Source organism: Ovis aries, chromosome 1 (genome assembly GCF_016772045.2).
Source record: "Ovis aries strain OAR_USU_Benz2616 breed Rambouillet chromosome 1, ARS-UI_Ramb_v3.0, whole genome shotgun sequence".
NCBI classification, from domain to species: Eukaryota; Metazoa; Chordata; class Mammalia; order Artiodactyla; family Bovidae; genus Ovis; species Ovis aries.
In genome coordinates this window covers 252,726,624-252,798,712 of record NC_056054.1, presented here as the reverse complement: position 1 = coordinate 252,798,712, position 72,089 = coordinate 252,726,624, and positions in this window count along the sequence as shown.

Below are 72,089 nucleotides of genomic sequence, written 5' to 3'. Positions count from 1 at the left end.
GCTGGTTGAGGCCACAGTGAACCCCAGGCCTGTGGGTGCAGTGCCCCTCTACGCCCCGCAGTGGCAAACTGTGGGTGCCGATCAGTGATGGAAGCAGAGCCTGGGTTGAAGCATGCTGGGATTCACTTCCAGGGTCTCCCACCGGACACCACCATTGTGTGATTCATTCAACACACCCAGCCACCTGTGTGCCTGCTAGGAGTCCTGGAAGAAGTGTTTTCTACTTCCTTCTGACCAGCTAAGACTCAGGGCTTCCTGATTGCCCCACATAATATAAACACACAATTATAGTATTTATCCTGGAAGTGCCCCTGAGCCTGGTACTCAACAATGCATGCAAAGATCTCCTCTTCTTTCTCCTGGGTACTCTGTTCTCAGGGCAGTGAGTTAATGAAAAAAAAAAAAAATTGCTTGAGGCAAGGCTTCCTTTTCTGTTCCTTTACTGTTGATTTTCAGTCTGAGGTCAGTTTTGCTTGTTTATTGGGAGCGGCAGTGGTCAAGTGTACCTTGTAACTGGGAGAGTACAAACATTTGTCATAAGAATTATCTACCAGTGGGTTAATTTTGCCCAACTGGTGTGCTCAGTTTTGTGGCACACAAGCCAGGCTCAACTACTCCATATGATGGTAGAAATTGGTCTCTGAACAACCAGAGAGTAAACATTTTTGGATGGATTTGCCTTTTCTTTCATCTTTTGGGAATTATAAAGCTTTCTCTATTTTGTGTTAGAACCACTTTGCAACCACATTTATGTCTTGCTATTACATGGTATAGAAATTCTGAAGTTGATTTAATTCATCATCATCATTCTTGCCTGGATAATCCCATAGACAGAGAAGCCGGGCAGGCCATGGTCCATAGGGTCGTAGAGAGTTAGACATGACTGAAGAGACTAAGCACGCATACACGCATCATTATAGCATAATGTATCAATATATAGGGCTTCCTCTAACCTAAGCATTTTACAAAACCTAACTCATTTTAATCCTCATGAAAACTCTATAAGGTAAGCGTTCAGGGTCATACTGTGTCCTCAGTTCAATCCCAGTGCCTAGAACATGCCTTTATTTGGAGACAGTGTCTTCACAGAAGATAATCAAGTTAATTGAGGTCATTGTGTGTATTCAGCAGTTTCCAACTCTCTGTGACTCCATGGGCTGTGGCCTGCCAGCCTCCTCTGTCCAGGGGAGAGTACTAGAGTGGGTTGCCATTTCTTTCTCCAGGGGATCTTCCCAACCCAGGAATTGAACCCATCTTGCATTTCCTGCAGATGGATTCTATACCACTGCACTGTTTGGGAAGCCCAGTTGAGGTCATTAGGGTGGGCACTAATCCACTATGACTAGTGACCTGATAAAATAGGAAAATTTGGACACACAGACATACATCACATAGAGAAGACTATGTGAGACACAGGGCCATCTACAAGCCAAGGAGAGAAGCCTCAAAAGGCACTAGAATTGCCAGCACCTTGATTGCAGACTTCCAGTCTTCAGAATTCTGAGATAATATGTTTCTTTTGTTTAAGCCACCTAATTTGAGGTGCATTGTCCTGAGTCCAGGATCTGCACTGTGCCCGCAGCAAACACCAAAATCTGCTGGATGCTCATGTCCCTGTGTAAACTGGGGTAGTGCTTTTGGATGGAGAACCAGTGGACATGGGGAGTCCACTCTAGCAAGTATTCTATTATTGTCTAATATCTTCATTGTCTATTGTTGTCTAATATGATTCATTATTATCTTTTATCTTCATTTTCAGAAGAGGAAGCTGAGGCAGAGAAATGTTGGGAACTTCGCTAAGTTCATAAAACTATGTGAAAGGTTGTAGGCCAAGGCCTTCAAGAGGAAGTAGGGGTGGTTCTAGCTTCGCAGGCACCCAGATGTGTTGAAAGTGGTCAAGTGCGGTGGGTGTCTTCAGTCTTGGTGGCCCAGGTATCATTTTGAACAGGACTTCCCTCTTCCCTAAGTCTCATTTATAGTCAGTGGACTTTGTGTGAAAGTGGATCTGATGTTTGCTTAGCAGAGAAATGAGGCTATGTTCATGAACACTTCACAAAAGCTGGGAATATAGCTGTTTGCTGGACTTCAGAAGAAGGTGGGCTCTTCTGGCTGTAGAGATGTTCAAGTGCTTTGAGTTACTTCTGCCCCTGACCCCCTCGGTAGGAGAGCTAGACACAAGCATGTGTGCCCATGTGCACACACCCATCACTTCTTGTATACACACAAATTAACTTGCACACAGCCTTCACTTATATTCACATTTACAAATAGAAACACACAGACACATATCTGAACACATGTACAGGCAAACACACTTGTCCCTCAGAATGCACATGTGCTCATTCTCCTGTATGCTTACACTGTTATGCACCAACATGCCTGTCTTCACACTCCCTTCCACATGCATGTGTGCGTGCATACACACACACCTGAGGACATAGATGGTGAAGCAGGCTCAGACCAGTAGCCCTGCGAATCATCAGAGTGTGTGACCAGCTAGTGTTTATCTTAGGTCAAGTTACCTAGAAGCAGATCCTGAGATCAGAGGGAGTGTGCAAGTGACTAATTAGGGGGGTGCTCTGGGGGAGTTCAACATGGGAGTCAGGCAGGCAGGATAGGGGTGGGTGAAGTGATTGTTTGTGAAGTTAGACGTTGCCGTGATCCTCGGTGGTGCTCTGGAGCACCAGTCATCCCTCATGGTGTCTCTCAGAAGGCAAGGAATCTGGCTGTCCTTTTGCACCAGTCAGCCATGCACTGGCTTCAGACAACTTAGTTGGGGCGAGAGGCTGTAAACTCCCGGGCACTTGTGTCTGTTGCTGTGTCTGGGTAAAGGTTCTAGCCACTCAGGGGTCATTTCCTGAAAACTGCAGAGTGAGAGCTCTTGGAAGCAAAGCACAGGGGGAAGGAAAGTAGGGGCGCCTGGCACGGGTACACGGGGTCTCGGTGTCTCTGGGCAGGGTACAGTGTATGCATGTGTAAGTGTCCGTGTATATTGAAGGGAGTTCCTGGGGCTCTGAGTGTTCTTTCAAGGAGCAGAAGGATGATCTGGGGGCCTACAGAGGGGGGAGGCCTGTGGATGTTGGTCCTGATCCAGGAAGGCCCCCTGAGCAGAGGCTGGATCAGGTAGCTCAGTGAGGTGGCCCATGGGTAAAGGCTATTTGTCCCTCTAGGGGTCTTTGTGCATTCTTGGCCAGGATGTGAAAAAGACCAAGGTCAGCCTTGGGGCCAGTTGCAATTCTGTGTACATGGGGCAGAGGCAGATCATAGGGAAAATCTCCCACATTGTCTGTGAGAAGATAGATAACCCGAGATCCTGGAAGAATCTCTATGCCCTCCACATACTTAGCAGCTCTCAGGGGGCTGCTGCAGAGATCTGGTTCTGCTGGTCTATACAGTGGGCTGAAGGAGGCGGGTAAGAGGTGGTCTCTCTTGCTTACCAGCTCCTTTGGCCGATTGGATGTCACTTCCTATATACAGGGTGGCAAAGCCCACCGCCACCCCCCCGCCCCCCCCCCCCCGGGCACCCACCCCACGCCACACCCCCCCCGGCCCCCCCCCCGCCACCCCCCGGCCACCCCCCCCCCCCCCCCCCCGGCCCCCCCCCCCCCCCCCCGCCATCCTAGGGTGGGGGCTGGGGGCAAAACTAACCTTTTTCTTGGCATCTCCCTGGTAAGTTAATCTCTCTGCATTTTGCAAATAAGAAAAATGAATCAGAAGAGGTAAAGTGAGTTGCTTAAGGTCATATAAGGATATAGTGGTCAAATTGGGGTTCAAACTTATGCTCCTAGCAACTAGATTGGGGCCACTGGGCTAAGGCAGTGATGGCAGCAGGGGCAGAAGCTCAAGTGCAGCGTCCCAACTGGCCAGGCCAGGGAGCACCAGCCAAGCCCATGCAAGCCCTCTTTCCTCAGTGTGAGACCACCAGGCCTGATGTTGCTCCTGGCATGGGCTAGTCTGGCAATTTACTGGGAATAAACACTAAGAGGTAGAGAAAATAGAAATATCTCTCCTAAGCAAGCAATGATTTTCAGAGACTGAACAGTTTAAATTCATATTTTAAAATAATTTATTTGCAAGGCACAGTCCTGCTAAAATATAAACGAAATTTTCATTATTGAACAGAATACTTAACATCCAAAGCCCTGACTGGTGCAGGGCTGTATGCAAAAAAAAGGGGGGTAAGAAATTGCTTTATCTTTGTCTGCATGACTAAAAAGGTCACCTGTAAAGGCCCTTCCAAAGGAGAAGGAAGGCCAATCTGAGGACAAATTCCAGCTTAATCTCTAGGATGTAAAATTTAGTCGAGTACCAAAATGAGTTTCCCACTTTCAAATATTAAGCCTCACCTGTAGCAATGGGAAGAAAATGTTGGCAATTTAAAAATATTAATTTTCTCTGCTACAGGTTGTTTACTTGGCAGCTGGTACCCCACTTTCAAGCAAGATTGCTTATGGCTCTTAATAAATATTTGGTAATTTGGTTAAAAACCAGTATTTCTAAACCTGCCTTTGGCCTTAATATAGCAGTGTTTGAAAACTGATTCCTCAAATAATGGGAGGTTGAGGATGAAGATGTCATCTCTTAGCAGCCTGCTGATTCTGAAGAATAGCCACGCTTTGAGCTTCTAGACTTCTGTTGAGAGTCAGGGTGTAAATATGGATATTTGTATACTTCAAAGAAAATATCTTACTAAATTTCCATGCACTTTGAAAGTGTTTTTTCCAATTATTAATAGATTTTTGTTTTGTTTTGAGATAGTTATAGATGCACATGCAGTTGTAAGTAATAATACCGAGAAACAGGCATTAAAATATATGTTTTGCAAACAGCAAAGCAGAAATAGAGACACAGATGTAGACAACGCAAGTATGGACACCAAGGGAAAAGGAGGGGTGGAATGATTTGGGAAATTGTTAGTGATGTATATATACACACTACTATGAATAAAATAGATAACTAATGAGACCCTACTGTATAGCACAGGGAACTCTACTCAATGCTCTGTGGTGACCTAAGTAGGAAGGAAATCCAAAAAGGAGGGGATGTATGTATACATATAGCTGTTTCACTTTGCTGTACAGCAGAAACTAACCCAACATTAAAAAGCAACTATACTCCAATAAAAATTTAAAATGTGTGTGTGTGTGTGTGTGTTCATTTCCTTCATCTCACGATGCTTACGGGCATCCTTCTACTTGCTCTGTCTGGTGATGAAGGAATCCTGCAGGAGGGTGAGGCATATGGTGGCCTGAACTCTGAGTTGATCTGTACCAACCTACCACACACAGATCTAAAAGACTGCATTTTTATCCTCTGTTAATGTTACAAGGGAAGAATTTAGCTACATATGTCAGAAGTCCAGGCAATAATGAAATGTACCTCAAGTTTGCACCTTGCAAATGACCATGAAACAAGCCATAGAAAAATCAAAAGAGAATGAAATATTATATTTATTTATACAATGGAAGATAAATATGTGATATTTAAAGCAATAGAAGATATCATCAGAAACAAGGTTAGTTGAATCAATTATAAAATAATTTCAACTTTTGGTAGACAAAAAAACACTAAATGAAATGAAAAATTAGAAAATTATTTAAATTATTACAAATAAGGCTTAAGGTCCAAAATAGATACAGTTATGCAAATTTATGGTGAAGACCTGTATTCTACTTGAGGATTTATCAAAAGATATGAAGATATTGTTTACATATAAAGAATGACAGGTAACATCTTTCATTTATATCACCTTTACCATTTATAATGTTGCAACATCATTGTAGGGAATAGATTTTCTCTAACAAAAATGTCTTGTTTTTGTGTCTTACAGATAATAAACTAACATGAAAAGATGTTCAACGTGAGTAATAATTAAAGAAATATGAGTTTGAACAGCTAAGGAATGCCAACATGAAATTAATAAAAATAAATAAGATCAAGAAAACCAGTTAAATTAGATTCTGCGTGGAAAACCCACACTGTTGTTGGCCACGCTGTAATTTGTTCCTATTTTTCTCAAGTGCGATCTGGAAATTTATAAGAAAAATTATGGAGCATTTGTATCCTTTGACTTGGTAATCCTACTTTTGGGAAAATACCCTAAGGTAACAATCCTGATGGAAAAAAAGCCATTTATATGAAGATATTTATGGCAGCATGTTCATAATAGGGGAAAATAGAAAGTGACCTAAATGCTCAGTGAGTGGGAATAACTAAGAGAACTATGGTGAATCAGAATTCCCTGTGACCATGAAAACTGAGAAGTATGTGAGCTGTGAAAATGTGCACACATCACAAAGCTAAGTGCAAGCAAAACAGAACGCAGAATAGACTAGCCACTCTTACGACTTCACGTAAATGGTGTTTGTGCTCTGATGAGTTTGGGAAAAAAATGTAGGTAGATGTAAATAGCTAGGAGTGTTCAATTCCTTCTTATTTTCCCTATAAAAGTATTTATTTAAATATTTGTCAAAGATTTACTATTTGACAAAACAATGAGATGGTAGTTAAAACTTCATTAGATGTGCAATCCATGCAGACAACTGTTTTCTAATGTGTAGGGTATTTCTAAGTTTCCTTTGGAGGACTGACCTCACTATTTCTGTACTATTACTCCTACTGTAGTTGGGTGATCACCTGAGCCTTCTGCCTGCAGAAAGCCATCACAAGGTTGCTGTGGGTGGCCTGGAGGAGGTGGAGTCCCTTTTCCCTCCTCATTCCAGATACCATCTTCTTACTTGTCCCTGAAGTTAATACGTCCTCTGAGTTTTGGCCAATGGACCACCAGGGAAGTCTCTGAGTTCCTCTTCCCTCCCATGTTCCTCTTCATCCTGGCAACCGCTAATCTGCTCTCTGTCTTTATAAAGTTTGTCTTTTCTCTATAGTTCTATAAATTAAACCATAGATTAGAAAACAGTACATCCTCTGAACCTTGAGAAGGAATTAAGTAATGCCCTGCCCCAGGAATCTAAACACAGAGTTAGAGCAGCATTGGGTGGGTGAGGTCTGACCCTTTGTCCATGGTCTAGCAATCTTTTTGCCTTTGTCTAGCAATCTTGCCTAGTGGTAAAGAAGTCGCCTGCAAGACAGGAGACCCAGGAGATGTGGGTTTGATCCCAGGGTCAGGAAGATCCTTTGGAGTAGGAAAAGGCAACCCACTCCAGTATTCTTGCCTGGAGAATTCCATGGACAGAGGAGCTTGGTGGGCTACAGTCCATGGGGTTGCAAAGAGCTGGACATGACTGAGTGACTAACACTTTCACTTTTCATTGGTTGGATGACACATTCTTACAGAGACATAGGAGGGAGAGAACATCACAGATCATTATTTCTAGCCCTCTGCCTTCAATTACAGCTGACTGAAATAGGGGATCTATAGTACAGTGCATGTTAGGGATATACAAACCTCACAATGTAAGCTTGGCAGACTAAGAGAAAAGACTTAAAGACAGTGACATGGGAATCCCTGGACAAACAGCTCAGTCAGATCACCTGGTTGTGAAGATGATGGTTCATGAACTCTACCACATACTAGGGACTTCTGGTCACTTTTTGTTGTTTAAAGTCTTTATTGAATTTGTTACAATATTTTTTCTGTTTTATGTTCTAGATTTTTGGCTGAGAGGCATGTGGGATCTTAGCTTCCTGACTAGGGATTAAACCCACACATCCTGCACTGGAAGGTGAAGTCTTAACCACTGGACTGCCAGGAAAGTCTCTGCTGCTGCTGCTGCTAAGTCGCTTCAGTTGTGTCTGACTCTGTGCAGCCCCAGAGACGGCAGCCCACCAGGCTCCCTGGTCCCTGGGATTCTCCAGGCAAGAACACTGGAGTGGGTTACCATTGCCTTCTCCGAGGAAAGTCTCTAGTCACCTTTTAAAAGTCATATTCTAAAAAAAAAATAAAAAAAATAAAAGTCATATTCTTAGGAGCAGATAGGATAGCCATGAAGAAGAAATAGGATACTACGAAGAAACCTTACATGTAAGAGAGAGACAAAAACAAACAGTTATAAGCATCTTCGAGTAAATAGTTGCCATAGGAAAAAGTGAAAAACAACTATCCTTAATATTCTCAGAGAGCGTAAAGAAGATATTTCACAAGAAAAGTAAGAAAAACTACTATTGGACCAAGAACTATTAGAAATTAAAAATATGAAAGGGTGAAATGATAAACTCAAGAGAAGAGCTAAAAAAATTGTATGACATCTCTCAAAAGGTAGAAGCAAAAGTCTAGTGATAGAAAATAGGGACACAATTAAAATAAATTAATTAAAAAAAAGAAAATAGGAGGGACAATGTGAGAAAGTTAGAGGACCATGATGTTCACCAACATCCAAATAACGGAAGTCCCTGAAAGAGAGAATAGAGAGAGCAAAAAAGCATACATCATCAAAGAAGCAGCTCAAAACGATAAAATTAAAAATGTGAGTATTCAGACTGACAGGTGTCCCTGAGTGTCAAATACAATGAGAGAAAATCAACTGACTCTAAGATATATCAAAAAATTGCAGAATACTGGGGCTGAAGTAGATTTTTAAAACCTTCAGAAAGAAAAGTCAGGCTATATAGTGATGATCAGGAATCAAGTTGTCTTGGACTTCTAAACACTGGGAACTCGCCTAGGGTGATAAAGTAACACCATGAAAATATCAGATGGAGTGACTCTGATGCTCAGCGGTATTAGTCAGAATTCTCCAGAGAAACAGAACTAATAGGTCACATATATCCTATTGGTTATATAAATGTTTAATGGAACATATTTGTATAAATATATATAAGGAATATTTCAAGGAATTGGCTCATGTAACTGGGGAAACTAGTGAGTCTGAAATCTGTAGAGCAGGCTGGAGATGCAGGCAGGAGTTAATGTTGCTGTCTTGAGGCAGAATTTCTTTTTCTGGAAGCTTCAGTTTTTGCTCTTAATTTCTTTCAACTGATTGGTTGAGAGTCACCTACATTATTGAGGGTAACTCCTTTTACTTAAAATCAACTGATTGTAGATGCTAACCACATCTATAAAATCCTCTTACAGCAACATCTAGATGAATGTTTAGTTAAGTAATCGGGTACTATGGCCTAGCCAAGTTGATGCATAAAGCTAACCATCACACCACCAAACTATCAATTAAGGATGCCAAGAGAATAAGACATTTTCATGCACAGAACATCTTAAAATGTTTATATTCCATACATTCTCAGGAAGCTACTGAAGAATGTACTCCAACAAACTGAAGGATTAAACCAAGCAAAAGGAAGACTTGGGTCTCATGGTGGGCTCCCTTGAAGACTGAGACAGGGATTCTTGTGCAAGTGATTTATTGAGGACATCTGTAAGGGAGTGGAGTAAGCAGGTCTAGGAAATAGAGAAAGCTCAACAAGGGGTGAGTCTAGGCAGAGTTCAGTCTGATCCTCCAGGAATATGCTGGAGGGCAAGTTACTTTATAGCTGTCCCAACCTGAAACAAAGGGACTGGCTTGCATACTCCCCTCTAGTCCATCAAGAGATACTCCGGGGGATGGCAGATGAGGGGTGAAAATTCCAAGACCCTTGGATCTCTAGGTTCAGGCTGAGTGCCCTCAGTTGTCCAAGGACAGTCCTCCTAAAATGAACTGAAAGTACTGGCTGTTGGAAACAAAAGCACACTGAAGCCAGGAAGTGTGTGTGTGTGTGAACATGAAACATGGTGAAATAGGGACAGAGGAAACAGAGATGCCAACTCAGGAGAGAAGAAAAGAAATCCCCAGGATAACAGTGAAGGGCAACCCCAAGAAGACAGCCATGCAAACTGTTTAGTCTGCTGGAGTGGATCAGGAGACTGGGAGAAAACTATTCAAAAAATAAAAATGGTAAAATTCCTAATGAGTTTGAATATATTGAGAAGAGACTTACATGTATGAGGAAGAGTTCACAGCTAGATTAATGATAAGAATATAGAAAACTTAGCAAAGGAAATAACAAAGTAATCATAAACTCCAGGGAAAACAACACGCAGTAGAAATTAACACCAGTTCATAAGCTTCATGACTCAGTTGTGAATAGCATTTACATGATCATAATAATGTAAACAGTGAGGGTATCGAGTTTAACTAAAATTATAAAGAAATTCCATTGGGAGAATGAGGATAAGGAGAAGGTATGTGGTGGGGCTGGCGACAGTGACAAAAAGTCTTATCTTCTGTACTGGGAGGCCAGTGAATAGTGCAACTGAAAAATCAAGAAGTATCAGTATCAGGATGTTTCTGAGAGATAGGGAGGAAAACATTTAGAATAATCATCTAAAAGGTGAGAGTGGTTTCCTCTGAGTGGTGGTGGAATGGAGCGGTGTGTGCAGTTGCCATTTTTCATACAAGGCTTATAAAACAATTTGACTCTTGAAACTGTGTGCATAAGAAATTTTTACCAGAAGTAAAAGAGTAAATTAAAAAAGGAGGAAATGCCTTCAGGCAGAGATGACAGAGATGTGGGAAATGATGAGGAATAGGATTCTGATTCAGATACATTTCAGATGGTTTGTGGTCTCCCTGCCCGCGAGTAGGGGTCCGGTATATAGCAGTGCTAGTAGGGAGCCTTTGATCTGTAGACTTGAGAAAAAAAGGCGTCTTAGAACCTTGAAAACTTAAATGCATGGAACCATGAAAGTTTGTAATCCTTTTAAAAAGTTACTATTTTATTTATTTATTTTTTGGCTGCACTGGGTCTTAGTTGGGGCATGCAGGATCTTCGATCTTCGTTAGGGCATGTGGGCCCTTATGGTTAGGGCACGAGAACTCTTAGTTGTGGCATGAGGGATCTTAGTTCCCTGATCAGGGATCGAACCTAGGCCCCTGCATTGGGAGTGTGGAGTCTTAGCTACTGTTCCACCAGGGAAGTCCCAACATTTGGAATCTTATATTCATAGAATCTCTTTTTAATTCATTCTCTAAAATGCAACTCAGCTGTCATCTCCTCCAGGAAGCCTTTACAGATTGATCCTCTTCCCATACCCCCAAGATCCCTGCCTTGTCCTGATACCCCAGTATTCATCAGCCTGTAGCAAGCATCATGCTGCTTACCTCCCTCCCTCCTCCACTGATGGCAGCACACGAACCCTTAATTATTTCCAAGTAAACTCAGTCATTTCTACTTTGAACACGATTGTTCAGGATTCCCACCCCAGCTCCTATCCTCTCCCTGGAGGGACATCCAGTCTGGGGACCTGGAGAGGCCCTGGCTTCATGGAAGCTCCTGGTCTCTGGTTGTGGCAAGAGTCCATGTTGGCACTTGGGATGTGTCACTCACCCCTCTGGTTTGGTTTGTGCCATCCTGAACCATGGACACCTCCTGAGGTATCTATGTCACGGGTCTGTGTCTTCCTGGTCTTGCCCACAATGCCCCTTCTTGTCTGCTGTCCCTCCTCAATCATATCCTTGAGTCCCTTGAATGAAACTCTGGAGCTTCTACAGTATGACGGAGGCTCAGGGAAAGCTCTGCACGTCCTGTTTGCTCAGACGTGCCCCGCCTGCCACCATTTTACCCCACCACGTTTTTACTGAGATGGGGTTGTGAAACTCTCATGGGTCCCGGCAGGACCTCACTTACCTGGCTGGCCCTTTCCTGGGAGTGACACGCATCCCTTCTCCCACAGATCCCTGAACTAACTTAGACTCGTTTTCTGTTGTTGCAAAACAATATTACCACTAATGCTGAGATTTAAAACAAGACGCACATGTCATCTCATGGTTTCTGTGGGTTGGGAGTCTGGCCATGGCTTAGCGGTGACTTTGCAGTCAAGGGGCTGCCAGGGCTGAGTGCTTCCCTGAGGCTCAATTGGGGAAAGATCTGCTCCAGGTTCGCATGGTGGTCGGCAGCATTCTGTTTCTCAGCTGTGGGCCTTGGGCCTTGGTTTTTCGCAGGTGTTGGTTGGAGAGCGCTCTCAGCTCCTTGTCATGTGGTCCTCACAGGGGTGCTCCCAGCGTGGCAGCTGGCTTCTTCGAGTCAGCCAAGGAGGGTGTCTCCACATACGGCAGACACAGAAACCGTGTATCGTGTGATCATGTGCCTATGGTCATGGCCATGCTGTCACCTGCGCCACGCCTGATGGTTGGAAGCAAGTCACAGGTTCTGCCCACACTGTGGGCGGGGGAGGGGATTAGCAGGGACTTGAGTACCCAGAGGCAGTGGTAGATCCATCACTGAGGGCCAGCTCAGAGTCTGCTCCCCGCAGGGTCTGGCTCCCGGGTCTCGAACATCCAACTAGGGCGGCGGGGCCCCCACTCCTGCATTAATCTCTGATTCGCCCGCTACCTCTCTGTCTCCTCCTGGCCTGTGGAGCCTTGGTTGGGGGAACTGACCCAACTCAAGCATGTCTTCTTAATTCTACTTTTGCAGCATGCTGCCTTTGTGTGCCCAGAAGCCTGGATTTTGATATCTCAAGCAGTTTGCAGTCAGAAATTCCAAAATTCTATTTTAAACTAAAAAGCCAAATTCTAACATACATTAGGTACAGCCAGATACTGCTTGATTCCACTTATATGAGAAGCCTAAAGTAGTTGAATTCATAGAGTCAGAAAGTACATTGCTAGGTGCCAGGGGCTGGGGATCGGGGGTGGTGGAGTGGGGAGTTAGTGTTTCATGGGGACAGAGTTTCAGTTTAGGAAGGTGAAAAATTCAGGAGATGGGTGAAGGTGAGATTTGTACAGTGTGAGTGTACTTAGAGCCACTGAACTGTCCAGTTAAATATGGTTAAAACAGTGTTTTATATCATATGACTTTTACCACAATAAAAAAAAAATTAAAAAACTCTCCCAACCCCCCTTAAAAGCTGAAAACTTATGTCTTTTTTTCCCCCCTTCCTTTTCAATGTAACAAACCCAAACTACCCAAACTGCTGCCTCAAAAGTACAGAAAAATGATGGGCAAGAGTGAATGGTAGGGAGTCCCGTCCCTGTGCCCTGCTCCCACAGGTGCGAGCTATAGGAGTGCAAACCACACAATGTCAGGGCCCTGGGTGCAAACTCTGGCTCTGCCACCTACTTGATTTGTGGCCTTGGGCAAGTCACTTATTTTCTATGAGCCTCAGCTTCCTCCCCTATAAGATCATAAGGCTAATCCTTATGCTGTGAGGATTAATTGGAATAAATCTGGCCAAAACTCCTTTGTAAACTATAAAGCACCATACATGTGTGCATTCTTATTATAGTCACACAAGTGCACAAGAGGCTCCTCTGATTGTAGGCAATGCCCAATTGTGATACGGTTTCTTTGTTGTTCTGGAGATAGAATTGCAGCCTTTGATTAGATGTGTAAGAGCAGATGCTGACTGCAAGCTTGTAGCTGTGTCTTGGGCAAGGCCTGCTTTGTCTTGAGGTTTTACCAAATCAGTGTCCAATAACCAGAGCGTAATATTAAGTGTGTGGATGTTCCTGGTAAATGCCAGATGTGGAATGAATCAACAGTCAGATTCCTAAGCTGGAGGTGTGATTTTAAAATGCCACTTGAGGAACTTCCCTGGTGGTCCAGTGGTTAAGACTTCATCTTTCAGTGCAGAGGGTGTGGGTTTGATCCTTGGTTGGGGAGCTAAGATCTCACATGCCTTGTGGCCAAAAAGCCAAAACATAAGGCAGAAGCAATATTGTAACAAATTTAATAAAGACTTTAAAATGATTCTTATCAAAAAATCTTTAAAAAACAACCAAACAAACAAATGCAACACACAAAAAACAAAACCAAAAAACCAAAATGCCATTCAGACAGTTTATTCATTCCTTGCACGGCGTTCTTTCCATCACAGCGGCGTTATGACTCATTGTGTTACGAGGTTGCTATGGTCCCAGGCTGTGTGACGGCAGAGTTATGTTATGCAAAGACTTGCAGAAGTGCTTTCTCCTTTTTGGACTTGCTCAAACAATATTAATTTTAATAAGTATTTATGGAGGCTGGCTGCCATCGGATGGTATGGACGACACAAACAGGCCATAAAATTCCTTTAACTTTCTCGAGAAAATCTCATCTTCTGCTGCCTCATAGCTCATCTTTTACTAGAAGAAATTGATACATCAAACTGCAGACCCAGCTGGAGGTCCATAAAATGAGAAAAGCAACCTGTTACCTGGGTATGAAATGAGGGCCCTCCTGATGGCAGAAGGAACTTCACGGGACTGTCTCATTCTGTCCACAGATGTTTTGCATTTGTCTTTCTGCAGTTGATCTGAAGATCTCTACTCTCGTTGGGGCTTTCCACAACATTTCTCTTTAAAGGGACCTCCTTGCTGCTCCAGTGGTTAAGAATCTGCCTGCCAATGCAGGGGACACAGGTTCGCCCCTGGTCTGGGAAGATCCTGCATGCCACGGAGCAACTAGCCCCATGCATCACAACTACCAAGCCTGTGTACTGCAGCTGCTGATGTCCAAGTGCCTAGAGCCCATGCTCTGCAGCAAGAGAAGCCACAGCAATAAGAAGGCCGCACACCACAGTGAAGAGTAGCCCCTGCTTGCCACAACTAGAGAAAGCCTGAGTGCAGCAACGAAGACCCAGAGCAGTCAAAAGTAAATAAATAAATAAACAAAGATAAAAAAATGAAGCCAGTTGAATCGAACATGCAGTGTATAGGCAAACTGCATTATTTATCTAACATTCTTATCAGGGTGACGGTGGGTATACCTCTGGTTTCACATTGACATGGAGAAAAGAGAGGGTGAGTTAATCATCTTAATGGTGGTGTTTTGGGCAGAGAACTCAGAAGTTGGCAAAGGGAAAGCATTAATCCACAGGGGTCAGAGCCGGAAGCCTAGTTTAGCCTTCTCTGCAGAAGAGAGACACAGGGACAGGGAACCACTCAGTGTCTTGGAGGCAGTTCCCGCCTGCAGGATACAGCAAACAGGGTTAGGCACTGCTCCAGGGTGGAGAGGGTTCGCTCCTTGTGTTATTTCTTTCGGCCCAATGGTGCTAACTCTGGAGGGGTGAAGGCAGACGGATGTTACTAACAGTTCTGTGTCTTATGTGCTGAGCCCAGTGTTAAGGCCTTTATGGATAGGGCCTTATTTAATCACAATAAAAAGTCTATGAAGCAAGTACAATGACCATGACCTTTATACTTAGGATAGCCTCAAAGACTCAGATGAGAAGAAATGAAATTTTAAAAATTTCTCTAACATTGAACTTAGAGGCAAATCTTACTGATAGAAGATCTGTAACCTAGCAATAGTTCAAGCCTTTTCAACACAAAATATTAATTTATTTGTCCCTTCTGGTTGAAAAGATATCCATTTCAAGGTCTGTGGCCCCATCTCCCCCAGCTCCGCTCACATTTCATATGTCCTGCATTTTCTTGGTGGGCTTCAGGTCTGCGTTGCCTCATTGATGAGGTATCTCCTGCAGATGCTCTCCTTGCCTCCTTGCATCTTGGTCTGTGTTTAGGCCAGGAGCAGGGTATCTTCCTCTGTTTCCTTGGCCCCACTTCTACCCTTCTGCTGTTGCTGTCACCCTGAGCTCAGCTGCAAAGAGCTTCCTCTGATCCGTCTGGGCCCTCCTACCCAGCCTCAGTGGTGGGGTACACTTGCCTTGTGCTGTGCTTACTTCTAGACTGACTCACGGTGTTCATTCTCAATTAATTTCTGTTTTCCATTCGTGCTCATGGACACCCCTAGGGCTCCGGCAGCCGGTCCATCACCTCTCACTGTCAGCTCTGCAAGGCTGCTGGCTGACTCTCAGAGCTCTCAGAAGGGCAGAGTACAGCCCTGTCCACTCTCAGATGTCCTCTGCCCTGCCTGAGCCTGCCCTGGGATGAGAGGCAGGGATCTGGGTTCTTATGAGGTGTCTCCTTCCTCTTTCTCTCAAAACTTTCTTCCTTCTCTTGCATCTTGGAGCTCTTCCATTTGCTTTGGAGTACAAGACAAGTGTACTTTCTCTGTTGGCATCCCCATTTAAAAATCTTCATGTTTCTCATCCAAAAAGTGACCTCTTTTGATCTCAAAAGATAAAGCATGCAGCCATTTGTTCCCAACAGGGATTGTTGCTAGCTCGATGGATGTCCTTCCTTCCCTGTAATTACAGAGTATGAGTAGGACGGTGACAATACGCTAGCATAACTAATGCTTTGAAACACAATTTCACTATATTAGTGAAGGGCTTCCCAGGTGGCGCTAGTAGTAAAGAACCCGCCTGCCAATGTAGGAGACATAAGAGACACAGGTTCAATCCCTGGGTCCAGAAGATCCCCTGGAGTAAGAAATGGAAACCTACTCCAGTATTCTTGCCTGGAGAATGCCATAGACAGAGGAGCCTGGTAGGCTATAGTCCATAGGGTTGCAAAGAGTTGGACATGATTGAAGCAACTTAGCATGCATGCTAATGTTATCTCCATTTCACAATGAGGAAATTGTCTCAAAGAGGTTGAGTATCTGTCCAAGCTGGTACAAACCCCAGAGCTGTCTTAAAAAAGATGTTCCCCCTACCCACCTCTTGCACCAATCATGCTACTTTCCAGAGGAAGCCCACGCTCCTTGCCAGTTGCTGAGTGGGTACAAAGAAAACCCTTTCAAAGCAGGAATTGTTGGTCTTAAGGTATAACAGAAGCTAGAGTCCTCATGGGGAGACTGGCTGTGCTAGGTGGGGTTGTAAGAACCATGCTAAGTACACAGACAGATGCTAGCAAACAGGTCCCTGTTGCTTCAGCTAAAGCAGGAAAAGGGAAGAGAGGGTGAGTAAATTCCCACATATGAAAACTGTTCTCTGTGTTCAAGAGGTCAGAAAAACCAGTGAAAACCTCCAAGTGGGTTCTATCCAGTGAGATGACTGAAGAAACAAAGGAGGAAAAGATAAGGGGATGCACTTGATTTCTGAGAGCTGGTTCACCAGCTGTTAGGAACACAGGATCCAGGGCACACAGGAGGTATGTGAACTCCCAGTTCTCCAGAAAGAAACATTGACTGTCACAAATGTAATAGAGTACTCTCAGCTCAATGATTTCTTTTCCCTGCTCAAATCTCACTGAAAAGGCAGAGGACTAAAAAAAGGAATAAACCCACAAGAACAAAGAATACAACAGAGAATGAATCTCCAGACACTGATATTTGGAAACCCCCACACAAATGGCTGGGTTACCACGTGATCTCCTGTTGCAAAGTCTAGAAGCCAACAAGCTCTGCCAAAGCACACAGAGCTTCTGGTCACCCTTTCAGAACTTCACTTTTAGATGGGCAACCATCGACCATGACACATTTGTAACAAGCCTTGCATGAGATCAAAAAGGCAAACAGGAAAAGGTAACTGAAGAAACCCAGATGAGAAAGAAAGAAAAATCTTTAAAAAAGCTCCCTATAATTGAATATCCTCAGAGTGATAAGAAGTAATATAATATTAGGTATCCTTAGAGAGATGAGGTGAGGTAATGTGGAAGAGTTCATGGGAATTTAAAATGTGATAAAAGTGATATATTTACTAACTGAGTTGGAAGATAAATTGAGTAAGATAGTGTAGAAGGTAATCCCTCAGAAATAGAATAACAAAATAAAAGAGATGGAAACTAGAAAAGAAAAGATAAAGCTGGAGAATCAGGTCAAGATGTCAATATTTGATGAAAAAGAACCCTAAAGAAAGAATGAAGGAAGTGGATGAGAAGAAACTATCCAGGAAATAATGCAAGAAAAATTTATAGAAATAATATCATTTCTAAGACAAGAACTTCTAGATTTAAACTTTCAGCAAAATGAATGACCAGAGTTTGACTATGAGGTACATCTTCATGTAATTTCAGAACACCTGGGATACATAGACAAGTCTAAAATCTTCTAAAGAGAAAAAGCAGTCTATGCCTCACATTCAGGAATTGGAATGGTACTGGATTTATCATGGAAACTCCGGAAGATGGAAGACAATGAGTGATGCTTTCAAAATTCTAGGAAAGATATATTTCAGTCTAGAATTCCATACTCTGCCAAATCATCAGTCAAGATTCATGGCAGAATATTTGCAGATGTACAAGTTTTTACAAATGCATCTCCTTTGTTCAGATGTTTAGAAAGCTACTGGGTGTGTGTTCAACAGAACGAAACAGCAAACCAAAAAAAAGGAGAATGTCAACTTAAACTGGGAAGAGCCAACACAAGACAGCAGCAAAGGGAATCCTCAGGATGATGGGAGGATAATTTCCAGGACTGCAGCTAGTCTAGGTCCAGAGAGCACCTGTTGAGATTTGAGAAGGATGGAAATCTCCAAAAGGAATGGCCTCAAGAAATTCCCTGGGGGACTTCCCTGGTCCAGTGATTAGGAATCTGCCTTCCAATACAGGGAACGCAGGTTTAATCCCTGGTTGGGTAACTAGAACCCACACAGTGAGGGACAACTAAACCGACACTCCTGCAACTGCTGAGCCCACACTCTAGAGAGCCCAGGTACAACTGGCAAGAAGCCCACGGACTGCAACGAAGAGCCTGCATGTAACTAAGACCTGACAAATAAATACATATTTAAAAATCCCCTGGAATTGGTAGCTTATCTGATGGGTTTGATGCCATTGAGGTTGTCCATATCTTCCACAAGATGAAGTGACATATGTAATATAAAATAAAAAGATCATGAAGTAAAGATTTATTAATATTATTTAGAAATAAGCAATCAAGAGTAATAGTTTAAAAAGCTAAAAATGGTTGCCTCTGGGTAGTAGGAATCAGGGATGGAGTGGGAGTTATCCTGAGGAATAATATTTTCATTTAAGTCTGTAGTTCTGTTTAAAAGGATGCATATATATTATTTTGAAATTGGTGATATTTGTCATTTTTGACCTATAAAAATGGTAGTTTCTGTGGTCCTACTTAATAAAAATTAAATTATAGCATAAGTGTGAAAGAATCATTAAAACAGTGTTATACACATCAAGATGTATTAGTTCCATAGTATTATAAAAGTAATTTTTCATCAAGATAGAAAAAGGAAAACAAATTATGAGCACTTTGGCATAACTCAGTGGATGAGATAACACTTCAGTTATATCATCTCTGCCCTTCTAGCGTTCTTCATGTCTATGTATGAATTATGTTTTCATGACAATGTTACATCTATCTGGTTTCTTTCTTGATAAATGATTATTTGAAGACCATGGCAAAACATTTGTATTTCTTGTTCATCTCTTGGCTTCTCTTGATGCCTATACTAAGTATCTATCTCTTTTTCTCTATCTGTAACTCTCTATTTAATCCCTTTCTCCAAAAGCTTTCTCTTTCCTGACTTGGTTCAGATTTCCTGGCAGAGACTGGACAGACCTCAGACTGTCTAGGGTCAGGAGAGACACAGTGGCCCATTGTCCAGTGCTGGTTCTGGACCCTGGAGAGAACACAACACCTCTACCCTGGGAACTGCTCCCAGGAGCTCTGTATGTGAGACAGGCCTGGGACTTGGGACTCTGCTGCAGTGCTTGCACCTGGACACAGCTCTCCTCAAGCTACAAAATACAAAGAAACTATTTGGGGTTAAAAATAACAACATACGTGGGCAGTGAGGGAAGATTCTGGACAAAAGACACAAAGAGACCAAAAGGCCCAACAGCCAGTTCTGAAGAGCCTGGAGCAAAAGCAGGGTAGTGTGTCTGCCTTCTGCACACAATTCCTCCTGGAGGTGGTCGGATTACCTAGGCCTTCCCTCAGGGACTCTCACCCCAGGTAAAGAACCAGTTTGCCCTCCTCAGGGTGTAAGCAAGGGAACCTGTTACTTGTTTTGGCTCCCTCCTGTGGCAGCAGGGGCCCAAGTAAGGCCTTGCCTGAGTTTCTTGTCTGGTCTCTGATCAATTTCTATTGATGAAGGAGGTAAAACACCCTGATCAGTAACATATGCACTGTAGGCTATCTCCTTAGAGCTAAATGGGACAGAGATGATAATTTACCTGATCAGATTCCCTTCTCCAAGAATCTGGATTTGAACTGGAGAGACAGCCAGATATTTCGTTTCTTTGTGGAGTGGCAGGAGCTGTGGGTCTCTCAGGAGGCATGGATTATGCAGTTTGTCCTGTGAGCTGAGGATCAGGAAATGCCAGGCTGCAGACACGGGGCAGTGAAGTACATGCTCAGACAGAATCAGAAATGAGAGGTGGAATAGAAATCAGGATGACTCCTAGTTCTGGTTCTTTCCTGAGAAAGCCTGTATTCTTCTCAGATTCTGAAAGAGAGCTTAATGGTCTTAAACAAAATCCTCCCCACTTTCTCTGTTGAAATTAGATCGTGTGTGATTCAGTATAATACTATACTGCCACCATAATACTAGTGGTGACATGTTAATTTCGAGAACTCTGTAATGCAGTGAGACACTGGACCACTTATGTGTTTGAGGATGGGGAGAACTGAAATGTGGGTCCTGGGCAGTGGGGAATTGAGGATAGGGACTGGGAGGGGTTCTGTGTGAGTGAAATTTACTGGGCTTTGTGAATAGGATAAGAAACTCCCCGCTTGGCAGGCATACCTCAGAGAGCACCCGACTAGACTAGCTAAATATTATTTTTCTTCAAGTTTTGGTATTAGTCTTTGAAGTGCAGTGGATAGTTTAAACCTAAATGAGTCCAGCTGTGGTGAGTAAGGGGAGACACCCTTTCTGATGAGGATGTTCTCCCTGGCCTTCAGTGTGTGCAGTGTGGAAGTCAGTGTAGAAAGCGCCTGTCTGGATTAATTTCGTCTCACGCTCAGTGTTTTTCTTCCTTCCTTCCGCTCTGTCTGACCTGATGTGATGTCATTTGGGCTGTATTAAACATTTTTTTTTGAAAAAGAGTGAACATTATACATTTCATCCAAAAAATGCTATTTCTGGGTCTACAATTCATCTCTGCCACGGCATTTTCTGGTTCCTAAAGGACTCTGGTACAGAAGTATCCTCTCCCCCTCCTCCCTTTCACCTTGGATTCAGCACTAAAAAATGTAAAAGACGTTAATAAGGCAGGAGGTGCTTTATGCCACAGGGTATAGATGATACTATTGGAAATGAGGAATCTTCTTCCTGAATGTTGTCAATTTGTTACTTTTCTGAGTCTGCTGGTGGCGGCTCAGCATGGGGCCCCCTTATCTCTCGGCCCAAGCAGCTGGCTTTGGGCACAAGTCTGGACTAGGAGAGATTGCTTCGCGGCCCCAGTGGGGCATTTCACAATTTCCTTTTCCTTGAGAAACTTTAAAAAGCCATCTAGGCCTCACTACCTGTGCACTTAATTTAGAGCAACTGTCACGTGACTTGGTTCAGCAAAGGCAGCAGCAGAGTCCCTGCTGTGGAGAAAGCAAGGCATGTCACCCCACAGGGGCTGGCGCCTGGGACACAGGGCACAGGGGGTCTCGGAGTCAGCCAGTTTGGCTCAACAAGCGCTTATTCAATACCTACTGTGTGTAAGCACTGTGCTAAGTCTGGAGGGCACAGGTGAGTAAGGGGTGGTCTATGCCTTTGAAGGGACTTCTGAGGTGGTGCGGTGGTAAAGCATCTGCCTACCGTTGCAGGCGACTCAAGAGATGCAGGTTGAATCCCTGGGTCGGAAAGATCTGCTGGAGGAGGAAATGGCAACCCGCTCCAGTATTCTTGCCTAGAGAATCCCACGGACAGAGGAGCCTCGTCTGTCCATGGGGTTGCAAAGAGTTGGGCACAACTGAGTGACTGAGCACATGCCTTCAAAGAACTCACAGTTCAGTGATGGTGATGGAAAAACAAACAAATAATTAATATATAGCAGGTAAAGTGCAGAATGGGAAGGAAATTCAGGGGCAGGCACTGAGAACTGGTAGATGTGGAAGGGTGAGGGGTGGAATGTGGAAGGAGATGTTCTTCTGATCTGATACTCAACGAACAGGAACAGTCAGGAGTGAATTGAGGGAAAAGCATTTGAAGCAGAGGGAACAGCATGAACAAAATATGGAAGCATGAAACCGAGAGACCCATTTGGGAGATAAATAGATGGCTAGAGTGTTCAAGAGAAGAGAGGGAATATATAAAACAGGGCTGGAAAGGTAAGCAGGGCCTGGGCAGTTGTGTACCTTGTTGTGGGAGAGGGGACTGGCCTTCTCCTGTAGGGGCTGGGGAGCCATCAAAATAAGGGTGTGTCTTGCATGGATGGGGGGCTGAGTCTGAGGAGCAGCCCAGGGGGTGAGGCTCAGGCCCAGAAGCCCTGGGGATAATCTGGTGGTAGAGTGAAAACTGAAGGGCTGGCAGCAGCAGTGCTGGACACCTTCAAGTGCTGAGTCTGAGCGGGACCGGGACAGTTGGAGACAGACAAGTGCTTAGACAGGCAAGGAAGGATCGATGGATGCACTGGCCTTGAAGGCTAGGATCTGAAGTCTGCACAGTGAGGCTAATACTGAGGGTCAGAATAAGTCTGAACAGATCAAACTAGACCTCCTGCAGAAGCTGGAGGCTCACCCAGCTGCTGACATAGGACGGGTCAGGAGTTGTGATCCCCACTTCTTCCCCACCCCAACCCTGCTGAGTTAGCTTTAGGTGATCAAAGATTTCCACCCAAGAGTCTGTTTCAATGCTGGAGGTGACAGATCAGAACCAGACCTAGTCATCAGGCCGCTGGTGGGGTACCTGTCAATAGCTTGGTGGCTAGTCCAGGTGGTAGCCCCGGAGGTAGAGAGAAATGGGCTGATTGAGACATTTTGCAGGTTGACACAGAAGGACTTGGTTATAGGTTGGATTTAGGGGTGAGGAAGAAGGCATTTCAGGACTGACTCCCTGATTTCTGGCTTTTAGCTACTAGAGGTTGGTGGCAACAACTATTTATGTGGTGCGCTCGGTTGCTAGGGCTGCTCCGATCAAATAGCACAGATTGGATGGCCTACACAATTGAAATTTATTGTCTCACAGGTCTAGAGTCTGCATGCCCAAGATCAAGGAGTCGGCCTAGTTGGTTTCTACTGAGGGATGAATTTGTTCTAAGCCTTTCTTTGCTTTATATTGATAGATGGTGGTATTATTCCTATATCTTCACATTGTTTTTCCTACGTATGTGTTGGTGTCTAAATGATACCAGTCATTAGATTAGTGCCTACTCCAATAACCTCACTTTAACTTAGTTATCTCTTTAAAGACCCCTTACTTCCAAATATAGTCATTTGTGGAAGTACAAGGAGTTAGGATTTTGTGAGGTGGGGCATAGTTCAAGGGCTTAGAATTTTGAGGGGGGCATAGTTCAGTCCATAACAATGGGGAAGGAACAGTTTTCTGAAGAATTTAAATAATTTACTATTGAATGTATTAATTTTGAGAGGTCTATCATAAATACAAGTAAAAATATCAGGAAAGCAGTTGTATATATAGGATCTGGGGCTCTGAGGTGAGTTCTGAGCTGAAGATACAAATTTAGGAATTATTGGCAAATATAAATTTTATTGAAAGCAATGGGAAGTGGCTCTCTGTGTAGGGAGCAAGGGCACTTGTATGTTCTGTGACATACAAGGAACAAAGAGTCCGAGTTGAATCCCATGGATTCACAGAAGTTCTTCCCTCCTGTAAGGCTATGGCCCATGACTTCAGGCCTGCCACAGGTCAGTTCTCAAGGCCAAGTTCAATGTAGAAAGTGAAAAGTGAAAGTGAAACACTCACAGTCGTGTCCAACTCTTGCGATCCCATGGATTATACAGTCCATAGAATTCTCCAGGCCAGAATACTGGAGTGAGTATCATTTCCTTCTCGAGGGGATCTTCCCAACCCAGGGATCAAACCCAGGTCTCCCACATTGCAGGAGGATTCTTTACCAGCTGAGGCATCAGGCCAAGTTCAATGTAGAAACTCGCTTGAAAGAAATGTGGAGTGCTTTGGAGTACCTGGGACTTTTCATTGCAAATAGAGACTAATTTCAAAAAAGAATCCTAATTATACCATCACTTTAAACATAACACATGTTTATTTTTCAAAACATTTATTTATTTATTTATGTTGGCTGCACCAGGTCTTAGTTGTGGTACACAGGATCTTTAGTTGTGGCATGTGGGATCTAGTTCCCTGACCAGGGATAGAACCCACCTCCCATGCTCCATTGGGAGCCCAGAGTCTTAGCCACTGGACCAGCAGGGAAGCCCCATCCTCCTCATTTATAAAATGGAGGTAACAGGTATAACTACCATTAAAAGTTACGATGAAGGAAAACGAGAAAACATCACGTCATCTTTTGTTGTGGTGGTGCTTCATCTTCGTCTAGTCTCAGTCCTTTATTGCAGGATCGGCTATGGCAATGGTTTCATGTGGGCTTAACTTCCTTCCTTTGATAGCGCCTTGGCTCCCGCATGAGTGTCTCTTGCACTTACCCTGGGGCTTCTGTGACACCACGGCAGGGGATATCAGTGCTGGACACTCTGCCATGCACAGCCTTGAAGTGTGACAACCCTCAACTGATGGGGATGGAAACCAGTGGATAAATACTTCTCCATGCTGATCTTTGGAGGGCACAATTCTAAGACACCTTTTGTGTATTTCCTCAAGAGAACCTGGACAGATGGATCATCAGTTGCCCATGGTGATGCTCAATTTGACAGCATCCTTATATTAGCAATTCCTCCTTGCCTGCTTCACTGTCCTTGGTTGCTAGAAATCACTTCCCAAATAAACCATCTGCTCATCACTCTTTTCTCTGGGAATTTAGGCTAAGATATACCTCTAAACACTCAACCCTGGCATAGTCATTCTCAATGCAAATCCATTCTAGAATATCTCTATGTATATAAGACTGTCAGAAAGTAGAAACAAGTTTACAGAAATAAGATAATGGTTTCCAGCTTTACTGAGGTATAGTTGACATATAACATTGTGTAAGTTTAAGATGTATAACATGATGATCTCACGAACTTGTGTACTGTGAAGTGATGACTATAGTAGGGTTAGTTAATACCTCCACCGCTTCACATAATTACCACTTTTTTTTTGTGGTGAGAATATTTCAAATCTACTCTGTTAGCAGATTTCAAGTATATAAAATACAGTACTGTTAACTATGGTCATCATGCTGCACACTAGACCCTCAGAACTTATTTATCTTATAACTGGAAATCTGTGCCCTTTGACCAGTCTCACTATTTTCCCCACCCTCCAGCCCCTGCTAACCACCATTCCATTCTGTTTCTGTGAGTTTGGCTTTTTCAGATTCTACATATAAGTGATGTCATGTGGTATTTGTCATTGTCTCTCTGACTTATTTCACTTAGTGTAATGTCCTCAAAGTCCATCCACGTTGTAATAATTGTAATAAATGGAAAGATATCCATGGTCAAATAATATTCATGTATTACAAATGTATTAATACATTTGTTGTTGTTGTTCAGTTGCTCAGTCGTGTTCGACTCTTTGTGATTCCATAGACTGCAGCACACCAGGCTTCCCTGTCCTTCACCATCTCCTGGAGCTTGCTCAGACTCATGTCCATCAGGTTGGTGATGCCATCCAACCATCTCGTCCTGTGTTGTCCCCCTCGCCTCCTGCCTTTTTTCTTTCCTTGCATCAGTGTCTTTTCTAATGAGTCGGCTCTTTGCATCAGATGGCCAAAGTATTGGAGCTTCAGCTTCAGCATCAGTCTTTCCATTGAATACTCAAGTCTGCTTTACTTTAGGATTGACTGGTTGGATCTCCTTGCAGTCCTTGGGACTCTCAAGAGTCTTCTCCAACACCGCAGTTCAAAAACATCAGTTTTTTGGTGCTCAGCCTTCTTTATGGTCCAACTCTCACATCCATACATGATTACTGGAAAAACCATATCTTTGACTAGACGGATCTTTGTAGGCAAAGTAATGTCTCTGCTTTTTAATATGCTGTTTAGGGTTGTCATAGCTTTCCTTCTAAGGAGGAAGTGTCTTTTAATTTCATAGCTGCAGTCACCACCTGCAGTGATTTGGGAGCCAAGGAAAATAGTCTGTCACTGTTTCCATTGTTTCCCCATCTATTTGCCACGAAGTGAACGGGACTGGATGCCATGATCTTAGTTTTTTGAATATTGAGTTTTAAGCCAGCTTTTTCATTTTCATCAAGAGGCTTTTTAGTTCCTCTTCACTTTCTGCCATAAGGGTGGTGTCATCTGCATATCTGAGGTTATTGATATTTCTCCCAGCAGTCTTGACTCCAGCTTGTGCTTCATCTAGCCTGGCATTTTGCATGATGTACTCTGCATACAAGTTAAATAAGCAGGGAGACAATATACAGCCTCGACGTACCCCTTTCCCAATTTTGAACCAGTCCGTTGTTCCATGTCCGATTCTAACTGTTGCTTCTTGACCTGTTATTGGTAGTTCACCTTGAGAGCTGACTGCTGGGTGGGGTTATGTGTGGGTGAGGTGCACGGAACATTGCCTGTGGACCAGTTAGGGGGATCTGTGGGCCAGGTGTCCCTAGCAGGTGTGGGTGGGCTGGATGGAGTTCTTGATATAGCAATTAGTCTGCATCCTTTCAATGTTCTCCAAGATTCTTATATGCTGCTTTTCCACTCTCTTCCTGCCTTCCAGTCACATAGTTCTTGAATCAATGACTCTGGATGGAGTAAGAGAGAAATGGGCCTTCTTGGCAGCATCCTGCATGTAGGGAAGTCAGGTGTCCACCCAAACACTGTCTTTCCCCTGTGGGACAAATCACAGGTCATGAAGAGACAATGTCTCTTGACCCTGAGCTGGGCTGCTTTGGGAAGGGGTGATGCAGGTGAAATCAAATTGTTCCTCTTATCCCTCCCTCCAATGCATTCAGATTTGCATTTTTTCCTTCGGTGGCATGCTGGGACCTCTCCACTGGAAACCTGAACTTCCAAAAAAGCTCTTTGTCCATGGGGAATTGTCTAAGACAGCATTTTCCAGGGACTCCCAGACCTTGGCTGAAAGGGGCTGGAGAAGGTTCATGGGCCACCATTGCAGGGACAGAGCTGGGACAGAGGTCTCTCTGCCTATTATCTGCCACATGGGTGGCCATGACCCTCAGGGTCCCTTAGTGAATAGTGCTGGACCCCACAGACCCTTTGTCTGTGGATGGATGCCAGACTGCCACTGAAGCATGCGTAAGGATGAATGAGGGATGGCTTGGTCATGCTGGTGACATCACTCCGAAAATGAGATAATTTGATACATCTTCAAATAGTATATTTTTTTAGGATATCAAAGAAGATCCCTAAGAGACTCTATGTCTAGGACTAGGGTGAGATGACTGAGACTCCTATGGTACAAAATTTAAGGAGACCTTCACTCCTTAAAGGAAATGGCAGTCCACTCCAGCACTCTTGCCTGGAAAATCCCATGGATGGAGGAGCCTGATAGGCTACAGTCCATGGGGTCACAAAGAGTCGGACACGACTGAGCGATTTCACTTTCACTTTCACTTCACTCTTAGGGTCATGTACATGCAAGGTCAGCCTCTTGCCTTACCCTAGCCCTAGGCCTAGGAAAATCAATAGGGTCTCTTGATGACTAAAGTCTGAAAGCTTGTCTAGGGACAAGGCATAATGCCTGCTGAATAGGGAAAGCCTTTTCAGTTCAGTCAGTTCAGTTCAGTCGCTCAGTCATGTCCGACTCTTGGCAACCCAATGAATCGCAGCATGCCAGGCCTCCCTGTCCATCACCAACTCCTGGAGATCACTTAGACTCACGTCCATTGAGTCAGTGATGCCATCCAGCCATCTCATCCTCTGTCGTCCCCTTCTGCCCCTAATCACTCCCAGCGTCAAAGTCTTTTCTAATGAGTCAACTCTTCGCATGAGGTGGCCAAAGTACTGGAGTTTCAGCTTTAGCATCATTCCTTCCAAGGAAATCCCAGGGCTGATCTCCTTCAGAATGGACTGGTTGGATCTGCTTGCAGTCCAAGGGACTCTCAAAAGTCTTCTCCAACACCACAGTTCAAAAGCATCAATTCTTCGGCACTCAGCCTTCTTCACAGTCCAACTCTCGCATCCATACATGACCACAGGAAAAACCATAGCCTTGACTAGACAGACCTTAGTTGGCAAAGTAATGTCTCTGCTTTTGAATATGCTCTCTAGGTTGGTCATAACTTTCCTTCCAAGGAGTAAGCGTCTTTTAATTTCATGGCTGCAATCACCATCTGCAGTGATTTTGGAGCCCCCCAAAATAAAGTCTGACACTGTTTCCACTGTCCCCCCATCTATTTCCCATGAAGTGATGGGACCGGATGCCATGATCTTCGTTTTCTGAATGTTGAGCTTTAAGCCAATTTTTTCACTCTCCTCTTTCACTTTCGTCAAGGGGCTTTTTAGTTCCTCTTCACTTTCTGCCATAAGGGTGGTGTCATCTGCATATCTGAGGTTACTGATATTTCTCCCGACAATCTTGATTCCAGCTTGTGTTTCTTCCAGTCCAGCGTTTCTCATGATGTACTCTGCATAGAAGTTAAATAAGCAGGGTGACAATATACAGCCTTGACGTACTCCTTTTCCTATTTGGAACCAGTCTGTTGTTCCATGTTCAGTTCTAACTGTTGCTTCCTAACCTGTATACAGATTTCTCAAGAGGCAGATCAGGTGGTCTGGTATTCCCATCTCTCTCAGAATTTTCCACAGTTTATTGTGATCCACACAGTCAAAGGCTTTGGCATAGTCAATAAAGCAGAAATAGATGTTTTTCTGGAACTCTCTTGCTTTTTCCATGATCCAGCGGATGTTGGCAATTTGATCTCTGGTTCCTCTGCCTTTTCTAAAACCAGCTTGAACATCAGGAAGTTCACAGTTCACGTATTGCTGAAGCCTACTTCTATCACCAGTCACATCCACAGCTGGGTGTTGTTTTTGCTTTGTGTCCATCCCTTCATTCTTTCCGGAGTTATTTCTCCACTGATCTCCAGTAGTGTGTTGAGCACCTACTGACCTGGGGAGTTCCTCTTTTAGTATCCTATCATTTCGCCTTTTCATACTGTTCATGGGGTTCTCAAGGCAAGAATACTGAATTGGTTTGCCCTTTCCTTCACCAAGGGAAAGCCTTTAGGGGCAGAATATTCCCCTCTTTGTACCACAGCTTTGGATAAGTGAAGATGGCACAGTCTCTTAAGTATTTTTATTTATTTTAAAATTTGATGTATGGTTGATTTACAATGTTGTATTGATTTCTGTTGTACAGCAAAGTAATTCAGTTATACACACACACACACACACACACACACACACACACACAGAAAAATTGAAAAAGCTGCTCAGTTGTGTCTGACTCTTTGTGACCCCATGGACTATAGGCTGCCAGGCTACAGGAGACTGTAGGCTCCTCTGTCCAAGGAATTCTCCAGTCAAGAATACTGGAGTGGGTAGTTGTTCCCTTCTCCAGGGGATCTTCCTTACCCAGGGATCAAAATGGGGTCTCCTGCATTGCAGGCGATTCTTTACCAGCTGAGCTGCCAGGGAAGCCACCCCACCCCACACATATACACTTTTCAAAAAATTCCTTTCCATTATGGTTTCATTGGATATTGAATATAGTTCTCGGTACTACATGGCAGGGCCTTGTTGTCTATCCATTCTATGTATAATAGTTTGTACCTGTTAACCTCAAACTCCCAATCCATTCCTCCCTCATCCCCTCCCCTTTGGCAACAACAAGCCAGTTCTCCTTTGGTGTGAGTCTGTTTCTGTTTTGTAGAGATGTTCATTTGTGTCATACTTTAGACTCCACATATAAGTGATATCATATGGTATTTGTCTTATTCTTTCTGACAGTCTCTAAGTCTTAAATAGGACAGGCTTTGGGATCAGATGGGCTTGGACACCTACATGAGAATCCATTTGTTGGACAGTGGTGGGCAAAGCATGCCAATTTGTTGGGAGAGAAATTTGCTTCACTGAAGCCTAGTTATGGACCTTACTCAGAAGGTAGGTGCCCTGGGAATCCGAGGAAAGTGAGAATCACTTCTGTCTTGGGAAACTGGAGGAAAATATAGCAAAGGAGAGGACCACCAAGTGAATTTCAATTTAACATAATAATCAAGGACCTGTATATATAAAACACTGTGCTGAGCTGGTGGGGACATAAGGATGGAGGTGCAGTTAGGGTAACATACACCCTGATGCTCTCCAGATATGAGGTGTGGGGCAGCCTGTGTGTGACAGAGGTGAGGTTGGGGGTCTGTGTGACTTGGGAATGTTGGGCCCATGATGGTTCCAGTGACTGTGGGTGGGGAGAGGCAGGTGGGTAGATACACCTGCCTGTGTGTGTGGGGGGAATGGGATTCTGTGACGTGGTGCGTTACAGAGTGAAGAGGGCTTAGTAAGTGTTTTTACACTGAATGCAGGTCTTGGAATGTGTGACCTTGGATATGTGTGAAAGGTGGTACCACTCAAACTTTAGTCTGACTGTATCAGTGTGACGAGAGTTGTTCAGAATCTGTGTCAGTTTAAGATAAAGACATGGATGTAAGTTTCTGTTTGGTTGCCTGCGGGATTGTGGTAGCTGCTTTCAAGTTTTCTTTCCCAATTTCTATATAGGGTAATAACTCCACATTTCTTCCCACCCTGAAATTCTGCAGCAAAGCACAAACAACATAAAACATGATAAAAATATAACTATTACATAAAAGAAACAGAATTACTATGGAGAAAAATGAAAAATCAGCCTAAAATGTTAAAACATGAAGATGGGTTTCAAAACAATTTCTTACTGTGGTGTGGCCTGTCATGGTTCTGTTCCAAACACTACAATTCGTCATTCATTTCCTTTTGCTGATTAGAATGTGGCTGCAGAAATTCAGGAAGCCTTGGGCTGCAGAATTCATTTCATCCATCCTAAAACACTGATCTAGGACATGCCTGACTTGCTCTGCCCATTCTCTGAGCAAGGACGCTTTTCCTAAGAAGGTTTCACAGCTTATGCAAGGCAGCAGTTTGTCCCTGAGCCCAACCCAGAACCCAGAGTTTCTCTCCCTTAATATAGTTTTGTTTTCATCTGGCCTCATGGCTTCTGTGATGTCATGAAGCAAATGTCGATCTTTGATATTGCTTTCTCTAAGGAATTTACCACCTTGATTCCATCTATACGGGAATGGAATAAATACAGGAACATTTCCCTGCAGCTGTTGTAGTTCATAAGAGGAAATTTCAGAATTATATAGTGTGTGTGCGTGCTAAGTCTCTTCAGTTCGTGTGGAACTCTGCGACCCCATGGACTGTAGCCCCCCAGGTTCCTCTGTCTGTAGGGATTCTCCAGGCAAGGATACTGGGGTGGGTTGCCATTTCCTCTTCCAGGGGATCTTTCCAACCCAGGGATTGAACCCGCATCTCTTATGTCTCCTGCATTGGCAGGTGGGTTCTTTACCACTAGTGGCACCTGTGAAGATGTCTATGTCCTAAATCCCAGGAATCTGTGGGTATGTTTTTATATAGCAAGAAGGAATTAAGTTGCAGATAGAACTTAACATTGTTAATCAGCTGACTTTAAGACAAATTTTTGCTTACTTGGTGGCTTAGTGGTAAAGAATCTACCTGCAATATAGGAGACGTGGGTTTGATCCCTGAGTTGGGAAGATCCCCTGGAGGAGGGCATGGCAACCCAATCCAGTATTCTTGCCTGGAAAAGTCCATGGACAGAGGAGCCTAGCAGACCACAGTCCATAGAGGGGCAAAAAGTCGGACATGACTTAGCAACTAATCGACAACAAGCTCTCTGTCACCCCCTCTCCTGATAGGGGCTGGGCCTGGTCTGGCTGGTGGCGTGTTCTGTGCAGGTGGCAGGCCAAGGAGTTTGTCACTTACTTGGAGATAGTTTGGCTGCTGAACTTATGGATGTTTTCAAAACTGGAGGTACAGTGGATGTGGGAGTGGAGAGATGGACTAAAGAATGGGATCTGAATGGGTCAACAAAAGCGAGGAAGGTGAGAGGTGGATGCTGGAGACAGGGAGCGAGATTGTGGTGGATGAGGGTGGGAGATGGATCAAGAGAATAAACAGAGTTGTGGTTGAATACTTGGGAAAGAAGCTGTTATCTGGAGCTGGCTTTTGCTTCATGGCATGGTTCCTGGCACAGCAATGTGGCAGACGCCTCTCACCCAACATGGGAGTCATCTTCCTGCTTCTTCTCCAGGTTTGAGTGTTCTTGATGAGGCAGGACTACATTTTCTAGAGAGAGAGAAACCGTGAGTTTAGAGACAGTACTCTGAGAATTCAAGTGTTTTCACTTTCTTACAGGTCAGCCTCGTCTGAGCTTTAAGTCTCTGTCCCCATTGCCACAAATCATCTTATTATTCTTGACTTTGCTGTCACTGAGCTCTGTCAGTCACAAAGTGTCAGCAATAAGCACGTATATGAGCTCACTTAGGAGAAATATTGGCCGGGGCTGCTGATCCCGCCCCACAATGCATGCATCCGTTCTCAGTCGCTCAGTCGTGTCCGACTCTCTGTGACCCCCATGGACTGTGGCCCGCCAGGCTCCTCTGTCCACGGGATTCTCCAGGAAAGAATACTGGAGTGGGTTGCTATGCCCTTCTCCAGGGGACCTTCTCGACCCAGGGACAGAACCCATGTCTCCTGCATTGCAGGTGGATTCTTTATTGCTGAGCCACCAGGAATAAATAAGTCCACCATAAATAAGTCCCAGCCCACAATAAGCTATATATATTTTTCTTGGATATTAAAAATAATCTTTGACCCATTCTGTCCACATGTCTTCATTCCTATGAAGCTAGTATACTTTACCTCTTTTCTCATGTCCTGCTTTTCTTCACATGAGCGCAATCACCTAGTTTTCACATTTACCCCATAGATACTTTCTCACTAAGATCCCCCTGGGTTGCCACAGCCAATGGGACTCTTTTAGTGTTTACCTGAAGCCCTCACTCTATGGCAGCTACTTTGGATCACATCCCTCTTCTTGATTTTCTTTATGGGGTTCTTTTTCTTAAGTCTCTTTTATTTAAAATTTTTATACAATTAAACATTTTTTTAATTGTATAAATTAAAATATGTTATCAGTTGTATGAATTATTTGGCTGCATTGGGTCTTAGTTGTGGCACTTGGGATCTTTGTCCTGTCATGTGGGATCTTTCACTGTGGTATGTTGACTCTGTAGTTGTGGTGCCCAGGCTTAGTTACTCGGCAGCATATGGGATCTTAGTTCTCTGTCCAGGGATCAAACCTGTGTTCCCTGCATTGCAAAGTGGATTCTTAACCAGTGGACCACTAGGGAAGTCCCCTCATTTTTTTCTACAATTTTAAAAGTTACTTTCCATTGACAACTATTACAAAATGTTGGCTATATTCCCCACGTTGTATATCCTTTAGCCTATCTTACACCCATTAATTTGCACCTTCCACTCATCCACCGTTTTATTACCCTTCTTCCTCATCCCCACTGGTAACCACTAAATTTGTTCTCTATATCTGTCAGCCTGCTTCTTTTTTGTTATAGTCACTAGTTTGTTGCATTTTTTAGGTTCCACATCATACTGTATTTGTCTTTCTTTGTCTGACTTATTTCACTTAGTATAATGTCCTCCGAGTCCATCCATGTGTTTGCAAATGGGAAAATTTTGTTCTGTTTATGGCTGAATAGTATTCTGTTCTCTACCTATCTAGCTACAAACCACATTTTCTTTATCCATTCATCTGTTGATGAGAACTTAGGTTGCTTCCACATCTTAGTTATTGTAAATAGTGCTGCTGTGAGCATTGGCGTTCTCCTTGGGCTTCTGTGTTATTCTTTCTTTGTTATTATTTCATTGTCTTCTCCCATCTCTCTGGCTATCCCTGGCTCATTCCTTCTGGTTCATTTGCTCCTCAGAGGCTGCTGTTCTACAGAGTTGTGTCCTGTTCCCTCTCTTTCCTATCTCACTGTGTATTTTTTTCCTTTCTATAATTATGGAATAATATTCCGTAATATATGTAGGTCACTGACCGCCCCCCTCCCCACATCTTTATCTACAGTTCAGATCTTACTCTTGAGATCTCAGATCTATATATTCAACTGCCCCCAGGATTCTCCCGGAAGTATTTCAAACTTAACATGCCCCAAATTGGACTGATTATTTCCTAAAAAACCTGATATTGTTCACCTATTACCTTTATCAGTAAATGTAATTTCAGAAGTCAGGTCCTTGGGTATCATCCTAGACATGCCTCCACCTTCATCCTTCACATGAAACTAATGACCAAGTCCTGTTCTTTCTACCCTGTTGAACTCTCTCTTGTTCATTTCCTCCTCATTCTCTAATCTTATAATTAGTCTCCTTGGCTCCAGTCTCACCATACAAAAAGTATTCTTCAAATTCTTGTCAGTGTGATCTTTATGAAATACAAGTTTTACCATTTCACTCTCTGGCTTAAAACTAATCAAAAGCTTCCCACCATCCGGGAATAAAGCCTAGACCTGTCAGTCTGCCCTTCCTGTGCCTGCTCACCTCATTGCTTTGTAAAAGGATGAATGAATGAGTGAATGAATCCATCATTGAAGTCACTAATAAACAAGGTGTACCAAACAGCTCAAGATCTGCCCCTGAGGAAGCCCACTTATCATGCTGATAAGCCTATAGGACATCCTGAATCAAAAGTTTCAAAATCAGAGGCAAAGTTTAATCTCTGTGACTCAGGAGGGCAGTATGGGTTTCAGCTGGGTTTCAGCCCAGCATGACTGTCTACCAGTGAGAGCTGGCCACAGAGCAGTGGATTCCCAGAGGATGTGAGCTTCCCACATTTGGAAGTGACCAGACAGGAGCTGAATGACCAAAGCAGGAAGATGGAGGAGGGATTCCTGCACTGTGTGGAGTATTGGATCTCTTATCTCCATTCTGTGAGAAGGATACGAGAAAGGGAAAAAAACACTAATATTTGTTGAGCACTGATTATGTATCCTGTGTTGTGGTTGATGCTTTATATTATTAGCTCATTTTTCCTAACAATCACTTTAGTGGGAAAGTGCTATTATTATCTCCATTTTTTTGATAAGGGCTCTAAAACTCAGAGAGGTGAGATAACTTTCCCAAGGTCACTTGGAAGGTAAATGACAGAGCCAGGCTTATAATCCACTCTGGAGTGGTTCTCAAAGTGAATCCCAATCAGTGGCATCAGCATCACCTGGGATCTTGTTAGAAATGCAAATTTTCAGGCCTCATCCAAGACCTACTACATCAGAAACTCTGGGGGTGAGTGGGACCTAGACATAATATTTTAACAAGCCCCCCAGTTGATCTGATACCTGCTAAGTTTGAGAATGACTGCTCTAAAGAATGTTCCATTATATCTAATTATATTCCTGGGAAAACATTAGGAAGCAGTTCATCTCAAATTTCTGGAGAACTTTGGGGAAAAAACATGTTCTCAGTCTACATGGCATACACATTTAGTCCACCACCCGCAAGTGTAGGGCAGGCCATGGGGCGTCATGGTAGGTCCCAGCATCCCGCAGTTCCCAGCAGATTACAAGGTAACTCAGAACTACATTTTCCTTGAGAACAGCTTGTAGCTTCTCATGTCATTGTGCACAAGGAACAATATGAATCTGGATTTTAAAAAAACCCAAACATAACCAAAAACAAAGGACACCTTACCATGTAAAATACTAAGAAGATAGCGCAAATCCTCCAAACCACTTTTTAGAGAATGAATTCAATAAAAGCAAGGGAAATTTTTTAAAGCCCCATAGAATTGCTGGTATTATGCTATCATTTATTTTGTGAATTCAGCAACATTTTGAGGGAGACCCAGACACTATAGCATTTAAAAATAATGCAACCTTGCTCTTGATGCAAGTGGCAAAAGCAAGAGGTCTCCGTGGAGGTTTGCTAAAGGGAAAAAAAAAGAAATTAAAAACCGTCCACTAATGTGCCGGCGAGTAATGAAATAAGAATCTGACACTTGGTGCATTGAAATGCAAACAAGATGTCCCTGTGTTACCCTGGCAATTCATCATAAGGCCGGTGCATTGCTGCTTATTATACATGAGGTGCAGTGAATTATTACCAGTCTGGTTCTTCTAACAAACTTTTCAAAGTATGTACATGATAGGGTCAAAAGAGATTTATATATGTGTTTGTGTGTGTGTGCACTCATGATAGGAAGTGCACAAGAAGTATATTTCTGCCTGTGAATACATGGACCTAAATATACTTGCATTATAGATATGAAATTCAGGAGATGACCCAGGTATTTGGAAGCACTCTCTCTCTCTCTCTCTCCCCTCCTCTTTCTCTCTCTTTCTGTGCAGATAGATCTGCAGATAAAATGGAATTTAGTGTCAGGAAACACTAACCCAAACAGGTTTTATTTGCAAGAGTTTTGATGGGTTAAGACCATCTTGGAAACCTATGGTTGGAGATACTGGATCATCATACATGAAAGAGTTGGAAAAGAGAGAGATGAAATGAGATTTAAAACCAAACCAAGACAAAACGCGAAAGGTGACCAGCTAGGTACTTGGGATTTTAGAGATAATGTTTGGGACACACATATATCTGTATGAACATGTGTCAACCCATGTTATTCCTCTAATGGAAAGACATCCTTTTTGTTGAGAAGGGTTGAAGAAAACAACTAATGCTTTGATTTGTTTGACTGTCTTACATTTTAATGCAGTGAAATCTGAAACAACATATTTGTGGTGTGTGTATGTGTGTGTGTGTAAGGTTCGAGTTGAGGTTTGGCCATGAGTTTGGCGAGAACTCACAGTGAGGCAAGAACATATGGTAAGTAGAGGACTGAGGGTGAGGGGAGCAGACATTGAGCTTTACAGGCATAAAGTTGAATAATAACCCTGAGCAGTTAGTTTTACTGTTTGTGTCATGAACCGATGGCAACACTGAGGCACAGGGAGATTAAGTATCCAGCCAGAAAGTGATGCAGCTGTGATCTGAACTCAGACTGACCTTTCAAGTTTGCTTTAAAAGCCTCTGATGAGACCAAGGAAGGGAGAATTGGGCTGTGAGGAAAATGTAGTAACGTCTCACAGGCGGGTCAATTAGGAATTAAGGCGCCCCCTTCTGTTTGCCATGGGAGTGAGGAGAGATGCTGGGCCTGGGGAAGCAGGAAGGTTGATGAGGGGATTACAAAGATTTTCTCTATGGAAATTTTTCAGGCACGTCTCCGAAATCAATTTCATTACAGGATTTGGCACAAGGTTGGCATAGAAGTGGGATAAAAAAATGGATATTCATTTAAAATACAGAAAAATATCTGGGAGAATATAGAATCAACTTCAAGTAACAGCACTTCTGGGGAATGAGATTATGAGAAGGGAGAAGCAGGAGGCTTCACTCATTATTCACATACCTCAGTTTTATTTTTAAAAACTTTTTGTCGTGGGAAGTTTCAAACATATATGAAAGTAGAGAGAATAAAATAGTAAAACAAAATAGAATAACTTTACTCTGCCCAGGTTCAACAATGATCAACTCATGGCCAATCTTGTTTCATTTTACCCCATTCCCCCAGCCCATTCCTCAACTCCCCAGCTTATTTTGAAGAAAATCCCAGACAGCATAGCTTTTACTATAATGTGTTGACTTTAAAAATCATGTTGTAGTATAAAATATAAATGAGAAATTAATTTGGTATCTATAATTATTTAAACAAGGTTGGCGTTTCCATTGTCTAGTTAATTTTTTCTAGAGCAGTGATTCTCATACCTGGCTGATCACTGAAATTTTCTGGGAAGCTTTTGAAACATGTAGATTTCGCAGCCCACTAGGACCCATGGAATTGGAATCTCCGTGGCAGACCCAGGGATCTCTGGGATTAAAAAGTTCCACCTATGATTCTGATGATGAGTCAGGTTTGGGAACAGTTGGTCTACTTAAGATAAACTGTTTCAAGTACCTTCAAGCACTTTGGAAAGACTTAATTCCATACAAGCCGTTGATACGCTAATTACAAACTTGCCTCATCTAGTCATTAAATTAGGTTCCCTAAGGACTATTCTGAACGACACTCCCTCCCACCTTGGATTAAAGGAGTGGTTGAATCTAGTTAACCTAGTTCTGATTAGTATATAGCTATAAAATAGGAGAACACATTTTCTTAATATATTTTGCAATTCATACATATTACCAATGTAATACTAGTCTTTGCTACAATCGGTGAAACCACATGGTTTATTTTTGCTGGTAGATTACCTAATTTTAAGGTGAGAAAATGGAATCTCAAAGCAATTAAGCAATTTCCCTAAGGATATATAGCTGGTTAATAGCTAATCTAGGACAATACAAAACCTGCAGTAAGTTAGGCGCTGGTGGGTTACTGACAAATAATACTGAGTTTCCAGTGTTTTAGGAATTTAGAGATTAGTGAGATGGATGGACAGGTCTTATGAACGTGATTTCCAGTCAGAACACCCGCACCCTAGGTCAGGACAACAAAAGTAGTGGCTTGATCTTATTAAACAAACTCAAGTGCCCCCAATATAAAACTTTTTTTTTTTTTTCCCCCAGAACAGAACTTAATTTCCACTTGGAGCTTTTATTCTGACTACAAATGGATACTTTCTTTTGGCCACAGCTCAAGGCTTGCAGGAACTTAGTTCCTGACCAGAGATGGAACCCAGACCTCCTGCAGTGGAAGCGCAAAGTCCTAACCACTGGACCAATAGGGAATTCCAACAAATGGACACTTAATTTCCACTGATGTAAGTATCTTGGTCAGCTCAGGATTTTCTGCCTCTTCCATGAGGTTGAAAGGAGTTCTGAGTGTATCAGAATGCTAAGACATTGGGGTATGGAGGATGCTAGTATCACCTTCCACACTGGCATCTCCTGAACATCTTATTTCCATCTGGTCCATAAGGGCTAGTCCATGTAGATCAAAGCTCTCTCTCTATCCTAGCCACAAGGCTTTTTCAGGTCTGGGTCTTACCTGCTCCCACAACCCTCCCCTTGTTCCCAGAGAATTAGCTGTTTCATGCACTAAACTGGCATAAGAAAACATATATACTTAGTCTTTGTCCCTGGTTCCTGGAACAGAACTCCAAAGATCTTTGGAATTTCCTGAGTGATAAAGATGATACGAATATCTTTTGTTAATAATAGCAAATCATCTCAACCATACTTGAGTTTGAGCTAATGAAGTGACTCTTGTTGGGCTCGTGGATAGATTTAGAATGGGACTGGTCACCAGAAGGACCAAGTCTTGATTTTCTTAGAATTTTTAGGCCCACCTTTTATCCCAGTCTCCAGGCTGGAGTTTGATTTCAATCACCAAGGCTAATGATTCAAACAATCTTACCTATGTGGGTAAACCTTCATAAAAATTCCTAAATGGCTGGATTCAGAGAGTTCTGATGCTGGGTTTTGGGAAGTTCCATGACTTTTAGCAAGTACTGAGCTCCACCTGGGAAGCACAAATCCTCCTTATTCTTGGATTCTCAAATCTGTCTGGGAATTCTGTTGTGTACACTGCCTCCAAAAGGCTTGGCTTGGTGAGTATGGGTTGGTGGGGGTAGGTGGGAAGAGGTAGGAGAGTAAATGGCTTGGGTACTCCTCTCAGGAACTCACCTGGATCCAGGTTTCTTCCTTCCCATGTAGTGATTGCAGTACTGTTTTTTGATGTCCCATTATTCCGAGAATGTACTTATTTTTCAGTAGCAAATGCCAGTGTGTGTGTGTGTGTCTTCTCCTCTCTTTGCCTTAGCCCAGGCCTGTCTTAAGGTTCCAGACCAGTTCCTAGAAAAACCAAGGCCAGACTGACTCTATTCTTTCTCAGAATAAACTCAAGGTTTATGTTCCCTAAATGGTTTTTAAAGCACTATAAGCTAAGAATCAGTTCAGTTCAGTCGCTCAGTTGTGTCCGACTCTTTGCGACCCCATGAACTGCAGCACGCCAGGCCTCCCTGTCCATCACCAACTCCCGGAGTTCACTCAAACTCATGTCCATCGAGTCGGTGATGCCATCCAACCATCTTATCCTCTGTTGTCCCCTTCTCCTCCTGCCCTCAATCTTTCCCAGCATCAGGGTCTTTTCAAGTGAGTCAGCTCTTCGCATCAGGTGGCCAAAGTATTGGAGTTTCAGCTTCAACATCAGTCCTTCCAATGAACTGGGGGACTGATCTCCCCCAGGATAGACTGGTTGGATCTTCTTCCAGTCCAAGGGACTCTCAAGAGTCTTCTTCCAACACCACAGTTCAAAAACATCAAGCCATATTTTCCTAGGTTTCCAAAGTCTAGCTTCTCAAAGAGAGAACCTCCAGACATCAGGAAATCTTGGAGAAAATTACATCAATTACAGTGTTAAAACTGTTAAAACATCATTTTATCATCTGCACAATGGCATTCATTACAAGATGGAGAGAGCTCCCTGAAGGGGGAAACCTAACACAGCCTCTTCCTGGAAGAAGTGACCCTTGAGATGTCTTTTTCACCAAAACAGGGAGAGGGAAGAAAAGAGAACTGTAGGCAGAAGGAAAAGCACTCATTGGCTGAGCTGGGGGAGAGTGTGTATGCACTTAAGAGTAGTCAGTCATGGTGCTTGCTTTGCTCAGAGTCCCTTCTAAATAAAAGCAAGAGAGTCCACCCCTGTCTACAGCTGATGGGATCAGAAGTGCTTATGGACCCAAGGGGCAGCCATTTTGCAGGCTGGGTAGCAACCTAAGAAGTTGCCCTGTACATGAAGAAGAGTTGGGCCAATCAGATTTTCTCTCTTTCAGGACCATGAACTGGAAGATGCCAAGAGAAAGAGGCTGTGAGGAGCCAGAGCTAAAGCTGAAGGGTTGTGTGAAGACAAGTTTTGAGGAAGAGTGGGGGCTGAGAGGATGCTGGAGAGTCCAAATTATGAGGAAGGCAGAGAAATGGCAGTTTGAAAGGATGAGCAGTGAGGAGACTGCAGCAGACAAGCCCCAGGGAGACAGTCTACTTGATGACAGCTGAATCCTATCAGTGCGGGAGCATGGAAGTCTGCTTATCCCAAGGGTCTCCTTTTTCTGCTGCTAGGGGCTAATGTGACCAGGAAGTCCCCTGTTCCTGGAATTTAGGTTCTTTCCTGTCCCTCATTGCTTCACATACATCCTTAAAAGTCTTCACTCCCTCCCGCAACTTATTTGAGATTTTTGCAACTAAAAGTAGTTGAGGGAAGCAGGGACTAGACCGGGTTGTCTATCTTACAGACCCAGGTGTCAGTTTATAGATGCTCCATCAGAGCTTATTCTGTTGTATGTGATAGAAAACCCAACTTAGTTTGGTTTAAGACCAAATAGCATTGCATTGTCTCACATACCTGAAAAGCCCAGTAGTTAGCTCAAGTGTGCTGAACTGGGGGCTTCAGACACTGTCCTTAGGACTCTCTCCGTACGTCTTTGCTCCGTTCTTTTCTGTGTTGCCTTCAGGCAGGCGCTCTCTCTAGGTGTACATCCTATGGGCGTGGAGCGTCTTCTTCCTGGTTGAACTGGCAAAAATCCTGGGAATGAAGACTGGACCAACTTGAATTAGATACTTGTGCCTGAACAAATCTCCGCGGCTGTCAGAACTTGGTGGATTGGTGGGACCAGTCCTGTTCAACTTCATGAATTAAATTAATGGCAAATGCTAGACAAGTACATTTGGCCGTCTACCAGGGTGTGCTCATGTGTGTGTGTATGTATCTTTAAATGTATTCATTAGTTCCAGCCACCAGGAAATGAGGAGCTTAGACAAGAAGGAAAAAACAAGGCATAGCCATTATCTGGACACAAATGCATAATTATTTAAATAAAAATTAATTCAAAAGCCAATACACATTTAATCTGTTTTCATTACTATTTTTTCATCTTCTCAAATAACTTTGGAATTTCATATAGATGGTGGCAAACCATGATTAGTGGGTCATAGGACCATCAGAAAATGAGGTTTTATGACCCTAGAAGCAAACCAGGGTGTGTAGCAGAAAGGTAGGTCCTGGAGTTGAAAGGGTGGAATCTGATTCTGTCACCTACTGGCTTGAGTTATTCAACCCTTTAGGCATCAGAATTTGTAATTGGAGATGGTGATAGACATCTTATGTTGTTGTTGAGGGTTAAATGCAAGATAAGATGCCTGGCACATGGGAGGTGCTGACTAATGGTAGCTATTGTTATCAGGAGCTTGTTTCATAGCTACATAGATAAGCCTGCAGGATCCTTCCGTCTTCAGACAACACACACAACAAACATCATTTCAGACTTCCTGTCGGGCTGCTCTACCTGAGCCGACACTCAACTGTGTGTATGTGTGTGTGTTAGTGGCTCAGTCGTGTCTGACTCTTTGCAACCCCACAAACTGTAGCCCACCAGGCTGCTCTGTTCATGGAACTCTCCAGGCAAGAATACTGGAGTGGATTGCCATTCCCTTTTCCAGGGGATCTTCCTGACCCAGGGATGGAACCTGGGTCTCCCACATTGCAGGCAGATTCTTTACTGTCTGAGCCACTAGGGTCAGGACTCACTTGACCCCCTGTAAAGAAAAACTCTGGTAGAAATCAGTTGGCAATGAGCAGTTTGAAAACTATAGGTGGAATGCAGCTGATAGCAAGTTAATAACTAGCTGGTTCCAGAAGAGCCTGATAATGAGTAGACAAAACATATGTCAAATAAACTTCAATCTTTTTATTTCCCGAACTAGTTTGTTCCGGCAAGATTCCTATTATAAATGATATCCTAACACCTTATACCCAGGAGTTGGTAAAGCAGTCCCCCAAAGGGTGTTCATGCATGTTGTGTGTATATATTTGTGTGCATGTGTGTTTTGTGTGAGTGAGAGGAATAGTGGCATTGCTGAAGGGGCCATTGGTTTGGGAATAGAGGCCAACGAGGCCCCTGGCAGGTGATAGGATCCTTGCCAAACCTGTGACTAGAACCTGGAAATGGCTGCAGGGCTTGGGTCCCACTTGAGGCTGTAGAGAGAAGACCCAGAGAAAACATCTAAAGGGAGAATCCAAAAGCTGGTTTTGAATAGAACCTTGCAGCAGCCAGTGTCATAAGAGGCAGAGGGAAGCTGGCGCTGTGGCTCATGAGCTAAGTACTGTGCCATCTAAGCAGCCAGGCACCTCCTGCCTCGTGCTTGCAAGCCAGGTGTGGTATTGACACAGTGAACCAGCTCCAAGTCAAAGCCTACATGGACATCATCTTTCACTGACCCTTTCTTCAGTTTAATAGAGGGGAACGGTGTGGCAGCTAGAGTTTTATAAAGGTGAAAATATCCAAGTATAGGGCTTATGGTTAAGGCTGCTGGCTTCCAAGTCTGACATTTCTAGGCTAGAAATAAAGTGCAATGAGAGTTTAGTCGTTCATTCACTCATCTGTTCATTTCACCCTATCTTCTTCTTAAACAGAAGCATGTTTCAATTAAAGGAGAAGCCACTGAGGAACAGGTCTATAGAAGCACTTCCAACTTCAGTTGACGTTTTAATATAATTGATGATAAAAATAAGAGTTTTGAGCTTTCTAGAAGAAAGGGAAACACTGCATCTGGCAAAGGGAGGCATACCAGCACATCTGGAGAAAAATTTTTCCTGTGATAATTTCCCTAGGTAAGCACCAAACAAGTGTGTAAGTTCCTCTAAATTAGTGGCTGTCTGAGTGTGGTCCTGAAATCATATACAAAGCCCTGTGTCTTTTGAAGTAAAATGCTGACTCATGAGCTAACAGGAAATGTGAAGATATAGAAACAAGAATAGCTATTTGGCTGGAGAACTGGTAACAATTTAGACTGTAAATCTGCCACACAGCAGAATCACAGAACTCCCAGTTCCCTGAAAGATATGAAGGCCTGACATGACACACATTCCGAAATTTTTCTGCAGGAAGCAGACTCCCATCAGATGAGATCTGCTGACCACAAAAACATAGACCCTAGATTGGTTGAAACCAGGTAGTTGATGGTGTTTGAAACTTCACCTTGATGCCAACCAATCTGAAAATTGTCCATGAGCGGATGATGCCCTGCTCCTTGAACATTATAAAACTCCTCACTACCTTTTCCAGTAGGGGGCACAGTTCTTGAGGTGGTAGCCTACTCTGTTCCCTCTTTGCCTGGCAAAATAATAAACCTATTCTTTCTCTTTCCTCCAAAACTCTGTCTCCATATTTTTATTCAGCATTAGTGCACAGAGAACCAAAGATTTTGGCAACCAGGCCCTGGGCCATCATATGGAACGTGTTAGGCAGATTCTCAGGCTCCATACCATACCTACAAGTCAGATACTCTGAGGGATAAGGCCCAGCAGTCCGAGCTTTAACAAGCCCATGAAGTGTTTCTGATGGATGCAGAAAAATTTAAGAACCATTGTTTTAAATGTCATATTTAAAAGAGGGGCCAGGTGCTTCTGACTACATTGATACCTGCCTGCCTTGTTTAGCTTGCCCTCAGCAATCTGCAAATACAGACTATTTCTTGGCCCTCCTCATGCTTATGGTTTTTGTATAATACTGAAATAGAGAGACGAGAGCTGTCTGTCAACAGCTCTATTCAACCTTCACTTGTTTTTAGGAAGTCGATGGCTGTATTTGAGAGGCACATTCTATCAGTTTTTTTTTTTCACTTGCAGACTTGCAGTGATCTAGCATGACTTCACCTTGCATTTCCTTCAACTTCAAATCTTCGTTAGTATTGCCAGGGAAAAAGCCCCTAAAAAATATAACTAGATAATTTCTTCTCAGTTTCTTCCTTAATATGTGCCTTACTATCTTATTTGAGGTAGAAATTTAATTTACATCCACTAAATCTAATAAAATTTCTAATTTCCCATAATATATCCTTATATTTGTCTTCTCTATCAGTACACTCATTCAACCTGGATTTTGCAGAACAACTAGCTTTTCCCTTTCTATGGAATTTCATGTTTTCTCTTTTTTTCCTAACAGTAACATGACAAATCTAAATAATTCTCTTTCAGTTTTGAAGACAATTGAGAGACTTGATTTTTATTCAGGTACACCATTTATATAGACTCACCCAATATTACAATCCACAGTTAAAACATTTTTGAGGATTCTTCATTTAGAGCGTTTCAAACTTTTGGTGTAGGTCAAGTAGAATATCGTATGCATCTGTCTTTTTTGGTCTACCCTGTCTAAGGCAGTGCCACTTACACCATCTCTGTATAAAAGCCCAGCTTTATCATAGCTATATATTGTCTTGAAATTGGGTAGACTAATTCTTTCTAATTTATTCTTATTTCAAAATAGTTTTAATTATTTTAGTGCCTTTGCCTTTCTATGTAAGTTTTAGAATATTCTTAAGACTCTTGAGAGTCCCTTGGACTGCAAGGAGATCCAACCAGTCCATTCTGAAGGAGATCAACCCTGGGATTTCTTTGGAAGGAATGATGCTAAAGCTGAAACTCCAGTACTTTGGCCACCTCATGCGAAGAGTTGACTCATGGGAAAAGCCTCTGATGCTGGGAGGGATTGGGGGCAGGAGGAGAAGGGGACGACCGAGGATGAGATGGCTTGATGGCATCACTGACTCGATGGACGTGAGTCTGAGTGAACTCCGGGAGTTGGTGATGGACAGGGAGGCCTGGCGTGCTGCGATTCATGGGGTCGCAAAGAGTTGGACAAGACTGAGCGACTGAACTGAACTGTCTATATCTGCAAAAATTTTTGCTGAGATTCTGGTAGGAATTATGATAAACTGTATATCAGTTTGGGGAGACTGACAATATTTACCATGACATCTTTACTATGTTGAGTCTTTCAATTCATGGATATGGTATGTCTCTCCATTTATTTAGATCTCTGATTACTTTCATCAGCATTGTGTAGTTTTCAGTAAGCAAGTCCTGTACATGTTTATAAGATTTATATCTAAGTATTTCATTTTTTGAGAGATTGTGAATGGTATTGTATTTTTAAATTAGATGTCCATGTGTTTATTGCTAGTATATAAAATACAAGAGAAATTTTCATGTTTATGTTGAATACTATGACATTTTGGAATTTACTTATTAGTACTTGGAGGGTTTTTTAATATTTTTTAGAATCCTTGGGATTTTCTATGTAGTTGATCATGTCATCTGCAAATAGGGACAATTTTATTTCTTTCTTTTTGCTTTGTATGCCTTTCTTGACTTAGCAAGAAAGAATGGATAGAATGTATAGCATTATGCTGAATAGAAGTGGTGAAGGTGGACATCCTTTCCTTGTTACTGATCTCAGAGGAAAAGCATTTAGCTTTTCACCATTAAGTATGATGAATTAGCTGTAAGTATTTTGGTATATCATCTTTATTGAGTTGAGGAAGTTTTTCTCTATTCCTATTTTTCTGAGGGTTAAAAAAAATAATGAATGAATATTGGATTTTATCTAATGCTTTTTCTGCATTGACTGATCTTTTAGCCTGCTAATGTGGTGGATAGCATTGATTGATTTTTGAATATTGGACTAGCCTTGCATCACTAGGGAAAAAGCTTAGTTACTCAAATTTCACTCACTTATAATTATGTTTTATATACTGCTGAGTTCTATTTGCTAAAATTATGTTAAGGACTTTTATGTACTCATGAGGGATATAGGTTGATAGTTTTCTTTCTATATTATTTTTGTCTGGATTTAGCATCAAGGTAATATTAACTTCATAAAATGAATTGGTATCTGTTCTCTTCTCTTCTTTTTCCTAGAAGAGATTGTGTACAGTTGGTGTTAATTCTTCCTTAAACATTTGGTAAAAATCTCCAGTGAAACTACTTGGGCCTAGAGGTTTCTTTTTGGTAGTTCCCTGATAACTCAGTTGGTAAAGAATCTGCCTGCAATGCAGGAGATCCCGGTTCGATTCCTGGGTTGGGAAGATTGCTGGAGAAGGGAGAGTCTACCTACTCCAGTACTCTTGGGCTTCCCTTGTGGTTCAGCTGGTAAACAATCCGCTTGCAATGAGGGGGACCTAGGTTCGATCCCTGGGTTGGGATGATCCCCTGGAGAAGGGAAAGGCTACCCACTCCAGTATTCTGGCCTGGAGAATTCCATGGACTGTATAGTCTGTGGGGTTGCAAAGAGTTGGACATGACTGAGTGACTTTCACTTTCACACTTTCACTTTCAAAACTGTGAATTAAGTTGTCTTAATAGCTATAAAGCCATTCAAATTACTTTTTTCAGATTGAGTGAGTTGTGGTAGTTTTTGTCTCTTGAGAAAGTGGGTCATTTTATTTATACATGTACAGAGTTGTTCATGGTATTCCTTTATATTTCTTTTGATGTATAAGGATTTTTAGTGATATTCTCTATTTAACTTCTGGTACTGGTAACTTGTGTATTCTCCTTTTTTCCTTCTCAGTCTTGCTAGAGATTTGTCAATTTTATTGATCTTTTCAAGAACCAGTTGCTTGTTTCATTGACTTCTCTATTGTTCTTCTGTTTTCAGTGTCATTGTTTTCTGCTCTTTATTAAGTCTTCTTCTGCTTGCTTTGGGTTTCTGTTTTTGTTCTTGAGTGGAGAGCTTAGATAAGTGATTTTAGACAGTTTTTTCCCAGTGTGTACATTTAGTGCTATAAAATTTCCTCTAAGCACTGCCCTAGCTGTGTCCCACACATTTTGATAGGTTGTGCTATCATTTCCATCCAGTTCAATTTATATTTTGATTTCCCTTGAGACTTCTAATTTGACCTATGGATTGCAGTAAGTCTCCTACATAAGAACCTTCAAGTTGCAAACTTTCAAAGATGCTAACATGTATTTGCATGTCCACTCGCCTAAGTTAGTTCACGTGCCTGGCATACATTGTCACATGTCTACAAGTGGTGGTGCTTTTGTGTGCTTTACTGTACTGTGCTATATAGAGCACAGCAGTGAGTATCTTCATTTCAAGCTAGATCTGCAAGAGGACAACTTCACTGAACTCCTTGCTGTGCAACACAAGGAGCTTATTAATAAAGACCTAATTGGAAAAGACTCTGATGCTGGGAGGGATTGGGGGCAGGAGGAGAAAGGGACAACAGAGGATGAGATGGCTGGATGGTATGACCGACTCAATGGACGTGAGTTTGAGTGAATTCCAGGAGTTGGTGATGGACAGGGAGGCCTGGCGTGCTGCGATTCATGGGGTCGCAGAGTAGGACATGACTGAGCGACTGAACTGAATTGAACTGAACTGAACTGAATGGAGTTGGAGGTCCAGAGAAAGGATGAAGACAGACAAGAGGAAGAAGACAGACAAGAGGAAGAAGACAACCAAAGAGATTCATGATGCAGGAAGTGGAAAGGGGATTGTCTGTATTTGAGGAGGCACTGTTAGTTTTTAAGGCACAGGACCTGAATGTAGAATGGCACATGAAGGGTGCAGCAGCCACTCAGAATGCAATCCAGTGCTATCGTGTCATCTATGATGAGAAAAGAGGAACTACTATCAGACTTCACTGGATTGTTCTTGCAAAAAGGTAGATGGAATTGAACCTAGCAAGGAACCAGAACCTGTGTCACCAATGTCAGACTGTGAGTTAAATTGCAGCTTGCCCTCCACTTCCTATAGCTGATGATCTTTCATCTCTATTATCCCCCACCTCCTCTACCTCCTCCAGATAGAAACAGTTCTTATCTGTTCACTCAATGCCAGCCCCTGTATGCCAGCATTATACTGTACTTTTCAAGGTAATGTATTGGAAGATTAAAATTATTTTCTTTATTTTTTGTTTTATATGTATTATTTATGTGAAAATATTATAAACCTATTAAAAGACAGTATTATATATCTGACTGTGTTAGTTAGGTACCTAGGCTGACTCTGTTGGTCTTATGAACAAATCGGACTTACAATCACACTCTTAGAACAGAACTCATTTGTATGTATGCCCTGGTAGCTCAGATAGTAAAGAGTCTGCCTGCAATGCAGGAGACCTGGGTTCGATCCCTGGATCAGGAAGATCTCCTGAAGAAGGGAATGGCAATTCCTTCAGTATTCTTTCCCGGAGAATCCCATAGACAGAGGAAGCTGGTGGGCTGCAGTCCATGAGGTCGCATAGAGTTGGACATGCCTGAGTGGCTTTCGCTTTACTGTATTTTCAAGTGTGTTTAGTTTCCAAGTGTTTGGAGATTTCCCCATTATCTTCCTTTTTCTTTCTTTTTAAAAATAATTTCATGTGGTTACTTTAAAAGTTTTAAAAATTTATTTTATTTTTGGTTGCTCTGGTCTTTGTTGCCACACACAGGCTTTCTCTAATTGGGGTGAGCAAGGGCTACTCTCTAGTTGTGGCTCATGGGCTTCTTATTGCAGTGGCTTCTCTTATTGCTGAGCATAGGCTCTAGAACACAGCAGCTTCAGCAGTTGCAGCTTATGGGCTCAGCATGTATGGCACGTGGGCTCTAGAGTGCAGGCTCAGTAGTTGGGATTCTTAACCACTGGACAACCAGGAAAGTCTTCCCCTTTATCTTTCTGTCACTGAACTTTAGCTTGATTCCACTGTGGTTTCAGAATACACTCTTAAAATATCAGTTAAGTTTGTTGAGACTTGTTTTATAGCCCAAGATCTAATCTATCTTGTTATATGTTCCATGAGCACTTAAAAAAGCATGTGTATTTTGCTGTTATTGGGTGGAGTGTTCCATAAAGGGCTTCTTTGGTGGCTCAGGAAAGAATCTGTCTGCCAGTGTAGGAGATGTGGGTTTGAACCCCAGATTGGGAAAATTCCCTGGAGAAGGAAATGGCAACCTACTCCAGTATTCTTACCTGGGAAATCCCATGGATAGAGGAACCTGGTGGGCTACAGTCCATGGAGTCACAGAGTCAGGCATGACTAAACAGCAGCAGTAGCAGTCCTATAAATTGGTTAGATCCTGTTGGTTGAATGTGTTGCTGAGTTCTTTGTCTAGCTTATTTTATGTCTAGTACTATAAATTGTTGAGTGAGGGGTGTTGAAAGTCTCCAGCCATAACTATGGATTTGTCTATTTCTCCTTTCAGTTTTTGCTTCACAAATCATTCAGTTCTGTTGTTTAGTACATACAGATTTGAGATTGCTATGTCTTGGTAAATTGACCCTTTTGTCATTGCAGACTATCCTTCCCCATCTCTGATAATTTTCTTTCTCTGAGGTCTACTCCTGTTTTCCTTGATTATGTTTGCACAATATATAGGTTTATATTCTTTTACTTTCAACATGCCTTTATCATTACCTTTAAAGCAATTTCTTATAGAAGGCATATAACTGGGTCAGATTTTTAAACCTATTCTACAAATTTTGGTCTTTTAATTGGTGTATTTAAATAATTTACATCTAATCTAATGAAGTTAAAAGACGCTTACTCCTTGGAAGAAAAGTTATGACTAACCTAGATAGCATATTCAAAAGCAGAGATATTACTTTGCCGACTAAGGTCCGTCTAGTCAAGGCTATGGTTTTTCCTGTGGTCATGTATGGATGTGAGAGTTGGACTGTGAAGAAGGCTGAGCACCGAAGAATTGATGCTTTGAACTGTGGTGTTGGAGAAGACTCTTGAGAGTCCCTTGGACTGCAAGGAGATCCAACCAGTCCATTCTGAAGGAGATCAGCCCTGGGATTTCTTTGGAAGGAATGATGCTAAAGCTGAAACTCCAATACTTTGGCCACCTCATGCGAAGAGTTGACTCATTGGAAAAGACTCTGATGCTGGGAGGGATTGGGGGCAGGGGGAGAAGGGGATGACAGAGGATGAGATGGCTGGATGGCATCACTGACTCAATGGACGTGAGTTTGAGTGAACTCCGGGAGTTGGTGATGAACAGGGAGGCCTGGCGTGCTGCAGTTCGTGGGGTTACAAAGAGTCAGACATGAGTGACCAACTGAACTGAACTGAACTGAACTGAGTGACTGATCTGAACTGCATTTTGTCTTAGTAAAGAAAAGCTGTTAGTGACTGTTAGCTTTTCATCTATACCAGAAGGAGACTTGGCTCGGGTTGCCCATTTAAGCCAAGATAACCCTCTGGGGCAGAAGATCTCAATTATTAACTTTTATTTATTCATTTGTTTAAAATGTTTCTTTCTGATAATTATTTTATTGATCTACCATTCACTCTCACGTTCGAGGAAACTATTGCCTCTTTTTTCTCTCAGTTTTGACATATAATTGCCATAAAGAACTATATTAATTTAAGATGTATAGCATATGACATTTATTATGAAATGATTCCATCAATAAGCTTAGTTAACATTGGACCTTAATTGTTAATGGGCACAGGAATCACCCACGGAGTGGGTGATGCTTACAAGTATTTTCCAAGCTCCTTGAGAGTTACAATCACATAGGGTATTTGTCAAAAGTACAGATTTCTAAGCTACTCCCCAGGAAATCTGAGTCACTAGATTTAGGGAAGGGTTGGGAAACTGTTCTCAAACAAGTGTCCCAAGCAGTTTGTATCATAAGACAAAACTGGGAAACACTGCCTTACTCTCTACTGCAGGAGCTTTTGATGGAGTGGCAGCTAACTTGAGTTTGGAAAGGAAGGTCTCTGGAGTTTAGTAAGAATGGTGTGTGTGCAAGGTACACCTTGCACATAAAAGCAACTTTCATGACCAAATGTGATTTATATAACTGCATATATGCAGACATGTGTGAGTACTCAAATAGTCAGGTTTGACACTTAGGCGGTTCAAATGAGAAAATTTATCTAGAAATTAGTAATAAGGGTGTGCGGAGGGCTGGAAAAACAAAATAGAGGGAAGTGAGGTTATCCAAATAGTAGTAACTTCAGGAAACCACTAGCCTTCCAGGGCTTGGAGGGAATGACGGGGGAATAGAGTGATCTGGAACTGGGAGGAGACTGAGGCTTAGTCACTGTTGGGGTGGACTACTCACAGGGGTGGGGTGGGAGAGTGAAAGGAGCAGAGACAGAGAGACCCAAGTTAGAAAGACAGAGAGAGAATGGACAGTGGCTTCTGCCTTCTTCCTGCTCTTGAGTCTCTTTTAGTGCTTCTCATTGGCTGAACAAGACTGGAATTTTGCTGGGAATCAGTGTGGGAATTATAGTTTGAGGGTATCTGTCCCACTGTGATACTTACAGAGCAGAACATAGATAGAGGGCAGGGAGCTGAGAGAGCTTAGGTTGGTGAACACTGTCTATTTTACTTTCAAGTGCTGGTGAACAATGTATGATATGGTTTATGACTTAATGAAAAAAGAATCTATTGCCATTGGTTGATACTAGAGGTTGAAACTAACACCCCTGGGGTGAGTCAAGACCACAACCTTATTTTGCAAAACTTACACATAAAAACAAGTTTGAATTGGTTGCTGAATGCAAATTATGACATTTCCATAAACATCAAGAATTTCAATTTCTCTTGAAAAGTTAGAATATTTAGCAAAATTGGAATCTCGTTTCAACATAGCAACAATCAGTTGTAAGAAGATAGTGGCTGCCCCAACTTTTACAAACCTAATCTCTTATCAGTCCTTGCTTTGGAATGTGACTTTTTTCCCCTTCCCACCTATAGATGGCCTCAGGTCATGACCCTTTTCTGACCGGACATTTGGCTGGTTTTTTGTCTGTTGACTCTCAGCTCCATGCCCTCCATCTATGTTCTGCTCTGTAAGTGTCACAGTGGGCTAGATACCTGCTCACTACGATTCCAACACTCACTTCCCACCTGAATTCCAGTCATGTTCAGCCAATGAGAAGTGTTGAAAGAGACTCAGATCAAGAAGAGGGCAGAAGCCATTGTTCATTCTCTGACAGACTTAGATGTATGTTCTTCATACGTGCCTTCCTCACATGTACTATGTGACAGGTCTCTGTGGGCATTCAAGTTTACCACTGCTAGTCTTAATCCACCATTGCATTTTTTTATTTACAGAAATATAAAGTTTTAGCTTATAAAAAATGTGAGAGAAGAGGTTTATCTGTGCCTGAAGCAATTTACTACAGTTTGTGCACCATAGTGAGAAGGAATATTAGTGATGATGATGGTGGCGATTGAAGGCCCTCCTAAATATAAGGTAGAAACTTCCAGTGGTGAATATTGCTCTCTTGGAAGATATTACAAATCCTCTGTAGCCCTGAAAAGTCGCTCTTTAATGTAAACAAATGTCACACTGAAAATGAAATTGTGAAAGTGAAAGTTGTTCAGTTGTGTCCAACTATTTGTGACTCCATAGACTTTTCCATGGACTTCTCCATGGAATTCTCCAGGCCAGAATACTTGAGCAGGTAGCCTTTAGGCCAGAATACTGGAGTGGATAACCTTTTCCTTCTCCAAGGGATCTTTTCAACACAGGGATCAAACCCAGGTCTCTCGCATTGTAGGTGGTTTCTTTACCAGCTGAGCCACAAGGGAAGCCCAAGAATACTGGACTGGGTAGCCTATTCCTTCTCCAGTGGATCTTCCCAACCCAGGAATTGAACTGGGGTCTCCTGCATTGCAGGCGGGTTCTTTACCAACTGAGCTAGCAGGGAAGCCCTAGTGGAGCTTGTTTGTTTCTAAAAAATTTGGGTCCCTTCTGGGTACTTAATGCCAAAGTCCCTGCACATCTTACAGGAAAGAGAGGGGTCACAGACATATGTAATCCTCTCTGCTATTTCCTCAGTAAGCAAGTAACTACAGCAATACTTAGCAAATAGCTTGGTGACCATCTTGAACTCAAGGAAACTTCAAAAATTAACTTGCATTTAGACAAGAGCTTTGATTAGGAACTCGTCAAAGATGCTTTTCTTCACATCAGCATAAAGTTATTACCTGCTTTTGCTACTAAGATTTTAAGAACTGTGTGAGCATAGTTCTAGAAAGAACAAGAATTTTTATTCAGCTGACCCTAGGTCAGAATCTTCTCTTTACATTTGCCGGTGAATGTCATAAAGGAGCTGAAAAGATCATTCATTGTATTGCTTATATAAAAATTGATATCAAACCTTGTAATTCCAAAGCTGCATGACTTACCAAAACTAGGAGGAGAGATGGACAATTACAAGGTGCCCTTGGCTAAGGACAGAGGGAAAGGGGGTTCCCAGATAAGACCAGCTTTCCCAAACGTCTTCCCTGCCATTATCTGAAAAAAAATTCAATGGAAGTGAAAAAGCAGCATTTTATTAGAATATGTTTATGTGAGAAAAAACATCCAACATTTATTTATTATAAAGTTAATGAGAACAGTGAGTTGGTTTTTGTGAATCCATACATTTGAGATCAGGGACAGATCTTTACTGTGGCTTTACAATCTCAGAATTCCACTTCATTTCTGTATTTTCTTTGGGTTGCAAATATTGTGAAAATTTCAATTCATATGAATAAGTAGTTGTAAAAGGTAAAAGATTTTAGGTAGCTGTTTTTACAACTTGGAATGTGTTTTAATTAAATGGAGGTGAGAGAAGATTATTCTGAATTTTGCACACAAAGAAATTTGTAGTAGGAGTCTGTGTCTGCTGCCTCCTAAATGTGTTAGAATTTGAGTTACTTAAAAGTTAAACTAAAAAAAATTAGTTTTTAACCATAGTAATATCTTCACAGTTAAAACATTAAATTACAGGAAACTTATAATACAGTTTAGTAATTCCTTCCTCTAACTCTTCCCTCCCAATTCCTTCTCACCAAATTCAACTACTTTCAACCACTTTAATCTGCTTTTCTGAGTGTTTACCTCTACATCTCTAAATAATATTGTTCTATGGTTTTTCCTGTGGATTGTGAAGAAGGCCGAAGAATTGATGCTTTTGAACTGTGGTGTTGGAGAAGACTCTTGAGAGTCCCTTGGACTGCAAGGAGATCCAACCAGTCCATTCTGAAGGAGATCAACCCTGGGATTTCTTTGGAAGGAATGATGCTAAAGCTGAAACTCCAGTACTTTGGCCACCTTATGTGAAGAGTTGACTCATTGGAAAAGACTCTGATGCTGGGAGGGATTGGGGGCAGGAGGAGAAGGGGACGACAGAGGATGAGATGGCTGGATGGCATCACTGACTCGATGGACGTGAGTCTGAGTGAACTCCAGGAGTTGGTGATGGACAGGGAGGCCTGGCGTGCTGCGATTCATGGGGTCTCGAAGAGTCGGACACAACTGAGTGACTGAACTGAACTGAACTGAACTGTTTCTTGAGTCACCTGTTCCAAATATTATCTGCTATGTAATTTCTTTTATGGTGACTGAGGGTTTTACCCTGTTAATCCTCACCCCTCTTATCTTCTACATTATTGCCGTCCCTATTCTCTCAATGGGACAAAGCTTGGTTAAACTTAGTGTTTACATTATAATGACAATGTAAATATTGTTTGCTGCTGACCGGATAGTTTACTATGATTATTTCTGCTACAACCTTTACTTTTCCTTGAGTTGATAATTGCTTTGTTTATTTATTTCATTTACTTAGTTTACTATGTGATTGTTATGGGCTAAATTATGTCCTCCCCAAATATGTATGTTAAAATCTTGGCCCTCAGTGCCTCAAAATGTGACTGTATTTGGAGACAGACTGTATTTAAAGAGGTGATTGAGTGAAAATGAGGCCATTATAGTGGGCCCTAATCCAGTATGACTGGTGCCCATAAAAAGGAAATTAAGAAATGAGGGCACAGATACATACAGGGGAAAGACCACATGAAGACACAGTGGGAAGGTGATCGTCTGTGAGCCAAGAAGAGAGGCTTCAGAAGAAACCAACCCTGCTGACACCTGGGTCTTGGACGTCTAGCCTCTAGAACTGTGAAAAAATATATTTCTGTTTTTTAAGCTCCTTAGTTGGTGGTATTTGTTATTAGCTCTAGCAAACTAATGCAATGACTAATTTTTTCCCCTAAATGGTCCAAAAATTATAATCAATAATCTTCCCAAACCCTAAAGAGTTCCAAACATTCTGTCCGCTCCTCCTACCTTCCTACCCCACAGCCTTGTTTCAGGGATGCTACAAGCTATTATGGAACTGTGGGGTACATGGCCCTCCCTCAGACTTGGTGAGCCACGTGAGGGCTGGGTTTCAGTCCCCTGGAACTTTTGGATGGCGTGTCTGTGGGTAGGACACAGTCTGGATGACCGCACTTAGTGCCCCACCTGCAGTTCCCCTGCTACCATTGGCACGACTTGTTCTCCAGGCTCTGGATGAATGACATCCTCCTCTTCCCCAGGCTCCTTGTCTGCTTCACTTGTTTCCTGAATCCTGTGTTATTCTCTTTTTGGTTTACTCCCTCCTTTTGACAAAGCAAGCTTCCCAGTGATTTTCTAGAAATGATATATGGGAAGCCACATCTTAAATCCTTAAATATCTGAAAAATTTTTTATTATACCCTAACTCTTAATCAATAATTTGGTCAAGTGTGAGGGTATAATAATTCAAGTCTGAGAATAAAATTTCCCTCAGAACTTTGAAGTTATTGGTCTACCGTATTCTGTCAGCCAGTGTTGAAAATTCCCGTTATATTCATTTCTTTCTTTTTTCCCTAAGCAAGCAAAGTTTCTTTTTTTTTTTTTTAATATTTATTTACTTGGTTGTGCTGGGTCTTAGGCTTCCCAGGTGGCTCAATGGTAAAGAATCCACCTATAAATGACAGGATTCTCAGGAGACATAGGTTTGATCTTTGGGTCAGGAAGATCCCCTGGGGGAGGAAACGGCCACCTACCCCAGCATTCTTACCTGGGAAATCCCACTGACAGAGGAGCCTGGCAGGCTATAGTTCACAGGGTCACAAAGAGTTGGACACAACTTAGCAACGGAACATGCATGCATGCCAGATCTTAGTTGCAGTATGTGGGATCTTCAGTTGTGGCCTATGGGATCTAGTTCCCTGAGCAGAGGCTGAACCTGGCCCCCTGCACTGGGAGCATGGAGTCTTAGCCACTGGCCCACCATTGAAGTCCCAAGCAAAGCTTTTTATTAAAAGTGATAGCTTTTGCACAAGGGAGTAGGCAGAGGGGAAAAGAAGTGCCAGGTGGCCAGGGTATTTCTAATGATCTGATTACCTGTATTGGTACACAAGAAACAATTTTGAAACCCTAAGGAAAGCTCACTTACAAACAGTACTTTGCAATTATATATAGAAAATAATGCAAGAATAACGTGATTTTTACACTGAGCAATGATACATGTAAAAGCATTTAAGAACTCTGAAGACATGAAAAAAATTCTTGCCTTAATTTTGACCCCGGTTGGAGGAGTGTTTGGTAATGTGGAAGAGAAAGACTCTGTCAGTGATGTACAATTCAGTTCATTTTAGGTTTGATTCAAATTTGGCACAGAGAAATCAGTTATTTTCAGGAAGCATAGAGAAATGGTTTATTTGGTATGATATCTTAGGAGGCTTCATGCTGGAACAGGCCATAAAATTATTGTTGGGAGAAAAGTGAATATTCTGTGAGTACAAGGAAATTGCCTGATCCAAATTCATTCAACAACAAAACAATTTTTAACAAAGTTTTATTTAATTATTATTATTTTTTGGCCATGCCATGTGGCTTGTAGGATCTTAGTTCCCTGACTAAGGATCAAACCCATGGCACCTGCAGTGGAAGCTGAGAATTCTAACCATTGGCCCTCCAGGGAATTCCCATCATTCAGAAAATGTTCACTGAACACTGCCATGTACCAGTGCTGGTGCCAGGTGTTGGGGATGGAGAGGTGAGCCAGATAGACCTGGCCTCTGCAGTCCTAATGTCTGCCCTGAGTGGGGGAAATGGACACTAACAAATCAGAATACATGAAGCAGTTACTTAATTAAATTGAGATGAGGTTTATAGCAGAGAGTCTGCAGGCAGTAAAGGGCGCCTCTGGTGGGGTCGAGGGGGGTCAGACCCTAGTCCAGGGGCTCATGTGAGTCAGCCTCTGGAGGAGGTGATCTTTATCTGGGAGTAAAGAATGGGTATGGTGAGACATGCGAAGGACATTGGGAAGAGAGCTCCAGCCGGGGGGCATAGTGTCTGCTGGGCAGCGAGAACCTAGCAAGCGTCCATGTGGCTGTACCATGCTGGATGAGAGTTGGGGAGACAAGGATGGAGGGCTTGGCTGAGCCTCAGCTGTGGAGGGGTTTGGTGTTGATTCAAACAGCAAGCAAGAATTACAAGCTTTTGTAAAGGGGAGTGACATGATCAGATTCACCTTTTAAAAAGAATGCTTTGAATGGATATGGGAAAGGATGGAGGCAGGGGATTGGTATTGCCATCAAGGGTCGCGATGAAGTAGCCTGAATTTGTGTTGTGGGGTCAAAAGAAGTAGGGGGGATTCTGGAGATACTGGGAGATAGAATTGACTAAAAAATAGATTTATTCTCCTCGAAGAGAATAAATGCCACGGGGCTGAGTGTTTGTGGCATGTGAATGAGGGTAGGACAGGGGTGGTGAGACCGTGGCAAGGCAGAAGGAATCTGTGGAGACTCATGGAGCTTCCATTGAGACAGACAGAAGAGTCAGGAAATCCTGTGGCGAAGACCCGGGGCTGAACAAGTTTCTGACGTCTGTGTAGACAGCAAGGGGTTGGGGACAGAGCCTTAGGAAGACAGTGGTTGGCAAGAAAGTCAGCTCCTGGCCACCGAGAGATGTGAGGTGGCCTTGGGGAGTCTGACTTAGTGGGGTTCTCAGAGCTCTCAATGAGGGTCAGAGTGTCCCACAGAGGGCTGGCCTCCCAGAAAGGAAAGGTGACCGCAGGAAAATATTCTCATCAGCTCTGCTAATTCTGCCCTCAGTAGACAGAGATATGGCTCCTCAAAGGTGACTCAGTTCTGCCAGTGTGACAGAAAAGCAGTGTTTCCCCAAACATAGCTCTGTGCATGCCATTCATCAAGGGAATATAGTATGTTCCATTGTTCAGAGGCATTTGTTCACAGAACCCTGTTTCCCATGGAGCATCCTATGGAATAGGAAGTGAATTCTCTAGAACTCACTTTGGAAAATGTACAACTTGTTAATTACTATTATGGAGATGTTTATGAATTATGGAGGGACTGTGAGGCAGCCACACCCATCCCAGGAGGTGAGAGGAGACAGCATTTCAGATGCAGCTTGAAGGGTGGGCAGGGTCTGCTGGGTGGGTCAGTGTGAGACAGGGAGAAGAGGGCTCCAAGGATGGTGCTGGACGCAGTGGGACCAGCACACTTGCTCATTACATAGGATTTGTGTGTTTCACCAGCAAAAGAATCATTGTTGTGAATGCAGAGTCTTTGGGCCCTTGTAGTAGAAGATTTCTGAAACAGGACTGAGTGAGAAATACAGTAAGATGAAGAAGCTAGGATTAGTTGATAACAGCTAGAAACGTGGACATTTCTTATCCTGTGCACGGCAGGGGGAGAAGGAGCATCACCTAAGGTAGAAGGGGTGTCACTTAGGCCTGCTTGGGTTTGAGGTGGTGTCCTTTCTGGAGGGATGAATGGCTTATTAGCATCCCATACAAAACAATTACAGGGGATTCGCTCATGGCCTTTCAGTCTCAAAACTACAAAGTTCCTTTACAAACACTCCAGGTGCTGTTATAAAAATGAAGTGACCATAAGAGGGCGCCAAAGACAAAATTATGCTGTTACTTTCCTACGGCAAGAATTCAGCAGAATACGCTCTGAAAACAGGGTATAAAAGGGAAGGAGAGAGATCTGAAAAGGGCAAGGTTTCAAGAATCGGAGAAAGAACGAACTCACCCACGGAGGGTTACAGATTCATTTATAGTTGGAGAAAGAACGAACTCACCCACGGAGGGTTACAGATTCATTTATAGTTCTAGTAGCAACGTATGAAAATGACAGACAGAACAAAACAAAATCTATCCACTGCTCAACTAGAGCCCGTGTTACAAGATTTTCAAAAGGGACTTAAAATTTTCACCCTAAAGGACAGTTTTGTGTTTTGCCTCCAGACCCCTAAAACTCTGTAGGTGAATAGGCCCTTCTCTTTGAAGACAATGTCTGTCTTTCTGCAGGCTCTAAATGAATATAATCCCTACAGTTTCTACTCCTCAGAGCGCAGGTCAGGAAGGACTGAACATTTCTTTCTGCTGTCTCATCCTCGGGTGCTTCTAGGGAAAAGATGAAATTCTATTTCAACATGCTTAAATTGTTCAAGAGCCACTTAAACAGTAGTTCGTAGTTTTTGTTTTTCAGATGATTGAAGCATGTTTATCTTCTCTGATTTTATTTCTGTGATGCTAACATATGCACTTGTATAAATAATATTCATGAGTTGAAAGAGCTTTAATAGAGTCATGGAATTTCAAGACTCTTGAATCGCTTAAAAATGCTTGTTTGGATGGTGAAAAATTAAATCTTTTTGCCTCTCCCTCCTCAATAGTTATTTATGAACGGCTAAAATGCTAACTTTCACTAAAATAAATGGATTTCAAAGAATTCTGTGATCCATGACAGACTATTTGGGATTTTTATTAAATAGCACATAAATTTACACTGAAAATTTCTGTTAACCCAGAAGAATAAAGTAAGAATTGTTCCTTGAAGGAAATGGGGTTTTTCTCTGTGGTGCCAAATTTCCCAATGAAAACAGAGAAATTCAGCTTATAAAAAGTCATGCATCAGAAAGTTCAAAGATCCTGAAAATCTTGGGCTGGCCTGTGGTCCTTGAATACCTAGAAAACTTGAAATAGGTTCACCAGAGTGTGTGAAAGAGTATGTCAGAGAGGGAGACTGGTTTCTAGAAAGAGAGCTTGTGCCCTGCTTATCATATAAATATACATATTTTCTCTTTCTCTTTCCTTTTTGGTGAGGGTGTCAAGAAGAAGTTCTGTGGTTGTGATGCAGGTAACTGCTTAAGCTTAAAAGAACCCCACGAAACAATAGATCTCTGAAAGCATTTAACATTGAAAGCTGTTTCCATGGAACTGAGGAGGCCGTTTTTATCCAAGAGAAGAACCAGGGGCAGAAACAATCAAGGTTAGGGATAAATGGGCTCCTCGTGGATAGAGAAGTGCTAAAAGTGGGGACCTCTTGGGATTAGTGTTTTGATGCATCTGTAATAAATGACCAGAAAGAGACGAAGGACAAAAACTTCAGGTTTGTGGAGGACATCAGATGCACAGAATCACTGCTGGGCTGAAGTCAAACACACTTAGAAGGGAGGAGAGGAGGCAGAAACAAGTGTAGTGTAGTGTGTGTGTGCACGCGTGTGTGTGCACGCGTGTGTGTGCATGTGTATATGGGCCTGTATGGCAGGGTGGGAGATTGTGGACCAGGACCGGGCATGCCAAGTTCAGAGTTATGAATGAGGAGGTGCTGCCTGACGTGATAAAGCCAGGGTATGGCTCTGTGGGCTGTGAGAGCTCCTCAGGTAGCCATTACTGCCAAGTAGAGGATCTGCTCAGCCTGGGCTCCAGAGGGCTTTTGTGTGCTCAAAGTTCTGAGTAAACCTTGTAAAGTAGATTCTTTGAAATCAAACCAAATTCTCTTCTGCCTTCATAGGCTGTATGAAGAACAAAAGAATATATAGTTGTGTGTATATATATATATAAAACATTTTTTCCCCACTAGGTTTACAGCTGTGAGCATCTCTCAATGCCTTGCAGCATTTGTACTTGGAAGGGATGCAACAAACCTTTGTGTTACTGCTGAATGTCAAATGGGTCCTGCTGTCTACAGAGGCAGGGAGAGCAGGACTCCCAGGCCTGTGCTGCCTTGCTCCAACTATCTCATCTCTTTTGTTTCTCTTGTGATGCTGTGTCTTCTTTTTGCCTCCCTCCCTCTCTTCTTTTATGAAATATATCAAATGTACAGAAAAGAACTGAGAATAATTTAATGAGAGCACTTGTACCCACCTCCGATGTTTCACAATATTAACACTTCATTTGTGCTAGATTATTTTTTGAATACATAAAACATTACACATTCAGTGGAGGACTCCTTGTACCTTTCTCAAAATCCTCTTCTCTCTCTCCTTCCTTTCTTTTCTCCTTTCCCAGAATTAACCACTTTTTTCAAAACTGATGCATATTTCTTCTGACATTAAATGTTTGCTGCATTCCACATGTTTGTTTCAAAAAAGTCATATATGGTTTTTTTTGAGGGGGTATTGCTAAAACTTTACTTATATGGTACAGGGTGGGTGTGATTTTGCTGATTGCTTTTGTCATTCAGTACTGTCTTGGAGGGATATCCTGGTGGTATACTTAGATTCAATTTATTCATTTTCATTGCTGTTTTGTATTTCATTATTTAATATAGTAAAATTAAATAATCGAGTCACCTTTGGATGAACATTTAAGTTGTTTACGATTTTTCACCACTTATAACCAATGTCCTTGTAACGCTCTTTGTGATTCCCTTGAGCTTATACAACTAATAATTTTCTATTCATTCATTGGCCACTAGTCACATTTGGCTGTTGAGCACTTGAAGTGTGGCTAGTCCAAACTGGGCTGTGTTGTAAGTGTAAAAAACATACTGGATTTTGAAGACTTAGTACAAAAAGTAGATTGTAAAAATCTCAGTATTGAAAACATATGGGTTATAATTTGAAATGGTATCTTAGCTATGTTAAGTAAAATGATTCACTGATATTAGTTCCTTTTTATTTGTAGTGTGGCTCCTAGGAAATTTAAAATTACACATGTGGCTTGCATTTGTGGCTCATGTATTTCTATCGGACAGAGCTAGTATTAGTATGATTCTCTAGGATTTGGGTTTTGTGTGTTTTTCTCATTTTCTCTTCACTCCTTCTTTATCTTCTTTAATGGAATTTGATTTTTAGAGCCAGTTGCTTACCTATGAAGGAGCTCCTTTCACTGCAAACCCACCAATCATGTCAATCTTCTTGTAATAGGCCCTCTTAGGCTCTCCCTGGCTGTTTAATTTCTGCCTGTGCAGGGTAACTGCTGGGGATACTTGTGTGTTTTCAGATGCTCTGGATGGCTGAAGGTGTTTGATGCTTGACTCCCGGATAAGGGGAGTGTGTGACTCATTATTTATGGAGTTTTGGGTTATCACAGCACTCCATTACGCCTTCTCAAAATTATTGGTTTGAAATTCTGCTTAAGGACACAGATTTAGCTCTAAGCTATCACACCCAAACTTATAGTATCTGTGAGTCAGCTTCTCTACCCAAGAAACTGAATAAATCTCTGAAATGCTAATCCATCTTTAAGGAGCCCAGTAGTCAGAGTTTCAAGAGAGAGGTTCCCCTCCCTTTCTCCCCCACGAACCTTGGCCATTATTCTCGCTAAGAAGGCAGGGATTTGAGACACTCTCAATCCTGCTTGAGACAGGGATCCTGTATGCACCATTCTTGCTGCTCTCACGGCAGCCTAAAAGATGGCAGCTAAGTCAAGCTGGAAGGCGCTTCTGTTCCCTATAGTGGTGGCTCCCCCATGTGTGACACGGCTCTGCTCTCTCGGCATCACCATTTCCAATGAGAAAATAAATTGCCTCTGTGCAGTCGCATGCAAAGCAGAGAGCCCTGTGAGCCGGCTGAAGCCGGGAGGTTGATGGAGAGCGAGAGTTCCGCGCACCGATTGTCAGCGGGAAGAGCGACGGATGATTTTTCATTGTCTGCTGAGCTCTGAGCACACCCTCTCGGAGTGAGTCTCAAATTCGAAAACAAATCTTCACAGTGGCTTTTCCAAGGTGCTTGGTTTTAGAAGAATGGCGCTCTGGTCTAAATTCTTCAAAACCCCACAAAGTTGAGCGACACAGCTTCTATTTTAGCCGAACTTAACACTCCTCTCTACCAAGGCTTTGTCTACACAAATGGAGGGCCTGTGCTGTGGTTAAAATGTGGGCTTTGGGGTCAGGCAGTGCTACGTTTGAATTGCTGCTCCACCACTTTCATTAGTCTTGTGAGCTTGGGCAAGGAATAGGTCTCATTTTCCATAAGCCTCATTTTCCACAGCTGGATAATGGGAACAACAAGCAACACTCACTTCTGTGTTACTGAAATGATGGTAACTATGACGACAACTGTTGTTATACTGTAAACCAGTCTGGAAAGATTTGATTGACTCAAGCAAGCGGATGGATGCTTTGGAACCAACGGGCTGTGTGGTTGACTTTAGTCAATTGTTTTCAAGCTTACTCTGAAATGTTTACCTGACGATCATTAAGTCAATTTTTCCAGGAGAGTGGTTTTCCAATGGATACTCTGCCCCCATCTCTAGGATGCTAGATTGAGATATTGAGACAATGTGGCCCCCCGAAAATACATACATTAAATTTTATATTACAGTTTGAATTTGGAGAATTTTTTATTTTTCTACCCATTTATTGCTACCAACCCATCTCCCTCCACCCTCATGCACACATGCTCAGTCATGTGACCCCATGCACTACAGCCTGCCAGTCTGTCCATGGGCTTTTCCAGACAGGAATACTGGAGTGGGTTGCCATTTCCTTCTCCAAAACTTATTTTTTATTCCACATGACCGTGGCTCAGAAAGTATGACACAGTCTTCTTGGCTGATAAGGCTACATGGAATATAGATTCTAGGAATGATCTTCAAGATGGGGAGAAGGACTTTCCTCGTGGGGAAGTGGATAAGACTCCACGATCCCAAGGCAGGCAGCTGGGATTCAGTCCCTGGTCAGGGAACTAGATCCTACATACTGCAACTAAGAGTTTGCCTGCTGCAACTAAAAAAAATCCCGCATGCCACAACAGGGATTGTAGAAGAACCAGTGTGCTGCAACTAACCCGGTGCAAACACACAAACAAAAAGGCGAGGAGAGACTTGCATGTGTGATACTTTTGTGATAAACACAAAACCGCTTTAGGGCTGCTTCTAAATAATTTTACTTGTGTTCCTGCAGTTCTATTACTTGCCACTAGATGTACGTGAATGCCATTATAGACTGTCATCATTAGATCAGGATAATAAATTTATTCCTGGCTAATTTACCTGTTGTCCTTGTTCTTTAAAAATAGAATTTAATTTAGACTATGGATTGCGGTTACAAGAAGCCATCCGAGGCAAGCTGGGGGAGAAGTGTTAATGGGCCTAGGCTGAGCATCCTTGATGAGCACATCACTCCTAAGGGATTGAAAAATGTTATTGGGAGGGAACAAAAATGCTAACTCTTTTAACGTAGGCAGCCCAGAGATACATGCGTTATACAAACAGATATACAGCATATCTGTGGCACTGAAATCCAGCAAGGGACAATTAGGGAAAAATACATAAAATGACACCTTAGGGGGATGGTAACAGAAAGAGGGCGAGAAACACCACCTGGCTTCACCCGGGTCATCTGGGCTTATTCTGGTTTGGGGGAAAGTGATGGACCAGTGAGGCCCCAACAGTCACTCTCAGCTCCCCCAGGGGTATGGAGCCCCCAGAATATGCTCACCGCCACCAACCACCCCCAGGCCTTCTGCTTACAGGGGCATGGAATGAAAACCCTCCAACAGCTTTTATGCTCCTATACACACATTACCTTAATGCGCTTGCTAACAATAGCTACCTTACCTCATTTTCTTCCTGCTCTTCAGCTTGGCCTTCAAAACCTGTCCCTTTTGTATTTTTTCTGCTGTTTCTATTTACTCCTAAAAGAAGAGCTTGAGAGAGTCCCACTGATGGGTGCATCTTAGTTTTGCCCCTGACCCCGTGACCCTAAACATTCAAGCAAGATATAATTAGTTCAGTGGGTGAGTTACTGTGTTAATCCCCATTGTGGGCTGTTCTTTCCATTCTTATAACCAACTCCACGCAAGATTGGGCTCTGCAGGCAAAGGAGGCCTTCTCTTCCTCTAGGGGTTGGGGCTGGCTTTTCTTTGGCTCCCCGCAGCCAGGCTGAGCCAATCCACCTGTTCTTTCTCCCACCTGAGGATTTTATTTAGGCCTCTAATGTTTTTGCTCTTATCTCACTGCAGTCCATGGGGTCACCAAGAGTCAGACACGACTGAGCGTCTTCACTGCATTGGAGAAGGAAATGGCAACCCACTCCAGTGTTCTTCGGAGAAGGCAATGGCACCCCACTCCAGTACTCTTGCCTGGAAAATCCCATGGACGGAGGAGCCTGGAAGGCTGCATTCCATGGGGTCACTGAGGGTTGGACACAACTGAGCGACTTCACTTTCACTTTTCACTTTCATGCACTGGAGAAGGAAATGGCAACCCACTCCAGTGTTCTTGCCTGGAGAATCCCAGGGACGGGGGAGCCTGGTGGGCTGCCGTCTTTGGGGTCGCGCAGAGTCGGACACGACTGAAGTAGCAGCAGCAGCAGCACTATATGATACACTATATGTTAAGTGATGCCCTGAGTCATACATTGTACACTCCCATCTCCACTTTCTGAGGTGAGACATTTTCATTTCCATGATTATCTGCATTTCTTTTTTTTTAACTAGGAAAATTTCACTGAATTTAAAAATGCTGTATTTATCAAATAGATTGAGACAGTAATATAATATAATTATATACAATAATTATATTATATACATAATTTAAATATATTTAAGTATATATAAATATTAGAACTGGACATGGGACAACAGACTGGTTCCAAATAGGAAAAGGAGTATATGAAGGCTGTATATTATCACCCTGCTTATTTAACTTCTATGCAGAGTACATCATGAGAAATGCTGGGCTGGAAGAAGCACAAGCTGGAATCAAGATTGCTGGGAGAAATATCAATAACCTCAGATATGCAGATGACACCACCCTTATGGCAGAAAGTGAAGAGGAACTAAAAAGCCTCTCGATGAAAGTGAAAGAGGAGAGTGAAAAAAATTGGCTTAAAGCTCAACATTCAGAAAACGAAGATCATGGCATCCGGTCCCATCACTTCATGGGAAATAGATGGGGAAACAGTGGAAACAGTGTCAGACTTTATTTTTCTGGGCTCTAAAATCACTGCAGATGGTGATTGCAGCCATGAAATTAAAAGACGCTTACTCCTTGGAAGAAAAGTTATGACCAACCTAGATAGTATATTCAAAAGCAGAGACATTACTTTGCCGACTAAGGTCCATCTAGTCGAGGCTATGGTCTTTCCTGTGGTCATGTATGGATGTGAGAGTTGGACTGTGAAGAAAGCTGAGCTCTGAAGAAGTGATGCTTTTGAAGTGTGGTGTTGGAGAAGACTCTTGAGAGTCCCTTGGACTGCAAGGAGATCCAACTAGTCCATTTTGAAGGAGATCAACCCTGGGATTTCTTTGGAAGGAATGATGCTAAAGCTGAAACTCCAGTACTTTGGCCACCTCATGGGAAGAATTGACTCATTGGAAAAGACTGTGATGCTGGGAGGGATTGGGGGCAGGGGGAGAAGGGGATGACAGAGGATGAGATGGCTGGATGGCATCACTGACTCAATGGACATGAATCTGAGTGAACTCCGGGAGATGGTGATGGAAGGGGAGGCCTGGCGTGCTGCGATTCATGGGGTCGCAAAGAGTCAGACACGACTGAGCGACTGAACTGAACTGAACTGAACTGAATATGTTTTAAATATATATAATGATAATATATAATATAATGATAAAAGAAAGACAATAGAACAATATTTTGCTCTTTGAGAACACACTGAACTGTATAATGACTTTACTTTCTCTTTGTTGCTCTCTACTTTTTATTAATACAAATTATTTTTTGACTTCGCTTTGGATTTCTGAGGTAATGTAGTCCTAGCTACAATCTGCTACTATGTCAGAAAATGTCAGCACAGAGGACTTGGCACAGAATCCTCCAAAGGTCGGATGCTGCTGAAACCAGTTGGTAGTGGGGACCTTTGCAAGAGAAAGGCAGGAAGTAATCCTAACCGCTGGTTTTGTCTAAGGGAGTCTTGTCATCCCACAGGACAAATGGATAAGAAGGTTGGGACTCACTTGATTTTGTTGGAGGAGATAATCATACCCCAGGAGAAACAGCCACCAGAATCCTGGGAGTGCCTGGGACTGGAGAACCTTTATTTGCTGAGTCACTGGACTCTCATGTGGGTTTGTGCCAGTGGGTACAGAGGAAAAGCATCTCAGTGTCCAGATTTGTTCACTTGCATGTAAAATTTTTGCTGCTCTCTTCAGATAGATACACAGAAAGGGGTATAAATATTCTCATAGTATTTGATGTGCCTACACATGCTGTTTCTTCCACCTGGAGTGGCTTTATCCCTACTTGTTTGACAGCTTGATAACTTGGTGAGTTTTTGTGTTTTAATTTACACTTTCCTAAACATGAACATGGGCTTCATTTCGTATGTTTGTTGGCCATTTGAGTTTCCTCTTTAAGAACTGACTCTCATTGGATTATTCTTGTATTTTTTTTACATATTTTGATGATACTCATTTGTTGGTTATATATACTTCACATGTTCTCTCATATACAGTAGGAGTTAGCAAATTAATATTAAGATTAATTGTTTTATAATAATAATTCATTGTATTCATTATGCAGTTGTGGTGTGGGGCATAATTCTGGTCTATGAAATATAGGTTTATAAGAATTTTAAATATTTAAAAATATAATTTTATAAGAAATTGTCAAATGACCTTTCAAAGTAGTTTTAACAGTTTTTACTTTAGTGAGCAATGTATGAGAATTCCAGTTGCTCCATATCCTTGTCAACACTTAGTATTGCTTGCCTTTAATTTTAGCCTCTCCAAAGAGTATAAAGTGGTATCTCATCATGATTTTAATTTCTGTTTCATTTCTCTGATGACTAATGATAATAAGCACTTTTTATATGCTTTTTGGCCATTTGGATAACTTATTTTGGGAAGCAGTTAATAGATTTTTAACTGTTAGAACAATCTTTTGAACTGGAGTATCAGACTCTGATGCTAGGAGGGATTGGGGGCAGGAGGAGAAGGGGATGACAGAGGATGAGATGGCTGGATGGCATCACTGACTCGATGGATGTGAGTTTGAGTGAACTCTGGGAATTGGTGATGGACAGGGAGGCCTGGAATGCTGCAATTCATGGAGTCACGAAGAGTTGGACATGACTGAGCAACTGAACTGAGCTGAACTGAAACTCTACTTAGTCATGATCAATTTTTTCATAATTTGTTTACTTTGCTAATATATTTTTTAATATTTTCATATTTGCTTATAAATGAGGTTGACCTGTAATTTTTCCTTCTCATAATCTATTTGTCCTATTCATAAAATGAATTGGGGGACTTTTACTCATTCTTTATTTTGGGGGACATTTTGATAATGTAGGCATTATCTACAGCTTGAGGGTTTGATAAAACAGTGATAGAGCTGTCAGGATCTAATGCTTTCACTGATTATGGTTCTAACCCAGTATTCTGTTTCATCTTTAGACAGTTTTGGCAATTTATCTTTTTCATTTCATCTCGATTTTCAGATTGACTGGTATAAAGTTTTGTGTAGCATTTCCTTATGATGTTTAAATATCTACTGAATCTGTATTTGGGTCCTTTAAAAATTTATTTTTATCTTTTTTTGGTGGGGGAGGGTTCTCTTTTTATTTTCTTCTTTGAACAATCTTGCTAGAGGTGTCTGTTTTATTGCTCTTTCTACTATTTATTTTATTACTATTAATTTTATTATTTATTATTTTTGTCCTTCTACTCTTTGATTTTCTTGTTTCTTCTCCTAACTTGTGATAGATGCTCACTTTGTTGCCTTTAAATTCTTTTCTTTTTAAAAATATGCATTCAAGACTACAAAATTTCCTCTAAGTACCTCTTCAGGCATATCTCACAAATTTTGATATGGAGCCTTTTTATCATTCAGTTCTAAATGTTCCATACTTTGGCATGACCTCTTTGTCCTATGAATTATTCAGAGATGTCTTATAAATTTCCAAATCCATGGGTCTTTTTGGATGGGGCTATCTTTTTATTAGGGCTTCCCTGGTCACTCAGATGATAAAGAATCTGCCTGCAATGCAAGAGACCCAGGTTTTATCCCTGGGTCTGGAAGATCCTCTGGAGAAGGGAATGGCTACCCACTCCAGTATTCTTGCCTGCAGCATTCCATGGACAAAGGAACCTACAGTCCATGGATCGCAAAGAGTTGGACTCGACTGAGCAACTAACACTACCCTTTTCTTATGAGTTCCAATCTTATTATATTACAGTCAGAACACATGATCTGAGTTGGTTGGTTTGAATGACGCAGGCATCAGCCTTTCATTCTTAGATCCAAACACGTTGAAATCAGGAAGAACAAGACTAAAGAGAATGAAGAGACCGGACAGAATTAACTTCTTTGATTAACACATGGTAGTGTGTATTTGTCAATGCTACTCTCTCAATTTATTCCACCCTCTCTTTCCCCTGGACTAGAGAATTTAGTCCATTCTCTAAATAGGTTCATCAATACCACCTTTCTAGATTCCATATGTATGTATTACTATATAAAATTTGTTTTTCTCTTTCTGACTTACTTCACTATGTATGACAGGCTCTAGGTCCATCCATATCACAAATGACTCAAATTCATCCTTTTTTATGGCTGAATACTATTCCATTGTATCTATGTACCACATCTTTATCGATTCATCTGTTGATGGACATCTGGATTGTTTCCATATCCTGGCTACTGTAAATTATGCTGCTATGAACATTGGGGCACATGTATCTTTTTGAATTTTGGTTTTCTCAGGATACACACCCAGTAGTGGGATTGCTGGGTAATATGGTATGAGTAACTGAATATTAAAATGGACATTTTAGCTGAAACTCAAAGGCAATGAGTGACAGATACCATATGTTACTTTATGATGCCAGTTTGCAGAGAAAATATTTGGAAAACAAGTTTTCTCTCTCTCAAGCATACATTCACATCAGCAGTGGAAACAGTTGGGTTTTGGAGGTTAGAGAGAAGTTTTGAAGAGAAGTTCTTTGTAGAGAGCTTCATCATAAGTAGCCCCTGTCCTCATGATGGGAAGGGTGAGTTATACCCCACTTTGCCTTAAGCCTAGTGAGGGGCGCTTTAACAGGACAACCCAGAGAGTTTCAATGACCCCCGCAGAGTGGAGGACATAGTGGCTTGGTGTCTGACTCCCACTGAGTACATCTTAAAAGTGTGAGAGGTGGGCCAGCTGTCTGCTGGTGGATGATTTTGAGGTCACCCTGTGTTGGGGCAAAGGGGCATGAGTGTTCCTAAGGGCTAGATGATTGCGTGTGTGTAAAAGAGTTGAGTCGCTTCCAGTAGGGGCTTCCAGAGGGTCAATAGGACTCTCCTGACAAAAACTGGAAGTGGACTGCCCAGAGACAGTCCTGGAAGTACTATTGTACCAGGGAGACTGCAGGAAGTGATTAGTTGTACTAGAAATGAATTTTCCTGTGTCAAGGAGATTGTAGGTGAGAAATCAATGGGAATCTCTGAATAAATGGTGAAAGTGCTTCACAAGAGGATCAGAGTAGGATCAGAGACTCAGGTGACATCAAGTCGTATCTGTGGAGCCAGTCAAGTGCCAGTCAAGTAGCAGCTTTCGTGCTCCCTTCACTCTCCCCTCTGTGAGCCCTCAATCTTGGAATGTCAGAAATGGCAGCTGAGAAAAGAGAGAGAAATGGAGTAAGAAAGTCGGAAGTCAGTGACTTCCTTTTACCAGGTGGCAAGTCATTCATGGGGTGAGAAAGATCAGCTGAACTTTGAATGAAGTTAGAAGATTTGACTATTATGTGGGACTGGACATTCTAATTGCCTCTTTGAAACTGTGTCTGTAGGATTTTTTTTTCCTATAAGTCATTAGAAAAATCATAGGAAAGTCCGAGTTTTACACAGGGGCAAAAGTACATACTCTATTGAATAAATGTTAAAGGAATATAGAAAGACAAATATAAAGCTTTTTGATCACATTCCATGAATTGTGATTATTCAGTGTATAGCTTTTATCCAACATAGAGTGGAATTCTTAGGTATTTCAGAAAATTATTTATTCCTAAGGCTTCGGTGTGAGGAGGCTGATGACCAAAGTAGATAATGGGAAGCAGTTAACAGTATCAGCCTGAGCACACTCTTTCATGTTCATCCTTAAGGAGGTGGACTTTTGGGCATCTTTATAATACTCTTCCTACATGGAGCCTGCCCTGGGCCACATGAGAGAGGTTACTAGACCATGACTGATTCTTGAAGCCACCCAATGCCCCTGAATCTTTTCCTCCAAGTAGAGGCAGAGCCCTGCCCCTGGGTTCTGCACCAGGACACAGAATTGGGGTGACTTGTGACTATGGTGAAACAGCATTATTTTGTATTCACTGTAGGAACCTCTTCTCCTGTGTACCCCACCCATGTGTATACATTCATCATTGTCCTTCATCACATTGTGACTATCTGTTTATGCACTATATTGGGTACTTGACTGCCGTAACAGAATACCAGAGACTAGGTGACTAACGCAAAATAAATGAATTTTCTCACAGTCTGGAGGCTGGACATCCAAGACCAAGGTTCCAGGTTCAGTTTTTGGTAAGATGTCCCCCCTTGGTCTGCAGATGGCTGGCACCTTGCTGTGTCCTCATGGCTTTTCCTCTGCGCATGCACTGAGAGCAAGAAAGTTCCAGA